This window comes from Bos javanicus, chromosome 9 (genome assembly GCF_032452875.1).
Source record: "Bos javanicus breed banteng chromosome 9, ARS-OSU_banteng_1.0, whole genome shotgun sequence".
Classification (NCBI taxonomy): domain Eukaryota; kingdom Metazoa; phylum Chordata; class Mammalia; order Artiodactyla; family Bovidae; genus Bos; species Bos javanicus.
The window spans coordinates 25,684,024-25,756,112 of NC_083876.1; positions in this window are offsets into that span (position 1 = coordinate 25,684,024).

Genomic DNA, 72,089 nt, shown 5'->3' on the forward strand with positions numbered 1-72,089 from the left:
CTCAGTCAGAAAGAAGCCTTGACACTTTCATTTTGGGATCTTTTAAAATGATCTTATAACTCTAAGCATCTATGTAAAAGAACATCTCAAGACCATCATTCATAAAAAGTTCAAGCCACATGGAGAGACCCTGGTGACATCATATGGCAAGAGTCCAAGGAGCACGGAGTTACTAGATTCTAGAATGAAGAATCATTAAAGAAGAGGAGTCTTAACTCTCAGCTTCATACCCCACGAGGATGCCATCAGGATCAGAGAAGAGCCACACAGCCAAGCTTTCCCCACAAAACTATGAGCAAAACAAAACAACTATTTTAAGTCACTCAGTGGCCTTTGAAGGAAGGCTCTGTGCATGTTTATATGTGTGTATGCATGTTTCAGGTGTCCTAGAAAATAGTTTGAAAGCTATTTCTGTGAAATAAAACATTTTAAAAAGCTATTTCTGTGAAATAATGTAGAAAAGCTGCACGTGGGAGTGAGAGGATGGTTAAGTTGGGCACTAACAGGAAAGGACAAGCAGCCAGTATTTTAACCATGAGCTTCTGGCTATGCATAGTTTTCTCTAGGAAGAAATTTTCAATTAAGACATGAGGCAGGTGGTGTCTCGGGATGCTTGTGGATAAGCTTCCGTGGATTCCCTTAGTTCAAATCAAGAAAGCCTTGAGAGAACCGAACTCCTTCATGTCTAGAATGGGTCTTGCCATTCCGAGTTATATAGGAAGGGGATTATATTGATGTGGGTTGAGTATATGGATGCAAAGGGACTCTGGGGCAATAGGCAATCTCTTTATAAGCCTATGACTTACTTTGTATACTCATAATAAGAGCTCCTTTATGTAGGAGACCCAGCTGAATGGGAGGTCTACTTTATGAGGGACTTAAAATGAAAATAAAGACCATGTGATAATGATTGATTATAATGAAAGGCATCAGATCGTTTTGGCCAGGAGCTTGGTCCCTGTGTAAAAGACCCAGGATACAACTTCAGGCATTCCATGGCTGGTGTAGTAGATCTAGACATGCAGGGCCAGGATGTTGTGGGGTAGATTCATTGACCGACAGACGGCACACAGGCTGCTCTAGCCCTGCTATATCCCAGGAAGGATGTGATCCTGGAGTTCAGGAGAGGCACTCCTGGCAAAAGGCACTTCTGTTTAGGGACTGAAGGACTAACCAAGCGATAAGTCGACAATTCGGCCGCAATGTTGGAAGTGCTGTACAAGGGAGTCAGTGTGCCAAGTGTCTGCAGACAGAGTGATACATTTCTTCCTGGGGTCGTGGAGAGGTTATCACAGCTCGTCTATATTACAAAGTTTACATCAGGTCCTTTTTCAAGGAAACTTTCTCTTGCTAGCTGGGTAAGCTGTGGAGATACACAAGTCCTGAAGCAGGAGACTCTTGGGCAGTAATTGGATTCAAGGAGGTGATTATTCACTGGGGTGTATTTCTTGTACTTGATGATGCTTTACCCTTGGGTGTTGTATGTGTCAAATCACTTTCTTCTTATTTGCCATGCAAATAATCACTCTTCATTGGAGAGTCATTGTGTTCTACTTTTAGGTGATTTTAATGTTTTACAAATTGCTTTTCAGTAACTTAAAAACAGCGTGTTTGCAGGCTCCAGGTTGTCTGCCCACTTGTGAGTGGGGTCTTGGGTCGGGTCACTCAGATTCTCACAGGATTCATTACTTATCTACATTGTGGTCTGCAATGCACACCACACGCCATGGAGGTAACTATATAGCCGGCTTTTGTCCGCAATGAAGGGGCAGGAAATCAAAGGTAACAACTACTTCCTGACCAATTCAGCTCTCTGTCATGGAGTAGATGTTCGTTTGATTATTTAAACACAGAGAGGGAAAACAAGTTCCAACCTCCAAAGGCAAGCAGCGGCCAGGACGCCTTCTGAATCCTTTGGGGGCCACATGTCAAGCCTTGTTTTCACCCAAGTCCATTGAGGTGTAAGAGAAACTTTCTATAGGAAGTAAGTAACTGGATATGTTCATTGTCAGAACATGCAGGGAATTTTGTTAACAATCACTGCACAAAGTGGGGGGCAGTCAAAGGAGCCTTTCTCTTTACGCCTCGTATCCCTTAATTCAGTACTAGGACCCGGGTAAGGCTCTGTCCCACCTGCTGCACTGATGGCACCCCACTCCAGTACTCTTGCCTGGAAAATCCCGTGGATGGAGGAGCCTGGAAGGCTGAAGTCCATGGGGTTGCTGAGGGTCAGACACGACTGAGCGACTTCACTTTCACTTTTTACTTTTATGCACTGGAGAAGGAAATGGCAACCCACTCCAGTGTTCTTGCCTGGAGAATCCCAGGGACAGGGGAGCCTGGTGGGCTGCCGTCTATGGGGTTGCACAGAGTCGGACACAACTGAAGTGACTTAGCAGCAGCAAAGTTTCACCTCTCTGAGATTTGAATCCGCAGGGATGGGGGGCAAGGTTGGTCAGGTCTACTCAGTCCAACAGTGAACAAGCAGCATTCATCCTGCTCACACATCTTCTAGAAAAGCAGATAAAATGGGACATAGAGAGCAAGGCTTTCTATGAGAGGAAGATGGGTAACGATGTGGACATACCAGGGATGTCTTGCTTGAGCAGAAGAGAGAGATAGAAAGCTAAACCCTCACATTTACACAGAAGAGAAGATCTGTTTGTAGAGAAGATCAAAGACCTGGGTCTCAGATGAATGTTCCTGTTTGGTTTTCGTGCAGAACCTGCCCAACACTTTCAGGTTACTTCTGCCAAAATTCAAGTAAAGAAAACAGAAAACCAGCAACTCGGGAGAAATGCATGAGAGACACAAGAGATCTGAATTAACTGGCACAGTGTCTGGTGGGTAACTCCAAATTCCTGTGACTGAGATCCAGCCCCCGCCTCCCCACTGCAATCCGTCACGTTCCAAACAAATTTAAGGAAGGACAAAAAGTATTCTTTGGAAGGAGAGGTGTGGAAGGAAATGGAAGATAAAGAAGAATGGAAAGGGAGCAGGAAGCTTCTCTGAAAGCTCCTGTTCAAGACAGAAGCAGAGGGTAGGGAGGAACGACACCCCGATCCATTTATTAATACTCATCCATTCCTTACATCTGTCCATGTAGGAAAAGAGAATAACAGAGACCAAGACTTGCTGCCACACACCAGCCTTTGAAAGCAGTTTGCTTATGTTAATACTTCCCAGATGGATGCTTTAAAAGCTTCTCTGTGGTCCCTTCAAAACATAGCACTGCAATTGTTGGGGTGGGGTGGGCTGCGGTGTGCAGGGGAGGGAGCGTAAGGGCCAGCGTTTAAAACTGACAGCCCTTTTGTTGTTGGAAAGCAATGAGGAGAAGCTGGGAGTCAAGGGGCAAAAGGACACAGCTTTCCTTCTCCTTTAACGCCAGGACTGGGGACACATTTGGTGAAGCCCAGTGGGGAGACGTATCTCTTGTCAATGTTGTGTGGATCAACAGGGAGCTTTTGTCTCTTAGGATGTCGGTCCAGCACCTTCCATCAGAATTCAGTTCACTAAAACATTTAAAACACTCCACCCCTACTGCCTCTCCTACATCCCTGAAGGGTTATATTACTGCAATCAAAGTAACTCCAGATAGAAAAGACCTTGCAGGTTCTCCAGCGGATCCTCTGTTAGTGCAGAGTTTCTGCCTTCAGCCAGGCCCTCATTGGCGTGCTCTGTCTGGTTCCTAGTGTCCTGCGGGAAGGAGTTCCTCGCCCTTCCCTGGGGAGGCTATTCTCTAATCCAGCAGTTCTCACCACCAGGACGTCTTCACTGACACCCATCTCAAGTTCTCCCTTCTCAGCTGGGTCCCATGACCTGCCAGCACTGCCCTTGTACCAAGTCTCCCCCTCGGTGGCTGCATGCTGGTTCCCACCTTCCAGCCCCCATGGATTAAAACCCCGTTTGTGTCATTCAGTCACCTTTACACATCCTGTCCCCCATTCTGGAGAAAGCCAGGTCGCTTTTGGGGATTCCTTCTACCACATTTTGGTTGTATCTTCCTTCATATGTGAGCAAGGAGTAGAAGTCTAATTTTCATAATATAGTGGGGGTGCTATTAAAAACTTGTTTTTGTAACACCAGTGATTCTAATATTTTCCCGAATACTGTTAATGATTCTGATTAAAGCTCTTGTGTTTCCTCTCAATAGGCTTAATCTTCACAGATGAGCTTTGTTATACACTTGATGATGACAAATTATTTTTGTAGAAATGAGAATATAAGTTTCGAAAAGAAAGGTACATGTCCTTAAGCAACAAGATGAAAAGTCAGCTTTGGGGGAAGAGCCTGTAGAAACATCTGCAGTGTGGCTTTGTTAGATTGTGCTGTCAGGATTCTTGAAGTAAATGTCTTTATTTTTTAACTTTTTCTTTTTTATGGGGTATGTGCTGTGTGCTTAGTCACTCAGTCATTTCCAACTCTTTGTGACCCCATGGACTGTAGCCCGCCAGGCTCTTCTGTCCTTGGGGATTCTCCGGGCAAGAATACTGGAGTAGGTTGCCATACTCTCCTCCAGGGGATCTTCCCAACTCAGGGATGGAACCCAAGTCTCCTGCACTGCAGGCAGATTCTTTACCATCTGAGCCACCAGGGAAGCCTTTTATGGGGTATAGCTGATAATAATGTTGTGATAGTTACAGGCGGACAGCAAAGCGACTCCGCCATACATATACACGTATGCATTCTCCCCCAAGCCCCCGCCGCCTATCTAGGCATCCACGTAACACTGAGCAGAGTTCCATGTGGGAACCAGTAGGACCTTGCTGGTTATCTGTTTTAAACATAGCAGTGTGTGAAGTAAATGTCCTTTATGCCAGTGTGGTCTCAGGGGCTGTTTGGCGCTACCACCTCATAGAATATGTGGTTACATGTGAATGACACCCTGAGCCCAGAAGACCAAAGATTCAGATTCCTGAGTCTTTTCAGGCTGTCCAGGGTGGACTGTCTAATCAGAGAGGTTTTGTACATGTATCTGATGTGGCGGGAAATCCCGTTTTAAGCAGGGAGAATGTTAGAACGCATGGCATCATTCTAATGAAAAGTCTAGGCTCTGGAGGCAGACTGGATATATTTAATCTTGGCTCTGGTCATTTTTTTTTTAATGTGGGCGAGATACTTACTCAGTTTTCTTATCTGTAAAAGGAAATATTAATCACAGATTATCTCATAAGATTTTGGCAGGGTCTGAGGTAATGCTCGCAAACCAAAGCACAATGTTTGGCACACAGTAAACACTCCTAACGTGCTCTAAGCTTCCCTAGAATATCTTTCTGAAAGGCTTTGCCAAATTATGTACCAGGATGCTCTTGTAGTATTGTTTATGATGGTTAAAAAAATTGGACACAGCCAACATACCCAACAATGGAGGACTGAAGTCTGGAAAATTTCATTAACAATTTAAGTTAATTTAGAAGAGCAGAATACAAAGATGTATAAACAGTATGATCCCAGTTTCACATTTTCATATATATATATGCTGCTGCTGCTGCTAAGTCGCTTCAGTCTTGTCCGACTCTGTGCGACCCCGTAAACGGCAGCCCACCAGGCTCCTCTGTCCCCGGGATTCTCCAAGCAAGAACACTGGAGTGGGTTGCCATTTCCTTCTCCAATGCATGAAAGGAAAAAGTGAAAGTAAAGTCGCTCAGTCGTGCCCAACTCTTAGCGACCCCATGGACTGCAGCCCACCAGGCTCCTCCGTCCATGGGATTTTCTAGGCAAGAGTACTGGAGTGGGGTGCCATTGCCTTTTCTGATATATATATATATATATACACACACATACATATACATATACATATACATATGCTCTATCTAAATTTACAATATCTATGCATCAAAGAATATTGTATGTAAATGCACCATATTGTTACAGTGGCTTGTTAAGGATAGTATAAAGGTGGCGCAAGTGGTAAAAGAATCAGCCTGCCAGTTTTTTTATATAACTGATTTGTCTCTTCTTGATGGCTTTCTAAAAGTTCAGCCTCCACTTCCTGGGCTTTATCGATGGTCTCCTTTATGGTCATTTCCAGTTCCTGTTCCTTTTGTGCCATCTGTGTATGAAACTCTCTCATCAGCTGTTTTAATGTGGAATTTTAAATTTTAAAAAAAATTGCAGAGAAAGAAGATGATCTAAAGAGAACGGCGAAAAGATATGAAGAAATCCTTGATGCTCGTGAAGAAGAAATGACTGCAAAAGTAATGGACTTGCAGACTCAATTTGAGGACCTGCAGAAGAAATACCAGCAAAGGCTAGAGCAGGAGGAGACTCCCGGCAGCGATAAAGTAACAATTATGGAGTTACAGACACAACTAGCACAGAAGACTACTCTAATCAGTGACTCAAAGTTGAAAGAGCCGGAGTTCAGAGAACAGATTCACAATTTAGAAGATCGTTTGAAGAAATATGAGAAGAATGTATACGCAACAACTGTAGGGATACCTTACAAAGGTGGCAATTTGTACCATACTGATGTCTCACTCTTTGGAGAACCTACGGAGTTTGAGTATTTGCGCAAAGTGCTTTTTGAGTATAAGATGGGTCGTGAGACTAAGACCATGGCAAAGGTTATAACCACTGTACTGAAGTTCCCTGATGATCAGACCCAGAAAATTTTGGAACGAGAAGATGCTCGACTCATGTCATGGCTGCGGCCTTCATCTTAAAGAAGTTGGGACAGTGATGCTGGACAGACCTGGAAAACTGTGCGCATTTGCTGTTGGTAGTACGAAGCTGTATTCAGGGCCCCTCATGTAGCCCGAAGACCAAGAAAAATCTGACATTGGCCCTCGGAAAGATTGCAGACTGCCTTTAAAATAGATTATTATATCAGTGGAGAAACAATAATAGTTTTGGGGGTTATCAATTTTTTGTTGTTGTTGTTGGGAAGAGTTTTGTGTTGTTTAAAAGATATTTTGAATAACTTAGCCTGATTTATGGGCTCACTTCATGTTCCTTTCTTCCATTCTTTTTGTCCCTCTTTTTAAAGAACTGCTTGACTTTCCTATTTATTTCTAGGGTGATTTTTTTTTTAAGACTTGTGCAATACATTTTGAGGTGAAATTTAGTGGATTTTTTTCTGATAAATTAGAGCATTTAATTGACTATTTTATCCAGATTGATTTGTTGAATATTTGCTGAAGACTAGTTCTTTAAGCTCTGACATATGATAAATCCAAATGGCAGTACCTCATTGTTTACTTAGCTTTTGTACTTATATTTTTCAGAGGAAAAAATACTACTGTAAATTGTAAATAGCCAATACATAACTGTATCGTATGCAAATCTGTGACTGTTGGCAATATCATCTCAGAACAGAAAAATAAAGTTTATTTACTGTAAAAAAAAAAAAAAAGAATCAGCCTGCCAATGCAGGAGATGCAAGAGATGCAGGTTCTATCCCTGAGTTGGGAAGACCCCCTGGAGAAAGAAATGGCAACCCACTCCCATATTCTTGCCTGGGAAAATTCCACAAACAGAGGAACCTGGCGGGCTACAGTCCAGGGGGTCGCAGAGGGTCAGGAATAACTGAGCGCAGTCACACAGTTAACTATAGCTGATATTTTTTCCCTGTTACTAGCAGACATTACTTTTATTCTGCTATTTCCAGAGATGGAATGTTTCATTATTTGGGGAGATATGATCTCTGTGAAATAACCTATATAATTTATGTTTTTAATATTTTAGAGTAAGAAATATCTTTAACCTAAGCCTCTACAAAACCCTGCTTTATACTCAGCATGGGTACATACTTTTTTATAATCAGCAGAAAGGAGATATGGAAAGTGATGTTCTTTATCAGTCGGTCTTGCAGCCTGTTACTCTGTGATTCATCGAAAGTGAGCCCTGGGGAGAACTTGGTCTTGCTGGTTCCCCGCCTCTGAGCTGTCTCTTTTTTGGCATGTTCTGAGTCATCTTCTGCCCAGGGAAGTCCTGCTCACATCCTCTGCAGAAATAAAGATTATTCATTGACTTTTAAGTCAACAGGTCTGAATTTGAATTCTAGCCTTGGCACTGGAGAGTCGCACATACAGGGAGAGAAAGAAGCAGAGTCCGTATTTATGGCATGTGCCAGGATGCACTTTACATAAAAGTAAGACCAGGGAACAAAAAGCTGTATAGGGGTGAGGCTGTCTTCTCACCCCACATCCTATGCTCTTATCTCCATCTAGCAGCTGGCTTCTTATGAATCCTTTATTTTTTCATCTTGGTTCAGTTCAGTTCAGTTGCTCAGTCGTGTCTGACTTTTTGCAACCCCATGGACTACAGCACTCCAGGCTTCCCTGTCCATCACCAGTTCCCAGAGCTTGCTCAAACTCATGTCCTTCAAGTCAGTGATGCCATCTAACCATCTCATCCTCTGTCATCCCCTTCTCCTGCCCTCAGTTTTTCCCAGCATCAGGGTCTTTTTCAATGAGTCAGATCTTCGCATCAGATGGCTAAGATATTAGAGCTTCAGTTTCAGCATCAGTCCTTCTATTGAATATTCAGGACTGATTTCCTTTAGGATGGACTGGATGGATCTCCTTGCAGTCCAAGGGACTCTCAAGAGTCTTCCCCAACACCACAGTTCAAAGGCATCAATTCTTTGGTGTTCAGCCTTCTTTATGGTCCAACTCTCACATACATGACTATTGGGAAAACCATAGCTTTGACTAGACGGAACTTTGTTGGCAAAGTAATGTTTCTGCTTTTTAATATGCTGTCTAGGTTGGTCATAACTTTTCTTCCAAGGAGCAAGCATCTTTTAATTTCATGGCTGCAGTCACCATCTGCAGTGATTTTGGAGTCCAAGAAAATTGTTTCCCTATCTATTAGCAAAGAAGTGATGGGACTGGATGCCATGATCTTCGTTTTTTGAATGTTGAGTTTTAAGCCAGTTTTTTCACTCTCCTCTTTCACTTTTAAGAGGCTCTTTAGTTCTTTTTCGCTTTCTGCCATAAGGGTGGTGTCATCTGCATATCTGAGGTTATTGATATTTCTTGCGGCAATCTTGATCCCAGCTTGTGCTTCATCCAGCCCGGCGTTTTGCATGATGTACTCAGTATATAAGTTAAACAAGCATGGTGACAATATACAGCCTTGACGTACTCCTTTCCCAATATGGAACCAGTCTGTTGTTCCATGTCCGGTTTTAACTGTTGATTCTTGACTTGCATACAGATTTCTCAGGAGGCAGGTAAGGTGGTCTGGTATTCCTATCTCTTTCAGAATTTTCCACAGTTTGTTGTGATCCACACAGTCAAAGGAATATGGGAATAATAATGAAGGGGTTAAATGAAGTAACCTGTTAACCTGTTAGGGAGTCCATGGAACATGATATATGCCCAATTCACAATGGTGTGAGGGAGATCTTGGATGAAGAAACTGAAAGAGACTGCGTCAGAGCCGTAACAGAAATTCAGTGACCCAGTTCCTAGGCAGGTACTCTCGTTACTGATTCCCAGGTAGCTCCAGTTGTAAAGAACACACCTGCCAGTGCTGGAGACGTAAGAGACCTGGGTTCCATCCCTGGGTTGGGAAGATCCTCTGGAGGAGGGCACAGCAACACACTCCAGTATTCTTGCCTGGAGAATCCCATGGACAGAGGAGCCTGGTGGGCTACGGTCCATAGGGTTGCACAGAGTCAGATATGACTGAGGTGACTTATCACGCACGTAGTCTCTTTACCACCACAGGCACACACACTCTCTGACACAGAATGTAATTATTTCCATGAAAGAAAGAATTTAGAAGTAAATGCAGTGTCCTCTTTTTATTTTCTTAAGTAATATTTCAAGTTTGAATCAAAAGATATTTTTGATCCAGATAAAGCTTTTTGTCCCTACTTGGTCTACCCTATTTTGTGTTCAGAGTTCTATCATAATGATATTTTTAAGTAAAAGAATTGACTGATACTGACGGATTTACAAGTGAAACCGTATGTCAGATCACATCTTATGAGCTAAGATTTGAACTCCTTGTGATGTTTTTGCAGCCTTCATCTTGTTTGGCATATTTATTCACATAGGAAGAGTGATCGGGGCTGGGTCTTTTCTAGAACTCACTAAGCCTTCAGACCATCTGTGGTGTGCTCCAAGAGGCTAAAGCCCAGGGATGTACTTACTGCAGCATCAAGGTAGGTAACCTGTATTTTTTCTGGACCCTGTTCCAGGCTACCATTAGCCACAGTTTCATTTTCTCATCTCAGAATTGGAAACATTTGACAAATTATGTTTTGCCCATGGTTATTTTGAGTAGCTGAGGTGCCATATCTGATATGGCTCATTATCGCAATATTTATATTATGACCAATATCACATTCCCTTTTCTGTTTTTTAAATTACAATCCTTTTTTTTCCTGCTAAATTCAAGATGGCTAAAGGAGCGCCTCTGGCTCCCACAGCGGCTCAGTGCTGCAGTCTGCCGTGTGCCTGCTCCCCTGACCCTGGGAACGCAAAGTAGGCTTCTAAAGATTCCACTGTTTGCTTTGAGCCTCACGCTGGGCCCCTGCTGTTGACCACATTTTGAATGTTTTTCTAATGATTTTTCAACTACTTCCTTGAAAAAAAGGTTCATTTCTGGAATCATCTGTTGGTAATCAGGGTGACCAGCTACTCATCTTCTATTATAAGGCCTAGATCATGATTTCATGGACAGTGGTGATCAAAGTCACCTTTGTATTGTGGCAGAGTGTTGGTTCATTGAGAGAGTTTGGGAATCACTTAGAGTCTAGAAGCTGGATGCTCTTGGTCAATCTATGGTTGTGTTGTTGACAATGAGGATTACTGGAATTTGCAGTGTTTTATAGTTACAAAGCAAATCGTGAATATTAATTTATCCAACAGAATTCTGGTTATACAGCAGAATTTCCTACTAAATTCCTCAAATTCTGTTTATCTAACAAGTACAGTAGAGTTTTTCAAAGGTCTGGGTACCTTGGACTTAAATATTAGTAGAACATGATCCCACTTTCACAGTGTTCATAGGAAAGTAAACTACAGTCATTTACTCGGTACTCACAATAACCCTGTGATGTGGGATTTAATTTTCTGATTATTTAGGCTGCGAGAAGTTTTTGATATATTCACATTCAAAGGGGGCCATACAGATCCTCAAATACAGGCTTCTTTGCTCCAAACACTTGCTCTTTCCCATGAGCCTGGGCTCTGGACTCTGATGTCTGCATTCTTATCCTGAGCTCCACCACTAACTAGCTGCGAGCTTTCTCAAAAGTTACTTAGCTTCTTTTAGCTTTGGTCTCCCCAGCTATAAAATGGGGGCAATAATCTTCTTGCCTCCAGTGCTATTGTGAAGATCATAAGAGATAAGCATGTGAAACATTTAGTGCAGTGCCTGGTACTTAGTAAACCTCAACAAATGCTGCTGTGATGGGGATAACGAGAATCATCATGACTACAACCACAGTAGGAAGTTTGCCTGTTAGACATTCTTAAAAGTTCCCAGATAAAAATGTCATGTTTGCAGAAGGGAAATGGGACCAAGGAGGTTATGTCAGTTTCCATTCTTTTTTGCTAGTGATTATGGATATATATATATATATATATATACACTAATTTATCATTTATTCAATAATGAATAGTTATTAAACATATATGCCAGGCATAAGTCTAGGTGCTGGAAGCTTACATTCCAGGAACTATTTAACCTTCAGAATAATTGCTTGACTGATTATTTTCAATATCTGCATTTTACGTGTGAAGGAAATGAGACTTAGAGAGTTATATAATTATATATAGCTTCTCCTTCTCTCTCTCTATCTACACACACACACACACACAATCTGCCTGCAGTTACCTGGCTAGTAAGTGGCAGAGCTTGAATGCTAATTCAGGCCTTCTGCCACCAAGTCCAGTGCTGCTTCTCTTACTATCTGGAGCAAGACAGCTTTTTCATCCTAGAATCTGCTTTACTTTCTTAGATGAAGGGATGGAAGTGACCACAGACCACCATACATATTATGCAAATCTAAAGTTTTAGATTGTTATAATTTAATTTATTCAGAGAGGTCCAAACAATTTTTTTTTTATTTAAAAAGACAATATATTAGATGAGAGGTGATATGATAGATTCCCCTCTTTCCAAATAGATTCATTCTATGCTGCTGCTGCTGCTAAGTCATTTCAGTCGTGTCCGACTCTATGCAACCCCATAGACGGCAGCCCATCAGGCTCCGCCGTCCCTGGGATTCTCCAGGCAAGAACACTGGAGTGGGTTGCCATTTCCTCCTCCAATGCCTGAAAGTGAAAAGTGAAAGTGAAGTCGCTCAGTCGTGTCCGACTCTCAGCCACCCCATGGACCTCAGCCTACCAGGCTCCTCCATCCATGGGATATTCCAGGCAAGAGTACTGGAGTGGGGTGCCATTGCCTTCTCCGAGATTCATTCTATAGACAGGTAGATATTTATCCTTAAAGTCACCAAAGATACTCCATAATAATTTTTTCCCTCACAACAAATTTCACTGTCGAATAACAGACATCCTTTCTTTTTGTATTTTACAACGTAAATATCTAACATAAACTTGAGCAGTCACAGGCTAACATGAAGCTTTTACATGGCGCTCAGCATGTTTAAGCTGAATTAAATTCTTTCTCATTCTAAAAGCAGTAGAATGAAATACCAGCTGATTACCCTCTTCTCTATATAATACCTGAAGAGGGCTATTTAATCCAGATTAGTTCCTCTTTCTTTTCATAAATAAACTCTAAATCCCATGCTTTTCCTTTTGGAAATTATGATTATTATTTTACCATTTTAAAGTTATTTAGCATGACAGTCACAAACCTAAGGTGCTTAATTTCAGCCCAGGGATTTTGGATAGACTTGCTCACTGTTTGCACCTGTATTTCCTCCTTCAGCTTGAGCCAGCAGGGTCTTGGAAGCCCCTCCTGAAAGTGTAGTCTTATCCAATACATTTGAACGTGGGAGCTTGAGAACCAATAAATAAAATTGCAGGGTGAACCTTATACACCCCTGAGAAACAGAAACTTTCCCAAGATCCCCTGTAGCACAGACCTGCTTCAGAACTTATTCATTTTTATTTATACTCCTCTACTTGGCCTTTTCTACAGAGCACTCTTAAAAATATGCAGCCGATCTATCCACTCACCGTATAGCGGCACTGCACATGTGCGTGTGTGTGTGTGTGTTAGTGGCTCAGTCGTGTTCGACTCTTTGCGACCCCACAGACTATAGCCCACCAGGCTCCTCTGTCCGTGGAATTCTCCAGGCAAGAATACTGGAGTGGGTTGCCATTCCCCTCTCCAGAGATTGAACCTGCATCTCCTGTGTCTCCTGCATTGCAGGCGGATTCTTTACCATCTGAGCCACTGGGGAAGCCCATAGCAGCACCGACTTCCAGATAAATGTAGTGGGATCATCACTAAGCTCTTATGGTTTTGAATCTTAATCCTGAATTCTAACTTTCAAAATCAGAAAGATTTAAGTAGCATATTTTTTCTTACTACCTATTTCACTGATCAGCATCTCAAAACCACTTAACTGTATATCAGTGATCTAAAAACATTCACATGTGAATGAAATGATACCCCTTTGGGAGCAGAAAAACGAAAGAAATGAAACCATTTCTGAATTTCAAGATGATGAAATAATAATTGTATATAATGGACAATTCTGCATTACTTATAAATGAAACTTCTACTTTATGAAAACCTCAATGAAATGCTACATATAGTTACAGTAGATGAACATTTATGTAGGAGATAGAGAAGTCTAACCCCTGGAGTGGCAAATGGCAACCCACTCTAGTATTCTTGTCTGGGAAATCCCAAGGACAGAGGAGCCTGGTGGGCTACAGTCTATGGGGTCACAAAGAGTTGGACACAACTTAGTGACTAAACAGCAAAACAGCAACAGAGAAATCTAAACCTTATGCTCTGATATCTATTCTACATCAAATCTGTACATTTTAAAGGGGAATTTTAAAATTAATAATGGTGTAAAGTGGTGGAGAATGTTTCTCACAAGCATCGTCTCTGCCTCCCATGACATCGCATTTGGGGAGATGATAATGAACAAGCATAGATCTGATAGCATTATCCATCTGGGCTGAGCAGACTGCAATGGGTGTCGGGTTGTTCCAGGAGTGAGTGGATAGAAGGGCCAGCTGCCCTTGATGAGCAGAACTGAAATCATCACTCAGGCAGTCACCAGTGGAAGCCTTGGGTGTACGCTCCTAAAACCCAAGTGCCCGTTTAAAAGTTAATTGCATTTGACATTGGAAACGCACATCACGGATCTCATGTGGATGACTTTCCTTTGAGGTCTTCAGTGCTCACTGCTGCGCTGCAGATGTGCTCAGCCCCTTGTAACTACAAAATGCAACTGCGATGATCCAGGTCTTTATAGTTGGATGATGAGGACCAATCATCAGAAATCAGGAAATGGGATGAATCTGAGAGTTTTCCATGGTGTGGGGAGGCTTAATCCCCCAAAGTATATAATAACACCCAATCAGTCTCAAACACATTCTCGCTTTGATGGTAGCCACCACAATCCTCTGTAGTAATAATGAAGAATTATTCTGGGTTAAAGCGTTGATTTTCCTCGAGAGCCTTCTTTTGGTCATTCTATGTTCATGTATGCCTTGCTCTGTTTCTTTACTTTTTCATCTTACTTACAGGTTTATAGATTCAGGGCTTAAAAACTGCAACTTCAACCTGCAACAGGAGATTGAAATTCTGTGCTCAAATGTTTTTCTTAATTAAAAATTTGTGTTTGTGTCTGTTAGTATTTCTTTAAAATGAAAGAGAATTGTTTCCAGCTTTATTGAGATACCACTGAAATTCTGTTTTTTACCATTTTTGTCAAAGCTGCCGCTTTTCCCTGTGTTGACCCTGTGGTACCGTATCACAGAAAGACATAGGAGCCTCTTCACTCTCCACGTGCGTACCAGTTATCCTTTCAGAGATTCTGTGCAATTATTCCAAAGCAGCCCGGCTTCGCTTGACTACCACACTGGGCTCCTGACCACTTTTCTGTTGTGTGTTGTGACATTATTGAACTCTGTGTGTGTCTGTTCTGGGTGTGGCTTGCTGAGCCTCTGAGCAGGTTGCTTTTGGATAGTCTTGAGAATTTGACAGACGCTTCTGCCAAAACATCTTTATGTTTTTGAACCGGGTAAGAAATGAAACTGTAAAGTTTGACTTAGTGATGATCCTACGCTTCAGTGAGTTTACAAAGTGAGTCTGCAAACTCAGTGTTCAGTGTTTCCCCTTCCTTTCCATTAGAATGATAACACCATTCCTCTCAAGGACAATCATTGGAGCAATCAGTGATTTAGTTATTTGGGCAAAGTAAAATTTCTCATCTTTGCCTAAATTCTAACTTTTTCTTTGTTCTTGGCACACTTGAGGCTTTTACACTGACTTAGTTACATAACCCAATCAATCATCTAGTAGTAAAGTTTTTGCAAAATTATAGAAAGAAATAAGAAGAGAAAAAAAGAAAGGGAGATAGAAAGGAAGGAAACCCCTTCTCCCTGCCAGCCTCCCAATCCCCAATCCCACCAAAAGCTTCCAAAGTCTTAAATTTGCTTTCCATTAAGACAGTGGTTAGACAGCAGCTGTTCAGCTTCTTAAGAGAATACACGATATGGTAATAAACATCATTTCAGAAATATGCTTTTTGTCCACTTTACTAGGAAGCACAATAATGAGCTCGGCATGTTCACTACACTTTTTACTCCAGGCCCTGATTTTAACAAGGGGGGCTCACTGCAACTGGTTCACTCCCTACCTAGCAAATGGAAATGTTTGTTTTGTCTTTCAGTTCCAGCCACCCCTGACTTGAATTCTTTTATGCTGTGCATTGTAAAATGCTCTTTGAAGTTCATGTGTCATCCATTTAGAGTGAACACCACAGGTTGGCATGCACAGCTCCTGCCTCCAATTGTGCTGGGTGTCCCAGTTTCTCTGGGGAAGGTTCAAATCTGACAATAGCCTTCACTTAGGGTAGAGAAATCCATGCATAATGCTGGGCTTGCCAGATGGGGTCTAAAATTTTATGGCAGCTTGCTTGCAGTTTGTGTAGGAAATTCAGTTTATAGGGAAATAGAAGGGTGATGATTTTAATGCAGTCAGATGTCTTGAAAAGTACTTCTTGGATGTCTCCTGCTATACACTCAGCTATAACAGTAGACGTATAGCAATCCATGTGGCTCCTCTTTCTCTATAGCCCTGGGGCAGTCCTGGGGAAGATAGAGACAAGACAGGTTTGGTTTAGGACAGTTGTTTGTGGGTGGAGATGTATGTAGAAGGGAGAAGGAATTGGAATTGAAAGATGGCCCCAGTGTGTTTTTTCAGAACTCTATTTGGGAGCCCACAGAAGGAACTAGATATCTTCAATATGATAATCTTGAGTCTGGACATATTAAAAGTTACAAGTAAAATGTTCTTTAGGAGACCATGCATGTTTCTCTATGTGGCCATAGTACTTTATGGTTTACAAAGCTCTTTTTCAAAGACATTTCTTTTATTCCCATTTAATCCTCACAACTTTATTCTGAAGTTAAGACTAATATTTCTGTTTTCTAAACAAGAACAGAGTTGTTGAGTGGCTAAGTCATGTCCTACTATTTGTGACCCCATGGACTCCAGCACACCAGGCTTCCCTGTCCTTCATTATCTCCTGGAGTTTGTTCAAATTCATGTCCATTGAGTCGGTGATGCCATCCAACCGTCTCATCCTCTGTCACCACCTTTTCCTCCTGCCCTCAATCTTTCTCAGCAACAGGGTCTTTTCCAGTGAGTCAGCTCTTTGCATCAGATGGCCAAAGTATTGAAGTTTCAGCTTCAGCATCAGTCCTTCCAATGAATATTTGGGGTTGGTTTCCTTTAGGATTGACTGGTTTGATCTCCTTGCTGTCCAAGAGATTCTCAAGAGTCTTCTCCAGCACCACAATTTGAAAGTTTCAATTCTTTGGGACACAGCCTTCTTTATGGTCCAATATTGAGTTGATAGTCCTGTTCTGCTGTCTTATCTAACCTTCCTGGGCATTAAACAGGCATTCACAAAGTGCCTGGCACAAAATACGGGTTCAATAAATATTTTTTCTTACCTTTTTTTCACCTTCCCATCCTTACCAGATAAATAGGTTAACTACACCTTAACTGATTGTAAGGCTGGAACTGGGCTTTCCTGTTAGCTCAGTCCGTAAAGAAACTGCCTGCAGTGCAGGAGACCAGGGATTGATCCCTGGGTTGGGAAGATCCCCTGCAGAAGGAAGTGGCAACCCACTCCAGTGTTCTTGCCTGGAGAATTCCATGGACAGAGGAGCCTGGCGGGCTACAGTCCATGGGGTCACAAGAGTCAGACACGACTTAGTGACTGAACCACCAAGGCTGAAGCTAAACACTATTTGTATACTGAATAATCAAAGTTCAGTGCAGTTCAGTTCTTTAAATTTGACTCTGATCATAATCAGGGTAGTTCATAATAGGCTTTCACTTACGGGTGAATGTAGTCATTAAAAAGAAGCACAACTGACGAGTTCCAAGTAACTTGAGGGATGTTACTCGAAGACTTTGGAGATATCATCTATGAATGAGTTAATTAATTTTATCATATAATTAATTTTCCTATTGTAAATGTAAGTCTGTAATCCCCTTAACTCTCTGATCTTGAGGTCCTTGTTTGTAACTGGAGTTAATGAATGCTGAAATTTGAGAAAGAGAATTGCTAGTTTCTAAATTTAAATTTCTCTATTAGTTGGTACTCAGCTCTCCCTAACATAAATCACTCTTTTCATGTCTTCTACACTTCTTACATAATGTTGATCTTTATTTAATGTTGCCAACTTTCAAAAATGTGAGCAGGGAAGTCAAGTGTGTCATGATAGCAACAGATCTCTAGATAGCTAACAATATATGACCCACATATTATTGTACAACTCTTGCCATTAGTATGAGGTCTACACCATAGAGCAGATATTAGCTGTAGGGTACATACACCCCAATGTTCATAGCAGCATTATTTATAATACAATAGCCAAGATATGGATGCAGCCTAAGTGTCCATCAACAGAGGAATGGATAAAGAACGTGTAGTATATACATGTGTGCGTGTCTGTGTGTACACACAATGCACTACTACTCAGTCATAAAAATGAAAGAAATTTTGCCATTTGCAACAACACAGACGGGTTTGGAAGGTGTTATGCTAAGTGAAACAAGTCAGGCAGAGAAAGAGAAATACTGTAAGATATCACTTATATGTGGATTAAAAAATAAACTAGTGAATACAACAAAAAAGAAACAAATTCAAGAGAGCACAAAGAGAACAAACTAGTGATCACCAGTGTGGAGAGGGAAGAGGGAAGGACAAGATGAGGGTAGAGGATTAAGATATATAAACTATTAGGAATAGAGTAAGCTACAGGGATATAGTGTACAACGTGAGGAATATAGCCAATATTTTATAATAACTTCAAATAGAGTATAACTTCTAAAAATTGTGAATTACTGTATTGAACATCTATAGCTTATATAATCAGAGAAGGCAATGGCACCCCACTCCAGTACTCTTGCCTGGAAAACCCCATGGACGGAGGAGCCTGGTGGGCTGCAGCCCATGGGGTTGCGAAGAGTCGGACTCAACTGAGCGACTTCACTTTCACTTTTCACTTTCATGCATTGGAGAAGGAAATGGCAACCCACTCCAGTATTCTTGCCTGGAGAATCCCAGGGACGGCGGAGCCTGGTGGGCTGCCGTCTATGGGGTCGCACAGAGTCGGACACGACTGAAGTGACTTAGCAGCAGCAGCAGCAGCAGCTTATATAATGTTCTACGTCAACTAACTTCAAGTTAAAAGAAGAAAAAAACATTAATAATTGCAATTAGTACATGTTACCAATGCTAAATTTCCTGATTTTGATAAGTGATAATCATGTAGGTGCTGTTAAGAAATGCACACTGAAGAGTTTAGGGGTAAAAGGACATGATTCCAGTTTCCTCTCAAATGGTCAAGAGAGAGAGACAAAGAATGGGAAAAATATATAAACAATTCATATAATCTGAGTAAAGGGTATACGAAGATTCCTTGTCCTACTCATTCTTACAGCTTTTCTGTATATTTAAAATTAGATCAAAATAAAAAGTTCTAAAAAGTAAATCCACCTGCCTATGAAGGAAACACAGGAGACACGGGTTGGATCCCTGGGTTGGGAAGATCCTCTGGAGAAGGAAATGGCAACTCACTCCAGTATTCTTGCCTGGAGAATTTCATGGACAGAGGAGCCTGGCAGGCTACAGTCTGTAGAATCGAAAAGAGTCAGACATGACTTAGTGACTAAAACAACAAAAACAATAAAAAAGTAACAATAGAATTTTTTATTTAAAATGTGAGATATTTTTAGCAGTGATGTTTCAATCCAGAAAGTATTCTCTCCCCACCTTCACCCCCACACACAGCCACTTAAAGATTTGCCCTTCTGTCCATAGGCAAAGGAAAATGCCTATGAACATAGTACACTCCTGTGTTCAATAGTAATCTTAAATTGGGAATGGAACATGGAAAAAGGATGCAGGATATGTCAGATTTCTGGTGTTTCAAGGCCCAGTGAGATCTTAACGGTAACCTCATAATCATTTAAACCAGTTACAAGGATTGTCCTCATTTTACAGATCATAGAGTTAAAAAGTTTAAATGAATCATTTAGTGCCCCCTCTCCCATGGAACACACTGTCATGGTAACAACTCTAGAAACAACAAGCCATATCCTCACCTAAGTTCATTGTAATGTTTGTGCCAGGCAGAGGCAAAGGGTTTCTTTTACCCTCCACCTACTTTTTCCAACTGCAAAGCTTCTCATGTAAATATCAACCCACATCTGATGCTTTAGATCAAGAAGGTGTCCCAGAATGGTCTAACTACCTGATCGTCTCATCTTTGGGAAGATATATCGTGAGAGTAAAACAATTTTCACTTGACATAAGCATTGTGACTTGTTGCTGTGCATTGGGCTCTTACTTTAATATAATTGTGCATAAGGACTTGCAGCTAGGAATTCTTTGAAAATACATGCAAATGGCTGGAAAAATTAGAGCAGAGTCTTGGATGCTGTTAAGTTAAAATCACAGTGAAAGACAAATGAGTGGCAATTTCAAGCACTTATGAGATTAATGATAGCTCCACATGTATGAAATAAAAATCTATTGTATAAAGGAAAATGAAAGGGGAGAATGATGCCTGATTCCTCTGGTCAGGTTGCTTGTAGTTCTAATGGGGGTATGAGATAAACAGACCAAGGCAACAGCAACCAAATTGGTGGGATGAAGAGCACTAGTCCTAGAGATCTCAGCTTGAGTCCTGATGAGTGCGTGCGTGCTAAGTCACTTCTGTCATGTCTGACCCTTTGTGACCCCATGAACTGTAGCCTGCCAGGTTCCTCTGTCCATGGGGTTCTCCAGGCAAGAATACTGGAGTGGGTTGCCATGATCTTCTCCAGGGGACCTTTCCAACCCAGGGATTGAACCTGTGTCTCCTGTGACTCCTGCATTGCAGGCAATAGCCTTTACTAATCTCAGTTCTCTTATTTGTGCAATGAGGGGTTGATCAAATTCCCTTCTAACTCAAAATTGTTCTTTCAGTAGTGACATTATCAAATTCAATCTCTCAAGCAATGAAGACTTTGTTAGAAATTTGTTATATAGTGGAATAATTTTTTAAAATTACTAGTTTTATACAATATAAGGAATTATGTCTGAGATTTTTAAAGTTAAAGGTCAGGATCCTAAAGTTTTTAGTAATTTTTACTCTAAAAGACGAGAAACTCTTTGGATTCATATTTTTAGCTCATGCTGGCATTGGAGTCCTGAGTCATTCTATTTGAAAACAACATTGCTTTTTAAATGCCAGAGTATGAAATATTTATAAGGCATAGCTACAATGATTGAATAAGCTATTAATATAATGCTAAACAAATAAAACAAGGTGCATGTTATCACAACCCTGGAGAAAGGAAGGGAATTTAAAAATGCAAATAAGCCAGAGGAGTCAGAAGCTCCCATGAGAGGTAGCAGAACAATAATTACAGTAGTGACGTTTTGAGAACTTGAGATTGGAGTGTGTGTGTGTGTGTGTGTGTGTGTGTGTGTGTGTGTGACTGCTCCTCCCCACAAACCAAAGAGAGAGTTGATAATTATGCCTGTAACTTCATAGTTTCATAGTTATGTCTTTGTATTACAGATTAAAAACTTTGATTTGCCTTTTGCTGATTTTTATGATACTGCTACTGCTTCTGCTAAGTCACTTCAGTCGTGTCCGACTCTGTGCAACCCCATAGACGGCAGCCCACCAGGCTCCCCCATCCCTGGGATTCTCCAGGCAAGAACATTGGAGTGGGTTGCCATTTCCTTCTCCAATGCATGAAAGTGAAAAATGAAAGTGAAGTCGCTCAGTTGTGTCCGACCCTCAGCGACCGGCTATTTTAACAAATTCTGATCTATAAAAATCCCTACTTACAAAACACATCACTTCTGGAATGATCATTTCTTTGCAATGTTACTTTAAATAAACATCTAGCTTGGCACATAGTATGATTTGATCGTCAAGCACATTTACTGTTTAAAGTGAAGTGCAATCTTTTCTTGAAGAACCCCCAGATTGAACAAACAAACAAAACTCCCAGGCATCAAAAAAAGAACACCTTCAAAACTCAGAAATGCTAAAATACAGAATTGCTTAGTAAATTAATTATATAGAGATTTTCAAGACAAATTATTTTAAAATAGCAATATATTAGGTCCATAAGGGCTTCGCCCATAGCTCAGCTGGTAAAGAATCTGCCTGCCAGTGCAGAAGATGTAAGAAATGTGTGTTCGATCCCTGGGTGGGAAGATCCCCTGGAGAAGGCAATGGCAACCTGCTCCAGTATTCTTGCCTGGAGAATTCCATGGACAAAGGAGCCTGGCAGGCTACAGTCCATGGGTTGCAAAGAGTCAGATGCAACTGAGCACGTGTGCACACACACAGACCTATAATCTCTTAGACACAACTCTGAAATGCAAAAGGCTAGGAAAACTAGGTTCCTTTACTTTATATGATGGCAAAACTTAAGGTGACCTGAACAAATTTGGAAGAAAACCTGACTTGAACTTATGTGAGTCTATTTATAGTCTTATTTACTTCAGTTAGTATGAATTTTTATGCTTTTTTCTGCAGAAATATTAGTGGGTTTGATTACAGGGAATGGCGCCAGCCTTCGCTGACTTGATATGCAACAAGCAGTAGACATGCTGTGTTACCTTTGTAAAATCCCCAAATCCTGAAGTTTGAAATCCACATGGCTACATGGATTTCAGCTGAGGGATTATAAATATAGTATTATGTAACATAATATAATAATATATTATAATATAGCTCTTTGAACTTCCATTGAATCCTTTATATAGATTTGTACAAAATTTAAATAGACTTTTAAAAAAATCAATAGTTCACAGTAACACTGTAGATTTGTTTTATTTACAGATATTTCTCCCTTATGTCTTTCATCTCCTGAACAGTTGACTACAAAATGAATTTTTCAATATAAATCATATTTTCCTATGGGTTACTTCAGTTCCCCAAAATAACAGAAACCCATGATACTACCATTATATGATATATATGACTATATAACCAACTTTGGTCTCATTTTACAATAAAAATAACTTTAAATAGCTTAACATATGTATAAGATCATCTAATTAAAGGAGGAAGTTAATATCATGATATTAATGAAAACAAACTATAAAATCAAAAATATCTTATTTCTTAGAATCCAAAAGTTGTTCTTTGAGATTCAGCTGATATGGGAAAGAGATTTGCTCTCACCTTGTGAGGTCTTGCTTGCTGTTTCTATTATGATTCCAAAATGATTATTGTCACTATATAACCGGAGACTATTTTCATCATCCAAAAAAGAAACCCTCTACGCATTGGCAGTCATGCCTCATCCCCACTCCCTCTGGCCCCTTACAACCTCTGATCTACCTTCTGTCTCTATACATTTGCCTATTCTGCACAGTTCTTATAAATAGAATCATGTAACATGTGTGTGGCCTCTGTGTCTCTGTGGCCTCTGTGTCTGGTTCCTTTCACTTAGCATATGGTTCCTAAGGTTTATCCACGGTGTAGCATGTATGGGTACTTCATGACTTTTTATGATTGACTAATACTCCATTGTTTGGCTATACCACATTTTGTTTATACATTCACCAGTTGAAGGACACTGGGATTATATCCATCTTTTGCCTATTATGAATAACACTACAATGAATATTCACGTACATGAATGTTTTTGTATGAACATATATTTTTAATTCTCTTGGATGTATCCCTAGGAGTAGAATTGCTGAGTCATGTGGTATCTATGTTTAAGTTTTTGAGGAAATAACAAACTGTTTCCCAAAACAGCCACCCCTCCTTTCTGTTTCATAAAATATTTTTGGTATGTTTTCTTCTTGGACTTTCATTGCTTCTTTAAAAATACATTTAAATCTTATCTTTATCCTGAACTTTGTTTTGAAATCAGAGGTGAAGTAAGACAACAAAGAATTTTTTCCCCCAAGTGGCTACCTATTCATCTGAGCATTGTCTTTTCATCATTGGTTAAAAATGTCATATATACTAATTTCTTATAGTAATTAATATCTAGTTTTTGACATTATACATTTTCTTTCATTATTGTCTATTTAGAAACCCAAACCATGTTGTTTTAATTATTTTAGCTTCCCATGTATTATAATTTTAGAAAAAGTTTTCAACTCATTACTTTATCCATTCTTCTTGATTTGATGAGTTCATTTGATACTAGGAGTTCTTGGGAGGGTGAAAAAAATCAAGTGAGTAAAAGTTTCCAGGGTGAAAGGAAGATGGTGTCACCTGCTTTGCTGGAGAAATTATGGAATATAATATTAATTTAAACATTAGCCCTTTTCAACCTTAGATCTTTCCTTCTTGTTGCCTCATCAGTTTGCCATCTAGGTGGTGAGTATCTTGGAAAAGGATGGTCCATCTAGATTTCAATAGTATATCTTTCTTTCTTTCCACACTTTGCATATTAGGCAAATTACCCTAAATTTTTGCTTATGACTACATGATTTAGGTTTATGGCTTTGAATAGGTTCTTTTATTTTAGGACTCAATTCTCTGTGAATGATGAAACCAACAGTATGGAAAGGAATACATACAGTTTACTAAGCATTTACCTAAATATGAATAAGAATAATTTAATAATCTAGTGCACATGGTTTAGCTATTACATGCTGATTTATATGTGGATTATACCCAGATTATACCCAGAGGGACCCACAGTCCCTCTCCTCTTTCCTGAGAAGCAATATGGGGCCATTATTCATTTTTGAGCGGGCCAATTATTTAATGAAAATCATTGTATTTTACAAAGAAAACCTGATACTTGCACATGAAAGAGATGAAACGGAGAGAGGCTGGACACAGGAAGGCCAGTTAAAATGTTGTTGGAACAAAGTGCTTTATGGCCTGGTGGTGGTAGGACGAAAAAGCCAGGGTTGAAAGAAAGACGGAAGGAAACTTGAAGGTAGATTCAAAGAAACTTGATGATTTGAGTTATTTGCAACTTGGAATATAGTACGTGGTGGTGTTACCAGTGCTTTTTTTCAGAACTTGCCTCTTCTAGGAGGGCTGTTTACAAGTCACTTCAGCCTTTTTCCCTTGTGCCGCGTCGCTTTCTAGTTTATAATGAATGTTACACTCTGCAACGCTGTTGCTTTCACAAAATGCCCTGTTGTTCGTGCTCGTGTGTGGCTGTTCCTACCATAGTCTATATGCTCCTCCAAGGCAGGGATTATTTTGCTTATTTCTTTGTATTTCATGGAATCTACTGCTGCTGTTCGGCCTACAACAGAGTTTTCATAAATATTGCTGACTGATAGGGTGACCTAGCGGGGAAAGAGAGTGTAAAATGAAGGGAACTGGTATAGCGCAGGAAGATTCAGGAAAATAGACTTGATTCCCATGTTTTTTTCTCATGATAAAAGTAGAAACAATCAAAGGAGACCCCCCTGTGTGAAGTGGATTCTTCTAGAGCAGACCACCCTGTCATTTCATCAAGTCTGGTCAGTGTCCCAGGGAGCCTTTTCTGCAGGCTACAACCTGGTACACAGCTCAGCACTGGGCCAAGGGCCTCCCACAGTCTTCATTAACACATGGGCAACACACACACACACACACACACACACACACACACAACTGGTTAAAAAAAAATGACCAAATTAAAAAAAAAAAACAAAAACTATGGCAAAGAAAGGAGCCTGTTTCTACATCTCAGTTTCTCAGCATCTGCGGCTGTCATCTGTTTTCGGTTTGGTGACTTCTATTAAGGCAAAGTGGCACATGCTGTCACAGGAATGGCTCCAGCTCACGCTCCCCAGCAGGTTACCGGGTACCCCCTGGTGTGCTGAGACATGATATGCTTTCTGCCAGTGGATGAGGTGCAGGGAAATCTCTGCTCAGCATTAATTTCTGGTTCCATACGGAAACAGACAAGCCATGGGCAGACATGTGAAATGCAGACAACAATGACTCCCTTAAAGAAGTTTGCCATTGATTTTATAAATAGCTATTCAGCACTCATAGATCCCTCACAGTGATTTTATTTCCCCGCGGAGGTTAAGATTGTTGGCCTGCTATCAAGAGGATGACCTCTGGGCTGTGATCTTTCCTTGTGGTCTATTCGCATGCCCAGGCTGTTTCTCCAGAAGCCTGTCTGCAGCTGGGATCAAGCTGCCTGTGTTTGGAAGTGTGGCCCGTGGTCAGAGAACAAGATTGACTTTGCAACAAAATCAGTGGTTCTCAGGTGTGTTAGTACCAACTATGTGAAGTAACTACAATGATTTGTAAGTGGACCCTGGCCACTGAACTTGATCTCTGGCAAACTTTGGGACAAATTCACATTTTTCTGCACTTTGAAGGAGTGTCTGGTAGAAGTTGTGGCAATGCATGTGAATCTTCTCCTGAATGCGTCTCACTAGACAATTGCAAAGTAATCTTGCAACACATTTTCCTAGACTCAGAACCGTGGCTTTATGTCACTGACTTTGAGGGTGACCATGATTCTGCCCAATGCTGAAAAAATGAGGAGAAAACAAGGTGGACTCTGAGACTAGAGACTGCTAGATACATGGCACTCTCTTGGTGCCCTAAAGGCCACAAGGCAACATTAGGCTGTCAGAAGATAGGCAGTGGAGAGATATAGACAGGGCTCAGTCAGGCCCCTCTAATGATGTAAATCTGCTCTAGAAGGGTTGGTTGGGTAGCTTGGCCTTAGCTGTTTCTTAAAAGCAAGCAGAAACATTTTTGCCAAAATCGGAGAAAATGGGCTAAGCAGTCAATCTTAAAGAAAATCACCCTGAATACTCATTGGAAGGACTGATGCTGAAGCTCAAGCTCCAGTACTTTGACTACCTGATGTGAAGAGCTGACTCAATGAAAAAGCCCCTGCTGCCAGGAAAATTGAAGGCAAAAGGAAAAGGAAGTTGTAGAGGATGACATGGTTGGATGGCGTCATCCACTCAATGGACATGAGTTTGAGCAAACTCTGGGAGATGATGAGGGATTGGGAGGCCTGGCATGCTGCAGTCCATGAGGTCAAGAAGAGTTGGACACGGCTTGGTGACTGAACAACAACAATGAGAAACTGGGCTAAAGCCTGTCTACTGATGTTATGACAATGAACTTCATAAGATTTTTGGACTCCAAATGCTGAAGCTCTTCTAGGGACTTCCTGTACGCAGCTCAGATCCTTCAAATGAAGACTGCGATCCCACCACTTGCTTGATACTCATAGTGACTTGTCCAGCTTGCCTGATTGATCCCACTGTAGAGTCATTCACACCATTTTGACCACATGCAGTGAATTAAATTCTGTTTAAGTCCTTCTCTGTAAATCATGGAAAAAAAGACTGCTGTGGAGGCAGGGAGAACAAAGAAGGCTGCACTCGCAGTTGTACACAGCGGTAGTGCAGATAAAATATGTATAGTGGACTGATGCTGAAGCTGAAGCTCCAGTACTTTGGCCACCTGATGCGAAGAGCTGACTCATTGGAAAAGACCCTGATGCTGGGAAAGATTGAGGGCAGGAGGATAAGGGGACAACAGAGGATGAGATGGTTGGATGGCATCACCGACTCAGTGGACACGGGTTTGAGCAAACTCTGGGAGATGGTGAAGGACAGGAAAGCCTGGCATGCTGCAGTCCATGGAATTGCAAAGAGTTGGACATGACTTAGCGACTGAATAACAAAACTATTATTCTTGACATCCTGGAGTGTCAAGTCAAGTGGGCCTTAGGAATCATCACTATGAAGAAAGGTAGTGGAGTCGATGGAATTCCAGCTGAGCTATTTCAAATCCTAGAAGATGATGCTGTTCAAGTGCTGCACACAACATGCTAACAAATCTGGAAAACTCATCTGTGGCCACAGGACTGGAAAAGGTCACTTTTCATTCCAATTGCAAAGAAAGACAATGCCAAAGAATGTTCAAACTACTGCAAAATTGCACTCATTTCACATGCAAGCAAAGTAATGCTAAAAATTCTCCAAGCTAGGCTTCAATAGCACGTGAACCAAGAACTTCCAGATGTTCAAATTGGATTTAGAAAAGGCAGAGGGACCAGAGATCAAATTGCCAACATCTGTTGGATCATTGAAAAAATCAAGAGAATTCCAGAAGAACATCTACTTCTTCATTGACTATGCCAAAGCCTTTGACTGTGTGGATCACAACAAGCTGTGGAAAATTCTTCAAGAGATGGGAATGTAGACCACCTTACCTGCCTCCTGTGAAACCTGTATACAGATCAAGAAGCAATAGTTAGAACTGGATATGAAACAACTGACTGGTTCCAAATCAAGAAAGGAGTATGTCAAGGCTGTGTATTGTCACCCTGCTTATTTAACTTATATGCAGAGTACATCATGTGAAATGCTGGACTGGATGAAGCACAAGCTGGAATCAAGGTTGCCGGGAGAAATATCAATAACCTCAGATATGCAGATGAGACCACCCTTATAGCAGAAAGTGAAGAATTAAAGAGCTTCTTGATGAAAGTGAAAGAGGAGAGTGAAAAATCTGGCTTAAAACTCAACATTCAAAAAATGAAGATCATGGCATCTGGTCCCATCACTTCATGGCAAATATATGGGGAAACAATGGAAACAGTAACAGACTTTATTTTCGTGGACTCCAAAATCACTGCAGATGGTGATTATAGCCATGAAATTAAAAGACTCTTGCTCTTTGGAAGAAAAGTTATGACAAATCTAGACAGCATATTAAAAACAGAGACATTCCTTTGACGACAAAGGTCCATCTAGTCAAAGCTATGGTTTTTCCATGATGTGAGAATTGGACCATAAAGAAGGCTGAATGCCGAAGAATTAATACTTTTGAACTGTGGTGTTGGAGAGGACTCTTGAGTCCCTTGGACTGCAAGGAGATCAAACCAGTCAATTCTAAAGGAAATCAATCCTGAATTTTCATTGGAAGGACTGATGCTGAAGCTGAAGCTCCAATACGTTGGTCACTTGATGCAAAGTGTCAATTCATTAGAAAAGATTCTGATATTAGGAAAGATTGAAGGCAGGAGAAGAAGGGTATGACAGAGGACAAGATGGTTGGATGGCATCACCGATTCAATGGATGTGAGTTTGAGCAAGCTCCTGGAGGTGGTGAAGGACAGGGAAGCCTGATGTGCTTGCAGTCTATGGGGTCACAAAGAGTTGGACAGGACTGAGCAACTGAACAACAACAACCATCAAAACTGTAAAGCTCTTCCGAGGTCATGTTCTCAAGGCTGATGTACCCCGCCCTCACTCCTGGGGATAACAGCCAGGCTCAAAGCTGCTGTCCTCTCTGAGAACTGCTCTCCATACTAGAGAATTGTCCCACCCAGGGTTTCATCTCCTCCCAAAGGATGAATTAAAACCAATGCTTGCCTTCTGTAGGGATTCATAGGCCTGTCCCCTTTGCTTCATTTTGGAATTACTCCGAAGGGCCATGAAGCTCTAAAGCTCACCATGAAATCTGAGAACTTTACTTGTCACTTCACATAGATCACCATCTCCCTGTGACTGATCCTACCTTATTTTTTTTTTTTTAACTTCCTGATAGGTGTCTCTTCTGAGAACATTCTGCATGCAACATTCCATTTTTAGACATCTTTTAGATTTTCAGTGAACTCAGTTGAAGATGATTGTACCAAGAATGGTTATAGGAAATAGACTCTAAGAGAAAAATTATTTGCTGGCTCATTAGCAGTGAGGACCCCATTACTACATACAGGTAGAATATATACAGTCCCTGCCATGTTGTCCTGGCGTAACTATTAAAACTTTCTCTGGTGTAAACTGGATCAGGATATTAGTGGAAGAAGATATACTGGCTGGTTCCACATATTGACTGGTATTGAGAAGTATGACAGAAATTGTAACTATAAGGACTTTGGAATTGGATGACTATTGCTTGGCACCATCGATTCATTGAAGAGGGATAATGACAACCTGTCTGCCTGCAATGCAGGAGACCTGGGTTCGATCCCTGGGTTGGGAAGATCCCCTAGTGAAGGAAATGGCACCCCACTCCAATACTCTTGCCAGGAAAATCCCATGGATGGAGGAGCCTGGTAGGCTACAGTCCGTGGGGTCGCCAAGAGTTGGACATGACTGAGCGACTTCACTTCACTTTAATGACAACCTTAGGATGATTAATTACCAATTCAAGGCAGAACATAAAAATTAGAGGCACTGTTTGGCAGCCTTCAGGGAAATCCTAATCTCTTACAGGTGGAGGGTAAACAAGAGGAGAACCAAGTTCAGGAATTAATCAGAAGAGTACTGGAGCTTCAGAGAAGGTTGAACTCCCATCCTGGTGATTCTCTGGAGCCAGTGTTGGGGCCAAACTGGGAGAGGAGTGGAATCCTGAAACTTGGGCTGAGGATACCTGGGTAAATGCAGTTGTGAACTTTGAAATCTCTAATTCCCTGAAATTTGCTGGGTTTACTGAAATGATGCATCTTCCTTTATTAGAAGATGGTGCCTCTGCTTTGCTTGAGGATCTTGCAGAAGACTCAACAATGAGGAAAGTGCTTGCCTCTTCCCCAGTATCCACCCTCCCTTTCCTTTCTGGTGATCAAACAAATGTCTGGTAAGACAACATCTCTTACCACACATTCCAGCAACCACGTTCCTTGGTATTTACCAAAAGAAGTTGAAAACTTATGCCCACACAAAAATTTGTATCAGATGTATGTAGAAACTTTGTTCACAATTGCCAAACTTGGAAGAAACCAAGATATCCTGCAGTAGTTAAGTGGCTAAATAAATAATGATACATCCAGTCAATGGAAAGTTATTCAGCACTAAAAAGAAATGTACATGGAATTCTCCAGGCCAGAATACTGGAGTGGGTAGCCTAGCTATCAAGTTATGAAAAGACATGGAGGAATCTTAAATGGCTATGACTGAGTGAAAGAAACCAGTCTGAAAACCAGAATATCCTATATGATCCCAACTATATGACATTCTGGAAAAAAACAAAACTATGGTGACAATAAAAAGATCATTGTTTTCCTGGTACCAGGGGTTGGTGAGCAGGGGTAGTTAGAATGGATAGCCAGAGAACAGAGGATTTTTAGAGCAGAAAAATATTTTGCACAAAACCATAGAATTTACAATACCAAGAGTAAAACCTAAGCCAAACTATGGACTTTTGTTATTAAGATGTGCCAATATAGGTTCAATAATAGTAGCAAGTTGATTACTCTGGATCTCTTTCACTCTGGAAAATGCAGCAAGTCTTCTTTACTGGAATCTTCATGTATTCTGAGGTACAAGTTTGCCTTTCCTGCCAACAGAAACTCTGCCAGCACCACTATCAGAGTACTTACAGAGCATTTGATTTAACATTGTCTTGCACCAATGGCCCTAATTTACAGCAAAGGATATGCACCTTTGAGTTCATGATTATGGATCCACTGGTCCCATCATACATGGAGGTTGCTGACCTGAGAGTGATGTCCTGGCCTTTTAAATACACAATGAGATGCCAGCTGGGAGATAATATCATCTGAGGATGGGGTATCATCCTCCAAAATGAATCATGGAATCTCAGCTTAGGCTCTGTGGGTGGAGATGTCTTAGTCCTCAGAGGGACAATGTCTATAGCGGGAACAGTAGGAGCACAGCAAACTTGAAATTATGGTTGACATCTGGTCTCGCCAGGTTTATTTTGCCAAGAGACCAACAAAAGAGAGGGAGGGGAGAGAAAGAGAGAACTGGTGGAGGGAAAAGAAAAAGTCCTTGCCAGTACTTTCCTCAGTGGTCCAGTCATTGAGACTTTGCCTTCCAATGTGGGGACACAGGTTCGATCCCTGGTCAGAGAATGAAGATTCAGCAGGCCATGGGGGTGCAGTCCTAAATTTAAAAAAAAAAAGCAAAAATCCTTGCCTCTCCTCTCCCTGCCCAATGGGTCTGTGCTGCTGCTAGGAGCATCTGGCAGACCTGCAATGTCAGCAACAGCAGTGGGGGAGCCGTGGCTCGGGGCCAGCGGGAGGCCGGCCGCATGGGTGAGGGCCTGGCAGAAGCCGGAAGGACTGGAAGCAAATTGTTGCATCTTGCACAGAGATTTGGTAACTAAAGTTTAGGACCTGTGTGGCAAGGAATGAGTAGCTAAAAATCCTCTCGAAACTGCTGTTGGATTCTGAAATGAATGTGTTTCTGGAACATTGGCTGAAGTGAAAAAGAGTTAAGATTGTTACAGGGCTGTTTATTTGTGGCCCATGTGTCTGCTGCATGGACGGACCCTTTTATAGTGAAGCAGAAGAATCTGGACTCTGCGTGCCCCTGCCAGGCCACCTGCCCCCAGTACATTTGGATTAAAGTTTGGGCCCTTCTGCTTGGAGTCAGGCCAGGCACCAGCCTGCTCCTCTGCCGTTGCCTCCATGTCCCCACGTAAGCCCAGTCTCTGCTGTCCTTGACACTCTTGAACTTGGGACAGTCTTTCTCTTTCTTTGTCTTTCTCTTGGGACAGTCTTTCTCTTTCTACCATGCTTTTGTGTGTAGCGGCTTTTGTTGAAGGTCTGGGGATGAAGGAGAATGACAGCAGAATAGCTGATGACTTGAAGCCCCTCAGAGATTATCCTTGCCTGTGGTCTTTGCCAGTGGCCGTACAGCTGGGCCTCTTCTGCTTTGAGTTCTTGTCATGTTCTCTTCTGTCTCCTGTTCCCACTCTGAACTGTAGTCCATCCTCACACCATCCTCGGGGGCTACTGTCAAGCAGTTGGCCAAAACTCCCAGCTTCCAGCATGGCTGGTCCTTCGTGGGATTAGGAGACTCTAATTAGTTCCTTCACTCCGTTCAAAGCCCCTTGTGTAGTGGGACTCTGAAAGCAACATGTCACTCCAAGCAGGTTCCTAACTCTCAGAGTGCAACAGGAGTCCTTGATATCTGGCTCTTCCTTTGATGTTTTCTCTGATCAGTTTTCTTTCTCCATTTCTGGGAGATGGAGGTGTTGAACCCTCCAGTTTATACAAGCTAACTTCCATGGACCTGTGTGGGACAAAACGGGAGATCTTTGATCTAGCATCTCCCTTTCAACATCTCATTCAGAGCCTAGAACAACTATCTATCTATCTATCTATCTATCTATATGTATATGGGCTTCCCGGGTAGTGCTAGTGGTAAAGAACCCACCTGTCAATGCAGGAGATACCAGTTCGATACCTGGGTTGGGAAGATCCCCTGGAGAAGGGTATGCAACCCCGCTCCAGTATTCTTCCCTGGAGAATTCCGTGGACAGAGGAGCCTGGTGGGTTACAGTCTATTGGGGTTGCAAAGAGCTGGACACAACTGAAGAGACTTAGCATGTACACAGGTACAGATACAGATATAAGTATAGGTATAAATATAGGTATAGATGGATATATGCAAGATTCTTCATTTTAGTTCAGGTTGTAGTAAAAAAAATGAAAAGTATTTAATTGTCCATCAATACAGGAAGAATGGATTAGATTACAGTGCATAAAGTAATAAAGTACCATGCAACCTCTAAAAACAATGATGAGTCTCTATGTTTGCTTATCCTGAATAATGTCAATGATTTGCTATAAATTGAAAATACATTTTCTAAATCAAAAGGTAGAACAGGATTTTTTTTTTTTTAAAGGTGTCTCTTCTCTCTCTTTCAATGTAGCAATAGCTAGATAAATATAGGAAAAAGAAAGAAAAGGCCCCAAGCTGCTTCTGGGTGGTGAAATGTGTCTTTTTTTGTTTTTCATATTTTTGAGTAAAAACATTTACAAATATATAGTATAATATGAAGCCAACTGGTAAAAACAAAGGGATCAAGTTAAATATTCTCTCAGTTCAGTTCAGTTCAGTCGCTCAGTCGTGTCTGACTCTTTGCGACCCCATGAATCGCAGCATGCCAGGCCTCCCTGTCCATCACCAACTCCCAGAGTTCACTCAGACTCAACGTCCATTGAGTCAGTAATGCCATCCAGCCATCTCATCCTCTGTCGTCCCCTTCTCCTCCTGCCCTCAATCCCCCCCAGCATCAGAGTCTTTTCCAATGAGTCAACTCTTCCCATGAGGTGGCCAAAGTACTGGAGTTCCAGCTTTAGTATCATTCCTTCCAAAGAGATCCCAGGACTGATCCCCTTCAGAATGGACTGGTTGGATCTCCTTGCAGTCCAAGGGACTCTCAAGAGTCTTCTCCAACACCACAGTTCAAAAGCATCAATTCTTCGGGGCTCAGCTTTCTTCACAGTCCAAATCTCACATCCATACATGACCACTGGAAAAACCATAGCCTTGACTAGATGGACCTTTGTTAGCAAAGTAATATCTCTGCTTTTCAATATGCTATCTAGGTTGGTCATAACTTTCCTTCCAAGGAGTAAGCATCTTTTAATTTCATGGCTGCAATCACCATCTGCAGTGATTTTGGAGCCCAAAAAATAAAGTCTGACACTGTTTCCACTGTTTCCCCATCTATTTCCCATGAAGTGATGGGACCAGATGCCATGATCTGGCATATTCTCCAGATACTTTCAAATTTTCTTATTCTGAGAATGGGTATTTCCATATGAGGAACAAGTACAATTTTTAAAATCTGCAGTGATTAAAATAATTCCTGGAGTACTTTAAGCACTTGCAATGTGTAAATCTTATCCAAAAATTTAATTGTACCATTTAGTGCATTCTATTGCTTCTTATATTCTTTTTTATTATGATGATGTTTGAAGATGTTCCTTAATTTGAAAGTATTAGTGAAATTAAAAATTTTCTCTAAAAACTTTAATGATTAACTGTATACTTACATGACTCATTCTTTCTTGATTTGTTTAATATCTAGCTGAGCACATATAGGGTATTTAACAATCTTCATTCAACCAGCAAATTCACACAGCATTTCTGTGATCCAGGTGGGGCTCAGGTAGGAAGAGGCTGCCCCCAGCACTGCGCCCATGGATCAGCAGTCTCCTCCTGCTGCTTTTACCACGGGTAGTAGCCTTGCTGCATGATGGCTGGAGGTCTGGGGCCACTATGGCTTGCTTGTCTAACCTCTTCGTGTCCAATCTAGGATCACCATGTTTAACAGATAAGCAGGGGGCATGAGGAGATAGACAGGACTAGTCTTTCAGGAGTATATCCATCAATGACATCATTCACTCTCTACTACAGGTTTTTGTCACTTTCTCTGACCACCGGACTATCCGGCTTTGATCCATCGTAAACCTGTGGAATCCAACATCTAGCCCTCTGACCCATGCTGTTCAACCCACAGTCTTCCAAAAATACTGTTTTGGCCCTTTAAGAAACTGAATTAGCTCTTTCAGATCAAGACAAGAGTCCACTTATTTCACAGAAGCAGTAATTCAGTTATACTTGTCCTGGTGGCCTAAAAAAGTCATCGCTGCTTCCAGAGGTGCCTGATTTACTCCTTGGATGTAATTTATGTACTGGGAAAATCTGATTTGCTGAGTCTTTGTTCTGTGAGGCTCAGAAGCAGGTCAACATTGAGAATTCACGGCATGACCTTGGAATTTGTGGCAAGGGCACAGCACCACTCGAAATAGAAATAATAAAGCCTCCACATTCTGGAAAGGATCTTGGGATGCATTTTTCTTGTTCAATTTTGCAACTCTTGATCCAAAGAAGAGTTTCTCCAACATGAGGCCACTGCCAGCTTAGCAATTCATTCCCACAGTATCTAATGTAACTTAATCGCCATGTGACAGTTGCTAAAGAAAAAACTGATAGTAACGACCCACACCAGAACCCGCTCTTATTTCTACTGCACGGTCCCTTTCCTTTCATTCATCCTCTTGTGCTTGTTTTCAACCTGTCCAGGGGATGTTAAAGATGGGCAGTTAAATGTGTATCATTTCTTAGGTGAGGAATGTTCTCATTTCTTACTTTGCCAAAAGTGACTGACAAAGTACAAAACAGGAGGAGATGAAAAGATTGTAGTTTGTCACCAGAGAGTCATTTCTCAGGGACCCTTTTTCCCTCAATCTCCTCCTCGACTCTGTCCTTCCCTCATTTAGCCTTGATTTTAGTGTTGGGTTTTTTTTGTTGTTGTTGTTGTTAGTTAATGGATGGTGTTTTTTGAATTAGGCATTATAAGGAAGCATGAAAAAAAAAATAATGTGAAGTCCCTACTCTTAGAATGCCTGTAATCAAAGAGGTCTGTACCCTGTAATATTTTCCCTTTCTCTTTTGAACATTTTATGAATAGTCACTCAACTATCCTCCTCTCTTTTGTGGGTCTACTGGGGGACAGTAAGATGATCACATCTTATTTCTCATCAAGAGAAAGTGAAATAATTGTGAAATTTTAAAAAATGTTACTTACCAGCAGCTACATTTGAATCAGGCAGACTCTCAAAACTTTGGGACTGAAAACTTAGATGACAGGGAATTTTGAGCAGCATGGTCAACACTGGGGAGCTGGTAACATTTTTTAAGCCAGAAAACTCCTAATTAGGCATTCTGTGGTTTTGTCACCAGACTGTATGCTGACAAAATGGATTTCTGAGTTAGGTGGTTCTCCATTTGGGGCAATCAAGAATGTTTAGCAATCTGGACTTTCCAGAACTCCAGTGACAAGCTGACTACTCCAGGCAGGAGGCTGGAATACTAAGATCCAAGGTATGTAGGACCTGCTGGTGCTGAGCAGGGCACAAGGTTCAGGATGTGGTTCCCAGCCTTTCAACTATCTCAGGAAAACAGAAACCACAGTGTGCCCTTTTCTGGCCCTGTAGGCTGGAAAATGGGCTTCCCTGGTAGCTCAGATGGTAAAGAATCTGCCTGTAAAGAAGGAGACCTGAGTTTGATCCCTGAGTCGGGAAGATCCCCCAGAGAAGGGAATGGCAACCCACTCCAGTATTCTTGCCTGGAGAATTCTATGGACACACCATGGGGCTGCAAAGATTTGGACACAACTGAGTGACTAACACTTTCACTTTCAGGTTGGAGAATGTATGTATGGGAACATTTTCTACACCTTCTACTTCATTTTTCCCATGGCTTATGTGCATTTGGACACTGTCCTTTGGGTTAACAGATAAAATCCTTTTTCTATCTCCAGGAAACTCAAGGGCAATCCATATAACTCTTTGATTTCTTTATGGTGCTTCACATGTAGTAAATGCTCAAAAATAGGCTTGTTGATTAAAGCAGTAATTGGACAAATAAAATCTGGAGAAAGAAAATAACCTTCTTTTACCTTTTCCAATTTAATGTTTATTTTACACTGGGGTGTAGTTGGTTTTCAACGTTGTGTTAGTTTCAAGTGTGCAGCAAAATGATGCAGTTATACGTATACACTTGTTCTTTCTTTTTCAGTTTCTTTTCCCATATAAGTCATTATAGAATATTGAGTAGTGTTTCCTATGTTATACAGTAGGTCCTTGTTGATTATCTATTTTATATGTAGTAGTGTTTGTATGTTAATCCCAGACTCTTAATTTATCCCTTCCCCATTTAGCTTTCCTCTTTGGTAACCATAAAGTTGTTTTGAAGTCTGTGAGTCTGTTTCTGTTCCGTAAATAAGTTGATTTGTCCCATCTTTTTAGATTCCACATATAAGTGATAGTATGTGATATCTGCCTTTCTGTGTCTGACTTAGTATTTCACTTCGTATGATAACCTCTAGATCCATCCATGTTGCTCTTTCATAGCTTGAAGATATCATCATCCTCTCCATTGTTGTTGTCAGTCACTCAGTCGTGTCTGACTCTTTGCGACCCATGAACTGCAGGACAGCAGGCCTCCCTGTCCTTCACTGTCTCCCGGAGTTTGCTCAGTCTAATGTCCACTGAGTCAGTGATGACATCCAACCAGCTCATCCTGTTCCCCCTTCTCCTCCTGCCCTCAACGTTTCCCAGCATCAGGGTCTTTTCTAATGAGTTGGCTCTTCACATCAGGTGGCCAGAATATTGGAGCTTCAGCTTCAGCATTAGTCCTTCCAATGAATATTCAGGGTTGATTTCCTTTAGGATTTAGTTTCCATTTAGTTCAATCCTCTGTGTACATTTTCCTTTCTTATTGACACTTACAAGTTAGTGACTATGCTTTGAAGTAGTAAGGAGACTAATGAAGAGATGGGTGACCCCTGCCACATTTAGGTTTGTTGAACATTGCAAACTGCTTTGAGTTCAGAATGACCCAGAGCGTGTTTGGCAAAGCACTTTTCCTCAATGTTTTAAGAGCATGTGCCTTAGATGGAAATTTAATCTGCATGTTCATTTACATGTAACTCATCAAAATATTTTAAACAGTGCTTTGAAGTCTGCAGAGCCTTTTCAATCCATCTTATGGAAACTTTTCAAGGTTTTCTCGGGAAACTGTGTTTGGCTAAGATCAGGCATACTGGATACCAAAAGCTGCTTACACTCCAAATATGTCATGTTGATTTAAATCCCATACCTTATACTCATAGGTGCTCCATTACTGTACCAACCCATTTCTTCATTTCTAAATTTATGTCATTCATTAAACTCTACAGAGAGAGGGACAATAATTGAAACTTGGTGGACCAAAGCTTAACATAATCAGTTTTTGATGGCATTGTAATGAGGAATAAAAGTGCCATGGACAATTCAAACTGGCCAAAAAGAGAAAAAAATTCATTTGGTTTGAGAATGACTAGTGTCTCTACTAAATGATGAAAGTCAATATTCCTAGAAACATTTGTTTAGTTTGTTAGATCTGTAAAATATTGACAATTTTTTGGTAGATGGTGGCATGATCATGTTTGCGTTTTGGACAGGAATTTGTCGCAGTAGTGGAGAATGGATTCGTGGATCGGTTTTGTTTTGTTTAAGTTAATTTTTGTTGAAGTATAGGTGGTTTACAATACTATGTTAGTTTCTGCTGTACAGAAAAGTACATGTATGCTATATGTATCCATATATCCCCTCTCTTTTGGATTTCCTTCCCATTGAAGTCACCACAGAGCATTGAGTCGAGTTCCTTGTGCTATACAGCAGATTCTTATCAGCTATCTCTTTTATACATGGTAGTGTATATATGTCGATCCCAGTCTCCCAGTTCATCCCACCTCCCCACTTCTCCTCTTGGTAACCTTATGTTGACCTCTACGTCTGTGCCTATTTCTGCTTTGTAAATAAGTTCATAGGTATCATTCTTCTAGATTTCACATATCAGTGATATTATGAGATGTTTTTCTCTTTCTGACCTACTTCACTGTATGAGAGTCTCTGGGTCCACGTGGATGCCTCATTTAAATGCAGTAGTCTAGATGGTGAGGTGGAAATGCAGACAGAAATTCAAGGAACATTTAGAAAGTCAATTACCAGGACTGGAGAATGATTGGCTAGGTTGAGTGAGCAGGTGCATGGCAGTGATAATAGGAAGAAGAGGAGGTTTAGGATGGCAGAGAGATACTGAACTCAATTTCAGACATATCAATTGAAACATTGAAAAGTAAGGAGGTATTGAACTTAGGATTCTGAAGCTATGGGGGCAGATTTGGGCTGAATAAAAATTTGTCAGATACCAACTCATAGCTGGGTAGCCACAAGTGAGAAGAGAGTGCACTTACCTGGGAAGGTTAGCAGACCAAGTTTGTAATCGTGGAGACAGAAAGAGATGGAGGAGGACGTGGCCCAGGAAAGAGAGCACATTTTAAGCTGAGGAAAAGGAGCTTGCTTTGAGAAAGGAGGAAGTGAAGAGGGTTGAGATGGGATTTTTCAGGGGAAAAGGTTAGGGACAGGGTTGAGAACTGGGTCCAGACTAGGTGGAGTTCTGGCATGTGGGAGAGAGAGCACATTCTCTGAGACCAGAGAGAAGATGGGAGAAAGGAAGGAAGAATAATTTTAAAATGTATGCATATGTATGTACAAGCGTGTTCACCTTAATTTTCTCAAGTGGTAGATGATGTGGTTGGTCAACACCTATAAATATGAGCATGCTTGAAAGGTGAGAAAGCTTGAGGAGAATAATGAGTAGTAAATACATATCAATATGTAATAAAACATATATGTGATATTTGCTCAGGGAAATAATAGGCAACTGGCCCAGCACAGGCAAAAGACCTTGAACTAGTCACTAGCGGTGACTCTTTCTATTACAAGTGACAACAAGTTTACCAAGTCTTAAGAAAAAACACAGAAAATGATTAGATGGGAAACAGTGTCCTTAGTAATCTTCAGTCTCTGCTCCTGTCTGAGTTGTTCTAATTCTAAAGCAGGTGGTCCTCTGTTTCAGATTTTCATTCTGTTTGGAAGGATGTGGATTGATTTTGAGATGATGGAGTGTATTTAAGATTTTTACATGGAACACTTCTCATGAGTAGCATATTTCAGAGTTTGACCATGCAGATAAGTAAATTAAAGTACAGATGGAAGTAGAGCGAACTGAGGAAGCCAAGGAAGTGTGAGTCTGGGGTCAGGAATCCTTACAAGGACACATTCAGGATGATGCTGGAATACTCTGAAATACTTGAATGAAAAGGAGTGACTGGGAAATTGCTGGATGACAGGAACAAGAAGAGATGGTACATGCCATAAACCGATGGCATAAGAAAGTGTCAGTTGCTCAGTCATGTTCGACTCTTTGCTATCCCGTGGTCTGTCCATGAAATTCTCCAGGCAAGGATACTGGAGTGAGTAGCCATTCCCTTCTCCAGGGGATCTTCCCAACGCTGGGATCTAACCCAGGTCTCCTGCATTGCAGGCAGATTTTTTACTGTCTGAGCTAGCAGGGAAGTATAAGCAGATGGCTATTTTTTCCCCAATGAGGAAAAGGATTAAGTTTGAAGGAGTGCTAGGAGTTAGGAGGATGATAACTTTCAAGTGATAGAAATCCAAGTCCAATTAGTTCAGGTTAAGAAGAACTTATTACATGTGGCCAAACTGAGGGTGTGAATAGATGGAGTTGCTCCTGGGTGATCAGAATCAAGGATGTCCTCGCCAATGGTACTGTCTTTCTCTACCACTCATTTTGCATCTCTTCACCTTTGGCTTCTAGTCTCATATTTTTCAGCTTTGCTATGGAAGAAGAACTCTCTCTCTTCTCTTAGCTCTAATGTGAAGATTTGGGGGAGAGAACTCAGGCATAGCCCAGTTGGGTGCCCACTGTTATGTCTAATACTGTGGCCAGTAATGTGGGAGAGGCTATGATTGGTCCACTTAGAATCACGAGTCCAACCATGGACCAATCACTGTGCCTAGGGAGGTGGGACCTGTAAGACTGCTTTCATAATAAATGCCCAACCTCTTACCTTGGCCTGTAGATGGTAGTACCAGCAGATTTCTTGCCAGCTCTTCAGCTATGTCTCCATTCCTGCCACACAGGTCTCCCTGCCTTTCCTTAAATGCATCAAATGTGCTTCTGGATCAGGATCTCTGCCTCTGCTGTCCCACAGAAATACTTTCTTTCCAGATACCAGTATATTCAGTTCCTCACTTCATTCAGGTCTCTACTCATGTATTATTTCCCAGAGAGGTCTTCCTTGACCACTCCATCCAAAACAGAACTCCTAAACCATCTCATATCTAGCTTCGCCTGCCTGTTTGTAACAATGGCTACCTCCGGACACATTATATATTTATCTTGCCTCCCCCAAGAGAATGGCAGTCCCATGGAAGAAGGGATTTTGTCTCTTCAATTTAGTTCTGTATTTTTAGGACCTTGAATGCGCCTGGCCCCCTCTGCCTCAGGATGGGAGAAATCTGCCAGGAAGTTTCAACTGTAGAGTTTGTCTGGCTGCAATCAGTCAAGGATCTTGTTCACCCTCTTCCCTACTTCACTCCCTCCCTTTCCAGAGTTTCCCGAGACCATCTTCACAATAAATCACATATAACTGAGTCCCTCTTTAGGATCTGCTTCCGAAATCCTGACTTTAATACATTTATATTAAAGTTACCTGGCTTGCATGTTGTGTCTGACTCTGTGTGACCCCATGGACTGTGGCCCACCAGGCTCCTATTTTACATATTAGTGATTGAAATAAAGTCTTCTTGATAAGTTGGTGAAAGAAAGTGGAAGTGTTAGTCACTCAGTTGTGTCTGACTCTTTGCTACCCCGTGGACTGTGGTCCGCCAGGCTCTTCTGTCCATGGAATTCTCTGGCCAAGAATACTGGAGTGGGTTGCCATTCCCTTCTCCAGTGGATCTTCCTAACCCAAGGGTTGAACTGAGGTCTCCTACATTGCAGGCTGATTCTTTACCATCTGAGCCACCAAGGAAGCCCCTGATAAGCTGGTACATAATGAAATTTCCCAAAATAAACAAGGAAAATGCAGCCTACTTTTGAGCAGTACAGTTAGGGATCTGTTAGGAGGAGAAATATACGAGCAGATGAGAGTGGCACTGCTCCAGGCAAACAAAATATTTCAGTTCTCTTACTGATCATTTTTCCTGGTCTATGGAGCATGGCAAACTGAATAGAAGCATCTGCTCCAGCTGCATCTGGAGGAAAAGCCCAACTTTTTTTGTTGTTTTGTTTTTGTTTTTTCTATTTTTAAAAATTTATTTTTTATTTGAAGGATAATTGCTTTATAGAATTTTGTTGTTTTCTGTCAAACCTCAACATGAATCAGCCATAGGTATACATATATCCCCTCCCTCTTGAACCTCCCTCGCATCTCCCTCCCCATCCCACCCCTCTTGGTTGATCCAGAGCCCCTGTTTGTGTTCCCTGAGACATATAGCAAATTCCCATCGGCTATCTACTTTACATATGGCAATGTAAGTTTCCATGTTACTCTCTCCATACATTTCACCTTCTCCTACCCTCTCCCCACATCCATAAGTCTGTTCTCTCTGTCTGTTTCTTCATTCAGTTCAGTTAAATCGCTCAGTCATGTCCGACTCTTTGCAACCCCATGAATTGTAGCACGCCAGGCCTCTCTGTCCATCACCAACTCCTGGAGATCACACAAACTCATGTCCATAGAGTCGGTGATGCCATCCAGCCATCTCATCCTCTGTTGTCCCCTTCTCCTCCTGCCCCCAATCCCTCCTAGCATCAGAGTCTTTTCCAATGAGTCAACTCTTTGCATGAGGTGGCCAAAGTATTGGAGTTTCAGCCTCAGCATCAGCCCTTCCAATGAACACCCAGGACTGATTTCCTTTAGAATGGACCGGTTGGCTCTCCTTGCAGTCCAAGGGACTCTCAAGAGTCTTCTCCAACACCACACTTCAAAAGCATCAATTCTTCAGCACTCAGCTTTCTTCACAGTCCAACTCTCACATCCATACATGACCACTGGAAAAACCATAGCCTTGCCTAGACAGACCTTTGTTGGCAAAGTAATGTCTCTGCTTTTGAATATGCTGTCTAGATTGGTCATAACTTTCCTTCCAAGGACTAAGCATCTTTTAATTTCATGGCTGCAATCACCATCTGCAGTGATTTTGGAGCCCCAAAAAATAAAGTCTGATACTGTTTCCACTGTTTCCCCATCTATTTCCCATGAAGTGATGGGACCAGATGCCATGATCTTAGTTTTCTGAATGTTGAGCATTAAGCCAACTTTTTCACTCTCCTCTTTCACTTTCATCAAGAGGCTTTTGAGTTCCTCTTCACTTTCTGCCATAAGGGTGGTATCATTTGCATCTGTATCTGAGGTTATTGATATTTCTCCTGGCAATCTTGATTCCAGCTTATGCTTCTTCCAGCCCAGTGTATCTCATGATGTATTGCTGCCCTGCAAATAAATTTCTTGGTACCATCTTTCTAGATCCCATATGTATGTGTTAGTATATGATATTTATCTTTCTCTTTCTGACTTACTTCACTCTGTATAATAGGCTCTAGGTTCATCCACCTCATTAGAACTGACTCAAATGTGTTCCTTTTTATGGCTGAGTAATATTCCATTGGGTTCATGTACCACAACTTCTTTATCCACTCATCTATTGATGGACATCTAGGTTGCTTCCATGTTCTAGCTATTGTAAACAGTGCTGCAATGAACATTGGGGTACATGTATCTTTTTCAATTTTGGTTTCCTCAGGGTAAATGCCTAGGAATGGGACTGAGAGGTGGTTTTATTCCTAGTTTTTTAAGAAATCTCCATACCGTCTTCCATAGTGGAAAAGCCCAGTTTTAATTAAGGCAAAGAAATGAAGGAAATGAACATTCAATAAAGAGGTGGCGGGTATATAGAGTTTTGTTTATCTTTGCATGGAGGATCCAGAGGGAAGAGTGAAAGATCTGGAAGATCAGAGAGAAGATAGAGGAGAGGAGAGGAAGTGGAAAACAGTATGGAGATGAGAGTTGAAAGAGAAGAGAGTTCTGGAAGGTGTTATGTTTGGAGTGATAATGAGGCATGATGGGGGTAGGCAGAGGGAAAGGATGGTACTAATTCCAAATGGTGTTAAATCTGGGCCTTGTCGCTTCTGAATCAGCCTCGTTTGGGGCTGGGGTGGGCTGACATGGCTGTGAACCAGAGGTCTGGGCCTCCTGGTGTCAAGCTGGCAGCTTCAGGACAGCCTGCAGGCAGCTTCTCAGGAAAGGTGGGCCCACAGTTCCTGTGAGAAGGGACTGAGAGTCTCCATTTGGGTAGAGTGTTAGTAGATTTTTCCCCATATGCTAAATATGGAAGATGAAATAGGAATTAAACTTATTATTAGCACTAACTTAGCAGTACTAAATATAAGCAATTTTTAATCCTTCAGATGATGGGGTCATATTGCTATAGCCCCACATTCTTTACTTGGGATCTAGAATTTACTTCAGAAGCTAACAACATTTCTGAAATGAATTTCTGAAAATTCATCCAAAATATTATATATCTGTGGTTTGTGCCTATTGAGGGGAGAGGATCCCTAACTTCCATCAAATTTTTAGGTTCCCTAACTTTCATCAAACTTCTAGGAATAGCCATTGTTCTAAGCTCAGGAGATGATTGTAACTCTCTTCTGCATCTTTGGGAGATCTAATGTTAGCTTCCTCTCTCTGGCTACTTAGATGACATTGACATGGGAATGCTGAATATGTACGGATTCACCTTGTTATATGTGTGTTGTTTGGGATATTACTAAATTATTTTACATTCTTTTCTAATCAGTGCTAGATGACAGGGAGAAGTGTTCCACAAATGGTTGAATAATGAGGCTAAGGTTCCATTCTAAAATATTCAGTAGATAAAACATAAAGCAGGTAACTTTAATATAATTGTCTTAGTGAGGTTGCCTAAAGACAGGTCCTCAGACAAGGATTCAGTTGGTCATGTACACAAGGTGTACATGACATGCTGATCAATAAATCACACACAACAAGGTATGTGATTTATTGATCAGCATTTCTCAGGAAACCCTTGTAAGGGAGGGAGGGAAGCAAGATAAGGAAGGGGAAGGAGCCAAGCAAGGGTGTGATCCTTGATCTGATTGTGGAAAGTTTAAATCTCACTGCAGAGTTGCCCTACTTGAGGCCTAGGAGCCAGGCTTTGTATCTCCCCATCAGTCACTGGCCACCTGCTGGAGGTGGGGGTAAGGTACAGGTGTGATGGTGGTGATGGTGGTGATCCTTGTGATAGAGCCGCCCTGTCATCAAGGACATGATGCTTCCCAATAATTGCCAATGTTCAATCAATCCAGTGTACCAAGTGGAAGATAAGATCACCTACACTTCCTTTTAGCCATTCCACTGGCCTGGGGGCCCAGGAGGCAAGGCTGAGGCCTCCACAGCACATGGAAGCAGGCGAACGGGAAGCTGTCAAGTGTTGGTTCCAATTAGTCTGAGGTTGGCCTCATTCCTGCCTAGAGGCAGGGTGCTAAAATTCATGTAATGCAAATGAAACAAGTAATCAAAACAGTTTATATACAGGGCTTCCATATAAAATGCTTTCATATGTTCTATCTCCTCTTTGACTTGGTATCCAGAGGTAGTATCTCTCCTCTATTCTACAGGTCATGATCATCAGTGACCTGGTCACAGAGTTTCTAGGGAGTGAGCCTGGATTTGATTCAGTTTTCTGATTGTCGTCTAATCAGCTTGCATCAGACATTGCCTGTGAGTACATGCAACATGGGTGCTTGGGGTGCAAGAGATGGAGAAAGCAAGGCCTCAGATCATTCTACAATGAATGACATCAGCTATCTCCTGATGTATATTTTTCTTCCTTTCCTGATAAACTGTAAGTGAAAGGACCTTTCAGTCCTTTGACATTTGTCTCTGAAAACTTGAAAAATTATACATATTATGTTGATGTAGATATTTACATATGTGTGTTTCTGTACCGAAGTTTTACAAAGGACGCTGGTATAAAAACCAAACAGCAGAGAGGTTGCCACTTGGCCTGCTCTTGGCAGAGCCTACCCTGTCTCACTATATCCTGGGGCCCCTTTGATCTGTACCCAAGACAGGGAACTTGAACTGGGATCCAAGGCCTCTTCTGATCTTTGAGTAGGCTGTTTGCAAGAACTGGAGATGTTTGCTTCCTCTTGAATGAGACAAGGAGGCACAGAATATGATGCAGTTCCAGTTTCCATAGATGAGGCCACCGCATAGCTTTTAATGTCACGTGACGTGTGGGCTACTAGTTAAATGAATTAGCTATGATGCAGAAGTTTCCAAACTCTGTGCTCAAACTTTATGTTAGAAATACCTGATGGAATTGCTGGTTAAAGACTATGGTGAGGGTTTCCCTGATAGCTCAGAGGTAAAGAATCCGCCTGCCAGTGCAGAAGACACAGGTTCAAACCCTGACCTGGGAAGATCCCACATGCCGTGGAGAAACTAAGCCTGTGTGCCACAACTATTGAGCCTGCTCTCTAGAGCCTGGAAACAGCAGCTACTGAGCCCAGATGCTGCTACTATTGAAGCCCCGGTGCCGGAGAACCCATGCGCTGCGAAAAGAGGAACCGCCTCAAGGAGAAGCCCGAGCTCCTCAGCTAGAGAGTAGCCCCTCCTTGCCGCAACTAGAGAAAAGCCGGCGCAGCAACAAAGACCCAGAAAAGCCAACAATAAGTAAATAAATAAAATTATATATATTAATATATATATAAAAGTCTATGGTGATGCCCAGGCCTACCCCACAGAGACTGAGTTCACATGTGAGGTGAGGCCCTGGTATCTCAGATGATTCTAACAGGAGACCTGTGCCAAGAAGCATTGGAAAGTAAACGTTTTTTTTGCGGTGGGGAGCAACTTAAAAATTTATATTTGTCCTTCTATCTCATCTGGGCAAAATTTCCAGGATTTCTAGGAAAATCAAACTTCATTTTAGAAGTGTAATTTGTTTAGAAAGAAAACAAACTGCTTTCATATTTCACAGGTCCTTTTGGAGGGCAGAAAAAAAATGGGTGATGATTACCCTGCTGTCTTAGAATGATCCTGGAGAACTTCAAGGTAGGACAAGCGTCATGAAGTGGTGACTGTTAACAAGATGTTCTTCGCTTTTTACTCTTCTCTGCCTCTCATACACTCTTGGTCTCTCTGTTCATTAGTGACAATAATTACTAAGTAGAAGTTTCTGTAATTATATTATTTACTATTTTTTAGAATAGAATTTTATATTCTTGGTCTAACTCTTGGATAAATGAAAGATTAAGTAACACCCAAGTTGAAGTTCTAACTTTTCCTCTTCCTTGTTGTGTGGCCAATGGGCAATTTCCCTAAGTCTCTAGTCTTTGATATTCTTGCCTACAAAATGGAAACAATAATAATTACCTCATTTAGTTGTTGTGAAGATTAAACTGGATTATGTATAAAGATTTTTGAACAAGTTGGAGCTTGGATTTAATAAAGTCTCAATAAGTAGCAGCTATTATAACTTTCTTATTAGTTCTTAGCTTTCCCATTACAATAAATCAACATACAGCAGACAGATGCCCAACAATCTTAGTTTTGCCTAGCCCTACTCCACAACTGAGTTCTCCTTAAGAAATTAGAAACAATATCTCTCTCCACGTGCACCAATCCTTTCCCCTACCCTACTAAATTTTTGCTATTTTCTTACGGCTCTCAGTTTTTTCTGAAAGTCAATATTTCTTAGTGGAAAACTGTCCATAATAGCAATTTCATTTAATTAACCTCATTTTCCTCTATTGAAAACCCAATATTGGTTTGTATTGAATGATTTTTTTCCATTCCTTATCACCAGCTTTGGGGACACACACCGCTGGGACCTGCCTACTGAATCACACATGCCTTCCATGGCAACCCACTCCAGTATTCTTGCCTGAAGAATCCCATGGACAGAGAAGCCTGGCAAGCTATAGGCCAGGGGTTGCAAAGAGTCAGACACGACTGAGCAACTAACATCCACTCACACACACAGTGGTCAGAAGACAAAACTGATCTCTTACCCCTCAAGAATGACCCTCCTTTCCTGCTTTCAGCCTGCCCCTAACCCCGCTCCCAGCCACATCCTATTCCTCACCTCAAAACAACTTCCTTAGTAAGATTTGCCACATAAGGCCACCCAGATTACGCTTTTTACATATCCAAAGATGAACCATGTACATAGACTAGGAGGTGAATAGTGATCCCTAGAAATCTGTCCGTACTACTGTGTAACTGTATCTTTTAACATGCCTCTCAAGCTCCTTCTTATAGATTTATCAAGATGGCTAGCATATTGACAGCTGCACATTTGGCATGCTTTGCTTTTTGGTTCTTGGGTTTATAAAAAATTTTATTTTCACTGCATATTTATTTGGCAATGTACAACAAATGTTGTAAACTTGCATCAAATTTATGAATAAAGAACCATTTTAAAAAAGAAAGAGATATTGTTCCGAAGTGGTGGTATCATTTTACATTCTCACCAGCATACATGCATTAGAGTTTCAGTTCTTCCACATTCACACCCATCCTGGCTAGTTTTCCTAATTTTAGCCCTTCTAATGGGTGTGTAGTGGTATCTTATTATGGTTTTCAGTTGCATTTCCCTGATGACCAATAATGGTTAGCATCATTTCATGTGTTTATTTTCCATTTATGATTTTTTGGTGAAGTATCTGTTCCAATCTCTTTCCCATTCTTTAAATTGGGCTGTTTGGTTTCTTAGCATTGAGTTTTGAGACACACACACACACACACTCTATATATACATATACCTTATTTGAATTTTGATATCTTCTTGCCAATTTGTAAATCCTCTGTACAAGGGGGTTCCTTAGGAACAAAAGACACACTATAACTGTAAATCCTAGGCATTCAGTTGAGATTCAAGTGCTTGATGTCTTCTTGCTAAGTATTTCATGGTGGGGAGGACCGGTTCACGTGGCGCTCTCACACATTTGGAGACCATGCTACACAGAGTCAAACACTTTTTAAGGTTAAGACTGTGGATTAACCTAATCCTATTTAAAGAGCTCTGTATGCACAGCATATGTTATACAAATTGCAACAGAAGTACTTTTAAAGTTGTTTTTTGTTTTTTAGAGAATGGAAATTTGGTAGTTTCCCCTAAGTGGTTAAATCAGGAAGCATTTGCTTCCAAATTATTAGCAGTCTGCTTGGAGTCCCAGTGTAGTATTTCCAGTGGACTGTCTTTGTAGATAATTTTAAGTAATAAATACACAATTTTACAGGAACTAGTGTTTGTTTACCAAATGTAGAACGTATGAGTTGGTTGTATTGCCAAAGAATAGAATTATGGTTTCTGAAAATAGCTTTAAGAAGTTCAGACCAATTGGCAACCCAAGCTGAACTATCTTATGGAGCATGATGTCCTTTGGGATAAATACAATGTGAAAAATGAACAAGAATAATATATTAAACCGGTCATGGTAACTCTGCCCTCGTCTCTGGTTGACTCAATCATGTGCAAGTTGGTAAAAGCAATTCCTGTAAGTTGTGAGAAAAGATTATTCTATTGCATCAAATGATACCACATACAGCATTGCAGCATACAGACTACAGCACACTAGTCCTTTTAAGTTGGATTTCATTTTTAAATGTAATGGACAATTTCCAGTGGGTCATTGGCACCTTGATGGATTTCCCAACTCTTCTTCACTCTTCTGGTGGGCTGTCAGCTAACCAAACCCAGAACTTCCACTCACTAAACCACCCAAGTAGCTGCCAGTTTTGTTTTATCCTCTGACTCTGATGTCTCACAACCAGAGATCTTTCTGGTTGCAATTTTAGGTTAATTTTTTCCCCCTTTGGTCTCATTCTCAGAGCCCAGCTATTTCATTCTACCTAAACAGCATAGCTTCATGTAGGAACTTGTTAACTTTGCTAACTACATGATTGAATGCTCAATCCAGTTTATAAAAAGGAATTATTTTGTTGAAGATTTCTTATTTTCATAATATGATTTATATATGGGATTCTGTGTTTGTTTTCTGTTGTTTGGAGGATAAATTAAACCACCAGCATCTTACAATAATCATCACTGTCCCATGGCAATTCACGGAGTTTTTGTAAGTCCCAGACATTTTTCACATGTTATCTTTAATCTGACGGGTCTTAATTCACTCATTTTACAGATGAAGAAAATAATTTACTTGCCCCAGATTACACAGACAGCAAGTGGCAGAGTTTATTATTGTTATTACCAGTAGCAGCAGTGGGTTTATTTATTTCTTTCTTATTTTTTTTTTTTTTGAGCTGTTAAAGTTTTGAGCTAGAATTTGGAAAAAATAAATGGTGGAAGTGCTGCCATCATCAATACATTTTGAAAAAACTTTATGATACACTTGAGAAAATGGTATAACTGAAATCACTTACATGTTTTAAAGGCATGAAATGGAGATTAAGGGTTTTAAGATCACTGGAAGCTTCTACAAATCTCTTGAAGAATCAAGTATTTTGACATCTATTATTGCCAATTATTCCACTTGGTAAAGAGAGAAGAGGTTGTTTTACTAACATACATGGCATTGCAAAGCTTGTTACTTTGGACCTTTTATCTTTTGGATTGAATGAAATTTTTTTTTATTAAGTTTTTTTTTAATTGCAATTTTACAAATTTCATAAACATGTATTATTTTCTGTATAAGTCTTGGAAAACAACCACTGAGAACATTTGCAGTCATTCCATTCAGATATAGGACTTCCTTGGTGGCTCAGATGGTAAAGAATCTTCCTGTGACACAGGAGACCCAGGTTTGATTCCTGGGTTGGGAAGATCCCTTGGAGGAAGAAATAGCAGCCCACGCTGGTAGTCTTGCCTAGAGAATCCCATGGACAGAGGAGCCTGCTGGACTACAATACAGTCCCGGGATCCCAGAGAGTTGGACATGACTGATTGACTAATTACTAACACTTTCATCGAGATACAAAAAGAGGGCAAATTCTTAAAGCAGACGATAACCTTTTAGTGAAGTATATTTCAGAATCTGGGGAAAGACAAAGTTGTTATAATATGGATATGATCGTTTACAGGAGTTGGCAAGTTCAGACTCGTTAGAAATTGATACCATACAAAATCTGTCAATTCTGCTTGCATGTAGAAATGAAGGAAACTAACATTGTTACTGGATTGTAATAAAAGTTTATAAACAGTGAATATATAAGCTTTACCAAATTCAAGAAGGGCACAGCATTGGGGAAGCCTCTTTTGAACTAATTGATATGCACTAAGCATTCAAGTTATGCTCTCCATCCCTTCCCCCACCCCACCCCCCAAAAAACCAGTGTTTCGACACTGAATGAGGGCACTTGAGAGAAATTTATTGAGAAATCCTTATACCCTCATGATATTCTGCAATGTCTCTTCACTTAGTCATGTCTGACTCTTTGTGACCCCATGGACTGTAACCAGCCAGTCTCCTCTGTCCATGGGATTTTTCAGGCAAGAATACTGAAGTGAGTTGCCATTTCCTCCTCCAGGGAATCTTTCCCACTCAGGGATCGAACCCATGACTTCTGCCTCACTTGCATTGCCGGAGGATTCTTTACCTGCTGAGTCATCGGCGAGGCCCATACTTCACAACAGTTTTAAATTATTCATGCATGTTAGTGATCAGTCAACCAATGGTCATCTCTCTCACTGGACTTCTTGATGGCTGGAACCACATCTGTTTTGCTTTCCTTTGTATCTGCCTGGCACATAACATCTGCTCCCTAGTATACTGCTTGTTACATGATTGTCAAATGAGTGAACAAATTCTTGTTCTGGGACTATAGTTTGAGGAGGAAACAAGTTAGACATGACACCTACGTCTCACAGAGTGGGAAGAGGACAGTGCTGGTGGCTCGTGTGCCCCAAGGATCTCCAATTCTTGCCAGTGAATGGAAGAAGGAGGCTGGGGCAAAGCATCTAGAGTGTCCACATATGGACATAAGGAAAAGTGACTTACCGTCTTAGAGAAAACGGGACATTTTTCATCTGAATTGGGGTTAGTCTTCCAAGTCCAGGGTATTCAGTACCTAATTAGGAGAGGAGATGTGAGGCTCCTCTAACCAGCTAAGGAGGTGCTGGGCAAGCTGTTAGGGATTCCCTTTTGTTCCCTTTAAAAGAGAGGAAACCGAGTTCTAAGGTGAACACAGAAATGAGAAGGGAAATGGGTGCCACATATGAACTTTTTCTAGCCATCTTATGTGAAATATTGAGCACATTTTCTGTATACTGAGAGACGGTTGGTAACAGGAAGCCAACTTGAAAAATGTGGCCCAATTAAAGTAGGATGTATGAAAACTAGTACAGAAAACTTTGTATTGGAGAGAGAGACTGTTTACATACAACAATTTGTATCTATCTTTTGAAGGACATGATTAATTCTTAAAATAAAGAGAAAAATAATAAAACAAACATAAAATACACCATGTGAGCTATAGCAAAACCCTGTTTTGTTTTCTTTTCCCAGAATATATATTTAAGTAAAATACATAGGTAGGTAAAAAGCTTTAATCGCAATCAAGTACTGGCAGCAGCAAAGTCATACATGATAACTTGGTATGTGATTTCACTTTTAAATGATCTCCTTATTAAAAGCCCCTTGGAATGATATGTCAAGGAAAAGAAGAGATCTCTAAGAACAGAGAAAGCAATGAATTCCCTCTTTGGAGAATACTCTGCCTTGGATCACTGAAGTCTGTATCTGGGAAGAATGAGCAGGAACCTGGCTGATTTCACGTGCCAGGGAGCTGCAGAGAGAAGAAAACTGACCCCAGAGGCTTGAAGTTCTGAAGAAAGGACTTCTGGGCCCTAACAGTTCCCTTGTGAGACTTTTGTTGTGCAGTTTCTCTCTCTATCCCTTTATCCAGGTTGTCATTTTTACTCTCCCTCAACCCAATTGATGATTTCAATGACTTCTCCACAATAATCCTTGGGGCCTGGTTCTGATCAGCAAGCTAGATGCTTGTTTCATTTTTTAGATATTCCCTTGATTGGTTCCTGGTTCCCAGTCTCCATATTTTGCATTTTTTCCCCCCTAAAAGAACAGCATTTGCCATATGCCATATCAATCCTATAAGTGATCCAAGTCCTTTTCTATTTGATGATACTGCTGAAAGCAATGAGAGTGTCATTTGCTGTCTTTAAGAAATTATATGTTTTCCTTGGGTGTCTGTCTGTACTCCGGCACAGCTGGAATCCTTGAATTTGCGATACCCACAAATTGGCACACTATCTGAGTGAACAGATACTCATGTATATCCATGTGTTGTCCTTATTTGAAAATTCAGTGGCCAAGATGCAATATTCACAAATTCTAGTTTCCCAAAGGAGAGGACTTATAGACCTAATAGTTGACAATTTCACTCCTCTATACATACTTCTTCATAATTCTGCTTGGGCATAGGTTTCCCCCAAATAAGCCATGACCATAGAGAAAGTTGAATTAAGTGAAATTAACTGATGCAGTATTGCCTCTGGATACTTAGAGTGGAGAAAAGACCTGCTGGTGGAAATTGATGTAGTATCAGAAAGAGTTTTTGAACATCTGGTTTTACATTCTTTTTCAAAGACATTAAGTGTCTTGTTATTTCTCAGTCTTTTGACTAGCAATGAAGACTAGATTTGTCCAAATTATATAGTTATTAGCATCAGAACTGAAAGTAGACAGAATTCTCCAGAGTCAGTCATCATGCTACTTCACCAGCTAAACACGTGCATAGATTAATTAGGTAAACATGCTATCATTTTGTATAAGCATTGAGGTGGAGATGGGGATGAGTATAGATAGTATTTGAATAGTGGGATGAGGAGGTGAATATATCTATCCTCCATTTTTTTTTTTTTTCCAAAGTGAATTTTTTAATTCAGTTAAGGAGGTTTTCTTGACTACATTTAGAAAATTGTATGATTTAAGATCATGTAATATTATCTATCTAGCTTTGTGTAGAAACATCCAAGTTCAAGTCAATCTTTAAGCTGAAATCCTGTTAGCTTTCCTGAACAGTATACTGATGTTCAGGAAATTTTCTAATAATTCCTTTCCTAGTACCAGTGAAAGAGGAAGCATCAGGGAACTTACACTGAAATTTTGATTAATCATCACTTTTATGACAAAGTAATATTTTGCCTAATCAAAAAAATAGTATTGGTAGGGAGGAAAGCAGTAGTCCAAGGGAGACATGACTCTTCAGATGATACTCAACAATCTTCCAACTACGGGATTATATGCAGCCTTCACCACTTATTAAGCAGTGTCTGAATTTCATGCACACTGAGAGTTCAAAGATCGCTCAGAAATCTCCTTTAGTCTTAGTTTTTCTTTTAGCCCCTTCTTCAGTCCCCATGATTGGCAGCTGTGAGGAGCAAAAATACCAGGCCTTCAACTTTGTCCAAGTTCAAGTGAACCCAAGTTCACACGAACAAGAGTGTACATGAGAGATTTGCAGACACGACACCCAGAATCAAATCAGCTGAGCTTTCCAGATGGCTCCTTCATGTTGATTTTGTGTCTATAAGCACATTTATTTTAAGTAAACATAAAATAATAAAACCAGGTTTCAGGGCATTAAGTAGATATATTAGGGAAAATTTTTTAACCAAAAATAATTATGGTTCATTTAGATTGCATGAGCTATTGCTCTTTGACAAAGCAGCCGCAGTTTTAAGAATGGCCAAGTGGGAGCCATATGCACTTTCCATGGTAGGAGTTGATTATAAATATTGACCTATTGCTCGAGGCAACACATTAACCAGCCCTTTCTTTGATGGAAGAAAAATATATACATAGAATCCTTTTAAAATCCCTGTGGGATATTCATGTGGGGGGTCAGGTGTGTGTGTAGTTCTATATATGTGTGTTATGTTTAAGGGATGAGTTGACAGGGGTACAAAAGGGCCTTACTACAGATAGTCTGTGTTTCGGAAACAATATGTTGAATATTCCTATGTTCAAATTTGATGAATCGCAAATAAATTCATGTTATAAAAAGTCTTTACAAATGTTTTCACATAAATTTTTGCAAAAGATAAGTTGATTTAAAATCTATCCTAACTACTAGAGTGGCCAGACATATTATAGGGCATTTAGTTAAATTTGAATTTCAGATAAATAGCAAGTACATCTTTAGCATATGTTTATCCCAAATATTGCCTGGCACATACTTACACTGAAGATTTATCATTCTTTACCTGAAATTCAGGTTTAGCTGGGTGTCCTGAAGTTTTATTTGCTAAACCTGGTAGCCAAATATCTAAGCAAATGTATGGAAGTCATTCCTTCAGAATCACTTAGTACCTCGAAGCTTGGATGTGCTATTTCAAACTAAGTGAGCGGTGTCAAAAAAAGTTGAGAAAGTTGTGACCTGCTGCTGTGTCAATACCAAAGAGCGCATGTGGCTGATTTTTGCCTCTCTCTTGTTCTATTTTATTAAACACTTGCACTCCCAAGCCCTCCGAGTTATAGGCATTCACTTTGAGAGAGGATACCACATTTTAAGCTCTTTCTTATCCTTGGAGACAAAAGCTTTGAAAAATTAGGACCATGTTTGAACCTTAGATACATAAAGGATGCTCTCCAGCAAAAGGCGACGTATTGTTTCAAGCTGATTTTTCCCCCTTTTCCTTGGGAGAAAAATACAGCGTCTTAAACTAAAGCACACTTCAGCGGTCCCCCGGCTTGACTGGGGCCTGCAGCCACAACACAGGGCTTTCATCTCGGCTTCAAAGTGTGGTGGAGGGGCTTTGGGGGGAGGGGAGCGGGGAAGAAAAGGGAGGGCCGGTTGAATGCAAAGAGGGAAACAAACAAACAAAAAAGTAAAATGGGTAGGGTGGGCAGAAGGAGAAGTTCTCCTATCTTTCAAATAACACGTCCCCCGTGGCCTGGGCTGGGATTTGCAAAACCCTTACAGATTCCCCCCACCGCACCCCGCCCCGCCCCCCCGCGTTGTGTATTTTTTTGTTACCACCACTTCCCATGCTGGGAAGATTCTTGTCATCCCTCACATATTTTATCCACAGAAAAGGCTGCCCTGCCCTGGGCTTGGTGATTGAGGCTGCGCTCCTGGTGTGCCACTCTATCAGTGGTTCCCAAGGCTGTCTAGCCTGGGAAAAGCTGCATGGACGCGTTCCAAAATCAGCATCACATGCATCATTGTTCTTACTCTCCCTGATTAGAGTGCACACAATGAAAACAACAGCAACAGCCTCGTTTTCTAGTCCTCCTCCCAGCACAAGGCAGTCCTGTCTGTTTTTCTTTCTCTGGGTCTTCCTCCAAGTTAACCGCTTCAGTGCTGGGGGGAGTCTCAGACCTCACAGCAGCTGCCCCCGAGAGCTCCTCTGTGCTTCTGGGAGGTCATCCGCAGCTCTGGGGGCAGTGGGGGATTGGGCAGGCTTGTCCTTCTCCTGGAAATCTGGGCAGAGTAACTGACTAACGGGCGAAAAGTCAAAAGCTGTGTGTGGTGCCCTGAGTTGGCTGGGGGCTCCTATTCCAGGACGGCCCTTCACAGCCTTGGGGTTGGCTAAGCGCTCAGCAAATGTGGGGACAGATGTAAAGATGTGATTGGGGGTCCTGGTGTTTTAATTCTGAAAGCCACAAAAATCTGTCTGCGTTAAATCTGTTGACTTTAGCTGTTGAGTCTCAATTATCCAAATGAAACGCTCCTCAGCCTTCTTTGGAACTTCTGAATAAAATCTTTGTAAACATTTGCAAGTATGTGACGATACTGAACATTTGCAAGATTAAGCAATTTTTACTTTAAAAGCCACAGGGTAAATCCAAGTCCTTTTACCAAAAAAAAAAAAAAATTGGTCAGTAGTAAAGAACCTGCTTGACAATGCCCAAGACATAAGAGATGCAGGTTTAATACCTGGGTCGGGAAAATCCTTTGGAAAAGGGAATGGCTACCCACCCCAGAATTCTTGCCTGGAGAATCCCATGGACAGAGGAGCCTGGCAAGCTACAGCCCATAGGGTTGCAAAGAGTTGGACACCACTGAAGCGACTTTACACACACACAACACACACACCCTCAAAAAAAAAAAAAAAGAAAGGAAAAAGAAAACCTAACATGTAACTCGTGACTTCTTTATTTAAAATAATGGATGTTTTATGACATACCAGTCAAGAATTTGGATATCCTCTGGATTATATTATAATATATGACCTGAATTTTATTTAAGGGTACGAGTAGATGAGGAGCCTGGTGGGCTACAGTCCATAGGGTCACAATAAGCTGGACACGACTGAAGTGACTTAGCATGCATGCATGCATGGGTGGATGAAGGGTGGAAAAGGCTATGTGACCATGGGTCAGTACTTTAAAAGCAACAACTCAAACTCTTCATCACTGGGCAAACATCCTTAGTCTGGAGAACTCTTCCACACACTCAGAGTCATAGCTCTAATGGAGAAGGTCTTTAATGCAGATGGAGAGACAGACTTTATTTGCTCTGTTTCTGGTGTCTGTCTTGAGACCAAACATGACGTACATTTATGACCTAGGTGGAGGTTTGGTCATGAATTTGCCTTCAGCCCAGTCAGAAAGATGAAAGGCTGAGGGTCTCCTTTGAGCCACTATCCTTGACTTTTAAGTACTTAAAGGAGATAAAACAGATAGAGAATGACCCTAAGCTTTGTTAACTCTTAGAAATGTCATGCCTCACTGCTGCGGTGCCAAGGACTCCTCCTGATTGAGACTGGATGTTACTCTCTTGCTTCTTTAATAAAGTTCCATAAGATTGCTAGTAGAAACCACTGTCATTTATTGATCTCTACAAGGAACCACTGACATTTATTGATTGATCTGTGCAAATCGAGAGGCTTCCTTCCTCTTCCTCCTCTCCCCTCTCCTTCCTCCTTCCATGCATGGCACAGCTGTAACTAACATAATACCATTAGCCAATTTCTGATAAATGGCGTTTGGGGCCATACATCACACTATTTCAAGAAGCCAATTCCTCCTCCTCTGTTTAATTGTTAGTCAACTATTTGTCTCCCTGCAACTACCTACATGAGCTTTTTAGTGCCTAAAAAATAAAGTAAAAATAAAAACTCCAAATCAACAACAACAAAAACTGAATTGTGTCACTTTCCTAAGGCATGATTTTTCTTAGCAGCCATAAAAGTCCCACAGTAATAAGGGAGATAGTAAATTATAGGATGATGGGTGAAGCAAGAGAAGACCCCCGCTTGTCTAAGAGAAGCTGAGTTGGTTCTGGTTTCCAAGGCTATAAATATCCCTTTTTATATAAAGAAAGCTTATTTTTTCAGACTTGGGAGAGACAGCTAGGGAGGAGATGTAACAACATGTCATTTCACTTGCACTAGTACCTCAAGTTCACTCTTCTTGAATACATCCAATAAGCAATTGCAAGGCAGAGATCTTCCTTGTCTGTAACCTCAGTTTATCCTGAGTGATTCTCAGCAGACGTAAGCCGTTAGAGTCACCACTGGGGCAGAATGAAGGCAACAGCACGGCATTTGATTTTCATTCCATCACAGGGTAACTTTGGAACAATCAGTGGTTTTTCTCCATGATTACCACCTTCCAGAACTGGTATGAGGATTACATGAGATAATGGATGGAGATGCTTTATAAAGTATACCCAGCTTTTACTTTCTAAAATCTTTTCATTCTGTGAAAACTGTGATAATGAGATTTACTGTCAAACCAAATTGATTTACAATGTGTAAAATTTATAGTCAGCTTTTTTTTTTTAAGGTAGCTCTGCATTATGCATTATCTTTGAAGTTATTTAAGTTTACCCACACACACGAGCACAACATTCAAATGTTGGCAGTATCTGAATTAGTTTCATAGGGTTACCTAGTTTCCTAGGGCTGTTTTTAAAATTTTTTATTGTTATGTTAGTTTCAGGTGTATATATAGAAGTGATTCAGCTAAACATATATATATATATATATAAATATATGCAAATTTAAGATTCTTTTACACTATAGGTTGCTATAAGATATTAAGTGGAGTTCCCTCTGCTATACAGTAGGTCCTTGTTGGCTATCTATTTTATACACAGTAGTATGTACATGTTAAGCCCAAACTCCTAATTAATTCCACTCCCCTTTCCCTTTGGTACCTAGGGCTGTTTTAAGCTACTGTAATAGGTACATTAAAATAGCAGAAGTTTACTCTTAGTTGTTAAGCCCTAAAGTTTGAAATCAAGGTGTTGGCCGGGCCGTGCTCCCTCTGAGATTCTGGGTGGAGTCTTGTCTCTTTCTGACTTCTGGTAGTGGCCACAATCCTTGGCCTTCCTGGGCTTGCAGCTGAGTAGCTCCTGTCTCTGTTTCCATCTTCCCGTGACATTCTCCCATGTCTCATCTTCCCATGGCATTCTCCTTCTTAAAAGGCTACTGGTCCTATTGGATCAGGGCCCATTCTAGTGAGTTCCAGAGAAGGCAATGGCACCCCACTCCAGTACTCTTGCCTGGAAAATCCTATGGGCGGAGGAGCCTGGTAGGCTGCAGTCCATGGGGTCGCTAAGAGTTGAACACGACTGAGCGACTTCATTTTCACTTTTCACTTTCATGCATTGGAGAAGGAAATGGCAACCCACTCCAGTGTTCTTGCCCGGAGAATCCCGGGGACAGGGGAGCCTGATGGGCTGCCGTCTATGGAGTTGTACAGAGTTGGACATGACTGAAGCGACTTAGAAGCAGCAGGAGCTAGTGAGTTCACCTTGATTATACTGCAAAGATGCTATTTCTGAAAAAGGTCACATTCATAGTTACTGAGGGCTTCAGACTTCTTCAATATCTCTTGTTTGTGGTACATAATTCAACCCATAACAATACCCCACAAAACAACCAGCTTTTCACTGGCGAGGGACCTGGCTGCCAGGCTGGAATTCACGATTAATTAGCCAACTCACCTGTAGGTAAATGAGGGCGTTGGAATGGACCTCTTTGGATAGTTTTCAGTTTGAATGTTCTATAATTCTATCATTTTAGTATTCTTCCATTCTTTCTAACCATGACGGTTTCTTTTTTACACATCAACAAATCTGTGTACAACAAGCCCCAAAGTCCAGCTGCAGAAGGAAAGGGGAAATTTGCAGTCTCTTTGAGCCCATCCAGGAGAATTCTTGGTGGCTCAGATAGTAAAGAATTCACCTGCAATGCAGGAGACCTGGGTTTGATCCCCGGGTCAGAAAGATCCCCTGGAAAAGGGAATGGCTACCCACTCCAGTATTCTTGCCTGGAGAATCCCATGGACAGAGGAGCCTGGTGGGCTATAGTCCATGGGGTCGTTAAGAGTCAGACATGAATGAGCAACTAACACTTTCAGTATCATCATGGCAAAGAATGCCTGGACTGTTGTAGTAGCCTCTTAGCAGCCTTGAGTCTCCTTCTCTTATGGACCTCCAGCAGGGGCTGCCAGACTCATGTCATACCCTGGGAAACACCCTTTAAATCTCCCCATGGGCACTGTATGAGTTACAGTTCCAAGCATGACACCCCAGGCTTTATCAACATGACTTACTCACCCTGGCTCATTTGTTCAAGAGTTACCCTCCATAAATCTAATCTACTTATTTTTCTCCCACTGTATTTTTGCTTTTCATACTCTGGTTCATTATAGTCCCTCTGTTTGTTAGACCTTTTCCCTTTCTCATCTGCCTAGAGAATTTCCATTTATACTACAAATTTCAGTTCAAATAGCATCACCTTTGGGAAGCCATTTTTTACTATCTGGAGTGGTGTGAAGTAACCATTCTTTCTTCTGTTTCACCACTTAGTTCATGTTTATTTCTGTTTTTGCACATATCATTGAATTGTAATGTATGTGTGTTTATTACGACTAGATAGGATGTTGCTTACCAGTTGCGATGATGTTTTTGTCTTTGGATCAGGGCCTGTACCTTCTTTATTTTCAGGTATCAAACACATATTGTGTGTGTATGTGTGTGTGTGTGTAGTTAATTGCTCAGTCATGTCTGACTCTTTGTGACCCTGTGGACTGTAGCTTGCCAGGCTCCTCTGTCCGTGGAATACTCCAGGCAAGAATACTGGAGTGGGTTTTTCATTTCCTCCTCCAAGGGATCTTTCTAACCCAGGAATTGAACCTGGGTCTCCTGCATTGCAGTCAGATTCTTTACTATCTGAGCTACCAGGGAAGCCTGAAACACATTTTGGGTACACAGAAACATTTTATGAAATTGAATTAAATAACCAGTTCTTGACAAAGAACTGAAGCCAGCAGTCAGGGTCACACAGTTTTGTTTTGCTTTTTTTTAAATGTGAGTTGCTTTTGAATTAATGAAACAGTAAGACGTGCTTTGGCACAGCTGTCTGGCATACCTGGGTTAAGTTCTAGTGCAAACAGCTGCGTTGCTGTAACTTGCTGTAAAACACCCACTTCACACAGGGCCGTGTGCTGTGGGGCCTATGGAAGGGGGCCAGGCCCAGGGCTGGCAGTTACCTGAAAACACTTGGGTTAAGTTTCTATTGCCAGGCAGTTAGACAGCTTCTTATAATTATTCCCTTCAACTGGCAGGCTTGCCTCACAGGACATATTCTAATAGGGCTGGACTCCTGGACAGGCACCATCTGCTTGCCACCTTAAACGTTTCACTGCTGAGTACAGTCCCCAGGTTGCCTGGGAACTGCCTTGCAAATAATCTAAGCCCATGTCACAAGACCACAAGTTCTAAATTATCACGTATGTGGATAGACATGGTGACCAGTTAGAAAAAGAGAACCCCAAGTTGGGGTTATCACTACGGGTGTGCTCACTTCTCTCCTGTTAGATCGGCTTCTTTCTAATCCCACTGTGGAGCTCTGACAGTGATAGATCGAATTCCCATAAAGACTTAGGCTGAGTCAGGGTAGGACAAGAAAGGAGTAAAGCCTTGGACACTCCTGGGGATGATGGAGGAGAAAACACCCGTGGCTCTGGAAGAATGGCAGTCTTGATTTTTGGCTTTAAATCATGTGATGAATGAGATAGTTATTATTGTTTAGTTGCTAAGTCGTGCCTGACTCTTGCGACCCCATGAACCGTAGCTCACCAGGCTCCTCTGTCCATGGGATTTTCCACGCAAGAATACTGGAGTGGGTTACCATTTTCTTCTCCAGGAGATCTTCCCAACCCAGGGATCGAACCCAGGTCTCCTGCACTGCAGGTGGATTCTTCACCATCTGAGCCACCAGGGAAGCCTGATGAATGAGATAGTCTCATTTATATCCCCATTCCCTAAAGAATAGATGAACACATGCAATTGTCAACCTCTTTGTTGTCAAGATAAGTATCTGAATCCCTGCTTCTAGAGCAGCACCTTCAAATGTCACTGACAAGTGCTACTGCCTGTATTTGTGTTTTTCTTGATTCCACAATGAGACCGAACTCTCTGAGAGCAGGACTCACATCTCATACATTTCGTTTTTTCTAACAGTGTCTCCTACCTGGTCACACATGAAATCTATTGAGATTGGAGAACCTTGAGCATACATATTGCAAGTGTGGACCCTCGTCATCTAAGGGAAATGGACCTCTTAAAAGCAGCAAAGTAAAAACGATGATTATGGAGGAGAATCCTAATTTAGCAGGTAAGAGAGCACCTGTGGCTTTATTCTACTGCTGCTATTGGCAATGAAGGTACAATAATCATGCAATTCTTTAGAAGCATTATTAGGAATGACCATGGCTTCCCTGGTGGCTCAGGTGGTAAGGAATCTGCTTGCATTGCAGTGGATTGCGATTTAATCCCTGGGTTGGGGGGATTCCCTGGAGAAGGAAATGGCAACCCCCTCCAGTGTTCTTGCCTGGGAAATCCCATGGATAGAGGAACCTGGTAGGCTACAGTCCTTGGGGGTCACAGAGTCGGACACGACTGAGCAACTAACACTTTCACTTTTCAAAATGGAAAAGAAATAAATCACAGTGGATAAGTAGGTCCTTAGAGGTATATGTCATCAGAGAGTACAGGATTTATTTTATCTTACATGTTCCAACTTGGTAAATGCATGGATTTGTTGAAAACTCTTATTATTAAAGCCCTACTAAGTGTAAGTTGCTATGCTCAATCTTATTTGAAAGGGTTAAGAGGACTTCCCTGGTGGCCCAGTGGTTGAGATTCTAGGCTTCCACTGCAGGGGCGTGGGATTGATCCCTGGTTGGAAAATTCAGCATGCTGCGTGGTGTGGCCAAAAAGAAAAAAAAAATTTTTTTTTTCAAATTAAAATAAAGGAGTTAAGAGAATTAGCACACTAGAGGTCCTGTTTCTAAAAGTTTTCTATAATGCTACAGGAAAGAACATCAGCTAAACACAGGCCTCAAGTCACTTGGCAAGGAGTGCTTCTCAGGTGAGCAGCATGGCCCTCCCTATACTAATGGGTGCCCAGTGATGCTTCTCATCTAACAAAGCCGACAAGATACAACAAGCTGGTGGTACCTACAAATCATTTCCTTCCTGTTGCAAAATGCCAGTGCTGTCTGACCGCCTTTCACACACCACAAACCATTTCAGCACTCTGTCACAGTCGGAAGCCTGCCTGTCATAAAGGCCTATGGAGTCCATCCTATGAAATGTCAAAATATTGTAAATATTAGTGATGGGCCAACCTCAGAAGTGTTGGAGGTTTAGTCTGGGAAAAGGTCCAAGATTTTGTGTGCTTATAGAAACACTTTTGATCTTGAAAAATTGGTCTGCAAATCTTGCAAGAACAGGTTCGCTCCCAAGGCTTACAGTATTACCTTGGTTTGGTGTACCTTGAGTAATATTTTTTGGAGAAATTTTACTATTTATTCCTTTTCTATATTTTGCGGTCTGACCAAAGTCAAATGCACCAAGATACATGTATTTTATATGAAAAAACAAATGGGTCTTCACTTTGCATGACAGTAACTTTATCTCTAAACACTGGGCAACAAGTTATTCACCAATTCTTATCTTACTAAAATTAATTCAATATTTCTGGTGACTTAAAATGCATACATTAAACTTAGGAAGCAAATAGATAGCCTTGAACCTCTCATGGTAGATAGGAGCAGATATAAACTGATATTAAGGCTGAAACAATACATTGTTAGCATTTTGTATATTGCATTTGATTCACACTTATTTGGACATATGTATATAATATTTTCTGTGACATTCAAACACAATATGTATTTGTAAATAATCCATCTGGTCTAACACATCACTGAGAGTACATTGCTCAAGCCCTATTTATATATAAACCATGGAAATGTGGTTTTTTAAAAAAGGTCCTACTAGAGTTCAGTATCATATCTAGTAAAGTCTAGAGGAGAAGTTATAGTGCAGAATCTCTCAAGTGTGTTCTTTGGGACATAGATGTGTAAGGCATGAGTAGTATTCTAAGGCCTAAGTTTTGGAACCATAGCTAAGCACAGTTCTTTACTCTAGGACTTTTCAGAACTTTTAAAATGCGAATGTTCAGTTGGGTTTTTCAAGTGGAGGATTTTCCTGAGACACTCAGTGTTCATGAACCAAATTTGACAGCATGATGGTACAGTGGGAAGTGCATTGTAACGAAGATTTTAAAAGTAAGACTCATGTCCTGATTCTGCCATTTAATTGCAGTGTGGCTTTGAGCAAGCTTCTAACTCTAAAACAAAGACGTTAGATGGGATGATCTAACTTTAGGACAAGATGCTAAAGAATCTTGTACTAGGTTTCTATACTAGGGCTATATGCTATTTTCTTTATTCCTTGGAGGCCTAGCATAGTATCTTACACTTAGTAGGGCTTTGATAAATGTTGATTAAATTGAACATAGCCTTTTAAGTTTTTAAAATTTCTTTCAAATTGGAGATTAGTTGCTTTAGAATGTTATGTAGGTTTCTGCTGTACAACATGAATCAGCCATGAAAGTGAAAGTGAAAGTCAGTCGTGTCCAACTCTCTGCAACCTCGTGGACTGTAGCCTACCAGGCTCCACCGTCCATAGGATTCTCCAGGCAAGAATACTGGAGTGGGTTGCCATTTCCTTCTCCAGGGGATCTTCCTGACTCAGGGATCAAACCCAGGTCTCCTGCATTGCAGGCAGATGCTTTAACCTCTGAGCCACCAGGGAAGACCCTGTGTATCAGCCATAAGTGTACGTATATTACCCCCGTCTAGAACTTCCCTCCTGCCCCTCCCACCCCACCGCTCTAGGCTGTCAGGGAGCACCGGGCTGAGCTCCCTGTTATACAGTAACTTCCCACTGGCTGTCTATTTTACCTGTGGTAATGTTTACATGTTTCCATGCTACTCTCTCCATTTGTCCCACCCACTCCTTCTGCAAGTCTGTTCTCTACATCTGCGCCTTTTAATTTTTAAGAATCATTAATCCAGCTAACTTTTTACTAGCTGCATTGTTTTGAACAAATCATTTATTCTCTCCCAACTTCAGTTTCCTCACTTATAACATTTAGGCATTTGTCTATTGGATTTCAAGGCTTTCTTACTGTTAGTAATATTATTAATATTCCTGTAGCAGATGTAGCCTTTTCAAATGAAACCTCACACAGAAGTCCAGTGTGTAAATCAAATTAAAAGTGGAGCTGCCCTGGTTCAGTGTCTGGAGACTCCACTAGTTGTCTCCACCCAGCCCAACCTGAACTGATTTCTTTCCCCCTGCTCTTCAGGAGTGTCTGAGGAACCCCTAGAGCTCCTTTGAGCAATACTGATTTAATAATCCCTGAAGCTTCTCTTGGATCAAACATCTTATATCTTTTTCTGGGAAAATATACAATTCTTATTCCCAAGATTAATACGCTTTAGAGAACATCAAATGTAATCAAACCCTCTCCCTACTTGTAAAAACTTTGCCCTGTCATGAACCACAGTCTGAAAAAAATGCAACAAAAATCAAGCAAGTATAAAAACTAAAAATGATAAATCCCATCTTGGCTTAAATAATATTTTTGAAAAATCTAAAAGGATATTTTTATTTCATTATGTATAAATGATCAGAAATCCATAAGAACTCTATCCTTGGAATAATCTTTATGCCAAAATTGAAAAAATTGTTGTACTTTATCATGGTTTAGTAGTCCCTCATTATTATAATTCATATAACCAAGAGCAGAAATAGAGATTTATAAAACCAGAAGTGGAAGTCAGTTTTTTAATTATCAATGCATATCAGGATGGCTGAAAATTTAGCTCAGCATTTCCATTAATATCTGACGAAATGCTGGTGAAAATATCTATTTCAGGGGAAAATAGCTAGTGAGAAATCACTAGGAAATATCTCAGTGACATTTTTACAAGAGACCTTAGGGCCTTTTTGTGGATGCATATTTTAAAAAACGAAAAGATAAACAAGACTAGACTCTGTCTGAATCAGCCGCTTGGAAGAAGACAACTCTGTGGGATTCAGGGGTGATTGTCCCTGTCTGCAGTGGAGAGAAGCCCCGATTAAAACCAAGGACCCCAGGCTGTCTGACTCCACCCCCACCTCCCACCCGAGCGGTGGGAACCCTGTGTTGTTTATGTATCTCTGCTTTCCTCCCTCTAGATAAAGCAGAGTTGAGGCAGGGCTGGTTATGTCACTGAAGAAATCAACTTATCCAGCCCAGTTTTCCCACATGCAAATGACATATTTATGTTAGGAGCTTGTTGCTTTAGAAAACAACTGGCCCAGTGATTAGCAGATGATATTTTTATATGAAATTTTGCACCAGCTACACTTGTGGACTGAGCTACAACATACCCAGAGAGGGGCATTATTACCAAGTCACTGTGGTATCCTGGGGAGACAGCTTATTCTACAGGTTATGATCCTGGCGTTGTGTTTAAAATCTTAGACATAGGAAAAGAGTGAACACAAAGGATTCAGATGCCTCCAAAGTGAGGGACAGGCAAAAACCCAAGCCCACCTAGGTCTGAGATTAAGGGGAAAAGGCAAAGTGGTTAATTTAAGAAAACCAGACCATGCATTTGTCAATTTTAATCTGGTATGCAAAAAAAAAAAAAAGAGAGAGAGACATAAATAAAATCTGGAGATTATCTTTTGTGCTAAAGAGGCAATGTGTTAAAGTGCTTTTTGAGAATAATATGTGGAAATTAGAATAGAAGAAGGGAAGGTAGGAATCTTTATTAAATTGTCTCCATGTCTTACTCAGTTTTGGTAAGTGTCCATTTCTGGGCTTCGTAACTTGAGAGAAACAGAAGACGTGGAGGGTTTTCAAAAGTAATTAAAAGTGTGGAAAATTAACGTTTAAAAAAAAGGATTAAGGAAATGGGCATGAATTTAAAGGAAAGGAAAGGGACTTCCCTGGCAGTCCAGTGGTTAAGACTTCAGCTTTCAGTGCAGGGGGTGTGGGTTCGATCCCTGGTTGGGGGACTAAGATCCCATATGCCTTGGGGCATGGCCAAAGAAAAAACAAAATATTAAAATAAAGGAAAGGAAAAGCCCTTTGAACTTGAGCATATTTAAATAATTTTAATGACTTCATTTTGGCTTCTCTACAGATTATTTTATAGAGAATTTCTGTTCAATAGACGATCACTAATGTGTTACAATACTTTTACAACCAAAGTGTGAGTAACCAAACACAGCAAATGAATTAAAGTAAGTTCCAGATGTACCAACTATAGTTTGGCATTAATTATTTGTGTAGAACATGGAATTTGCAACCTGTAGTTGATGAGCATTAAAGTATGTTTATACCATGGTATCTGATAGTTGGATCTGCTCTTCTAGAGTTATATTGTGTTCAGATACTGTATCAGGTTAACTTCTCCATGTGTTAGTATCAATTGACAACAGACCAATAGAAAAATAATTCAGAAATTTACTTTAAAAAATCTGTATAACATGTTAGAAACAACCCAGCTCTAAGAATTAGTTAGATGAAGCAACATCCAACAGAACTAAAATTAGTTTTCTATGACTTATGCAATACAGCCAAGAAGGGTGGAAGATGCTCTACACAGATAAAGTTCTAGGTATGAATCTTGGTTCTTGATCCTTGGCCTTGAACAAGGTGCTCAAAATTCTCTGAACCCTAGAATTATCATCTATATAGTAAGAATCACAATGTAAATCCATGAAATTTTTCTTGGTAAATGAGATGAAACTTCTCATAGGATTGATGCAAGAATTAAATGAATTAATTCACAAAAAGTATTTCAACAGTGCCTGGCAGATAAATATTAGACAATAAATATAATAATAATAAATATCAGGCATTATTATTATCATCATTGGAGAAGGAAATGGCAACTCACTCCAGTACTCTTGCCTGGAGAATCCCATGGAGGGAGGAGCCTGGTAGGCTACAGTCCATGGGGTCGCAAAGAGTCGGACACAGCTGAGAGACTTCACTTTCACTTTATTATCATATGAGAAAGACTTTAACACAATGCCCAGCACATAGTAGAAACTCAGAAGTACTAGTTAAATCTAAATCTAATAGAATAGATGTTAAAAAGTAGAGGGATTCTTTAACCTAGAAATGTAAGTATTAAAGGGAATACATTAAAATGTATTCCATAGCATACCTTTGCCTGCTGGGACTGTTGTCATTGAGGATAATGTGCCAGTCCAGTCTGACTCTGGTACCCTGGGTGGAGGAACCTGACTCCATTTGATTTTACTCCCACAGGAAGGATGACCATTCTCAAGCATTGCTATGATAGATCACCTTAGGACATTGGTCTCTGAGGATGGCAGACTGAAACTTCCAGTGTGGGTTTTACAAGAACTCCTTGCAAGCTGACTTCAGTGGATACTTTTCAAGTACAGACAGGCAACTAACATTTGGGCAGCCTACCTCTCTGTCTAGCTAGATATAAGATGAGCTTTTGAATCTAAATATATTAAGAAGAAGGGAAAGGAACAATGGATATATAAAAAGCCTTCCTCTAAAAAAAAGAGGAATTTGAGGTTAAAGATACTGAAACATGGTAATCAGCAAACCTAAGAAATGACTCCAAAAAAATTTCCCTAGTCCTGATTCATAACTCAAGTGGTTATTTTAACCATGGATCTCCATTATATCAAATATTTATCTTATTTTGGAATAAAAGATTAAGATTGGTATTAAAAAGATAAAAAAAAGAAAGAATAGGACAGTGAATTCATGACCTTTCTGCAGAAATGCTAATCACTTTAATAACATTTGAGAAATAGCAAGCAGAGATCATCAGAACAATCAGTGAGGAAAATAAATCAACAAAGGAAGTTGCTCCTTTAACCCTGTACCCAGAATTGGACAAAAGTCACATTTAAGAATTGTTTCCAAAGTGCCATGGCCATCCTTGCAGAAAGCCAGGGGAAGGAAGGGGCAGCAAAAATTGTAGCTGGTGTCTGTGGGTTTCCAATCTGTAACACAGAGTTTCTTTTGCCACACCTTAGGATTAACCTTCACCAATGTGGAGAGTAATGCCTGTATGTATTTTTAAGCTTCCTACTCCCACAATCCTAATAAAAAGAACCACGCCAAAGAGTCAGAACAAACAGCAGATAACTGGAAGCACTCCCGTCAATCATTTGCATTCTGGTTGGCTTCCAGGTCTTGTCTAGGTCATATTATGACTCCTTTATTAGTGTTTTAGGTCACCAGGAGACAGGCAAGTGCATCCTATATCAGGAAGTGGAGTGAGCCCCGGGAGTGAGATATTTGGCTTTAGTAGGCATGGTGGCTGTGACTCGGAAATCCAGGGAAATGAGTTAAGCTCAGTCAGACTCCAGGCGCCGCGCTGCCTCCCAGCAGATAGAATGAAGTAGAATAATAGAAGCTTTCCTGCCATTCTCCACATTAGGCTGAATTCCGGTCAGCCCTTCCAGTTGAGTTTCTGGAGGCTGTTTTCTATTCAGCCCCCAGGCTGCAGGCTGTAATTCACAAGAAGGGGCTCCAGGGAAAGGCTGGCCCCAAGTTCAGGCGGGATGGTGCCAGGGGAGCCCTCCTGCAGGAAGACAGATTAAGGGGCAAGTGTGCCCATTTGGTGGGTGAGGGTGAAATTTAGTGCCTACTTTAGGCTCCAGAGAAACGACTGCCTGGCTGACTGAGACCTGGCAACACACACAAGCTTGAATACTTACATTTCCACCCTCTCCCTTACACAGTGACTAACCACATCTGCTTAACTCTAATGGAGAAGGAAAGAAAGGCAGCCGGGCCATCTCCTCCACCCACTGGGGACTCCATGTCCTGGTAAGATAAGCTCTTAGCTCGCCTGGTACAAGCCAGGCTCATTCTTTTCACAACACCATTCCTATTTAAGGTCCTAAAACTTCAGATGACCTCACTGCCACATGAATCAGTCGCCTGAAAACTTTTCCTTTATGGTATGATAGTAAAATGCAGTTGTCAAGGGAAATGGAAAAGCTAGCAAAAGTCAGTTCAAAAAGAAGCTTTCCATTTCTGTAAACTGATAAAAGTAAATATCACAAAGGCAAAGTTGCCTGGATTACTACCTTCTCACGTCTAAGAATTCCATATTCACCAGTAAAATATTCAACATGCAGAAGGTTGAGATGGGATGCTGCACTGTGATATTTTCAGTGCCAGACTTTATACAAATGTTCGTATGTTTGGTTTCGATGCTGCAAAAGATAAATGACTTTAAGCTAAGGAAACTGTTCAAGAGAAAGCAGGAAGGGCTTGTGACCAATGCTCACTTGGCCCTTTACCTCTTGTCTGCTTTGCCTGCGTGTGCATTTTTATTTTTATTTTTTTGTAAGTAAGCACTGACTATTTCTGTTCAGACTCTTTAGTTTTCAGAAGCTTAAATATAGTCCTTTTTAAAACAAAAAAGGAAGAAAAAAGAATTTTTTTTGTTGTTAGTCAGCCTTTTTTTAAGAGGTGTTTCATCAGCCTCCTCTCTCTCTCTGTGGTGTTTCTCTGCTGTTCTCAGTAGTATGAGGTTCTATGCTGGCTGGCAGGATGCTCACTTGTTAGCTGAATAGAGTTAATCCACAAACATTGATCAATATAGGTTTTATTTATTTCTTGGGAAATCCAAAATGCCATCCAGAGAGCCTTGGTCAGGTAGGAAAACTAATAGAGCTATATAGTTCACAAATCAAGACAAGAGGGCCATCACATCGGCAAGATTTATTGATAGGAGCCTTACAAATGAAAGCGAGTTCTCCAAAGTTATCTCAGACAAACTGGCAACCTCGGAAACCCTTTGCTTATTTTCAGTTGACATCACTAGTTGGCTTATAAGGACAGAGCAGTGATAGAGAAGGGAATGGATGCATACCTCTTGCAGGGATAAGCTTACTTGCCCTCTGAAAATCTCAGGGACTAGCAAGGTGACTGACATAAGGGAGGTGCTCAGCAAAGATCTATTGAATGCCTGCTGAATGGAGAAGCTGACTAAGGCCATGACCATACATCAATAATATTTAAAAGAAACAGCAAATGCTGAAATAAATGCACAGTTTACCTTTGCAGCTATGGGAGACGATCAAGACTACATGATCTTCAAGGCCACTTCTGGTGCTAAAATTCTGCATTGTTTTTTAGACACAGTAGACTGCATTTTCTCCCCACCATGAGAGAGAGCTGAGCATTTTGGGATCTTCTTTGGAGGACTTTGAGAGAGGCCAATCCTTGAGAAGATGGTATTAAGTTTCCTATTGGTAGGATTTGGAAGGGCATGAGCATGTTGTTTTCCTGATACAGCAGGGCTTACTGAGTCAAGAGCTTGTTGTGAAGTCATCCTAAAGAGACTGCACGCACGCATGATGAGAAACCTTGTCTGGGGGCCCGTTTATGTCTGCATGTGCTACGGGCGTGGGGGTGGCTGTGGCATCGTGTGCGAGTGCTGGATGAAAGAGGTTTCAGAACTCGCTCCCAGCGTCTAGAGACATCCATTGTGGACACAGATCTCAAGCCAGGGGACAGTGCAGAGTGTGTGGTCTGGCCTCCTGAGTGATCAGGCCCACAGTGCATGCACAGCCCCCAGCAACCTGCCAGCCCAGGGCTCTCACTTTGTCACACTCCAAAATTGTGACTATGGAGGGCTGAAAGCTCTGACATTTGGTCAAGTACTCATTTCTGCTCATTTAAAACTAAGTCAGGTAAATAAAATATAACTTCTTGAGTAGGGCCAGGGCTGTGGAGGGGCAGACAGGCAGGCAGGGGGGAATCTTTCTAATGACCTGAAAATCCACAAGGCATTCTGGACATCAAACATCAATTACAAAGTCCCACTTTGATGAGCTAAGAGTAAGCGAATCCGAACCAGATGGATTAAATTCCCCTTGAAATACACCCATGTTTAAAAATTAAGAGAAGTAGTGCTAGACACACTACACTGTTTCAAATGCTCTGGCGAGCATTCAGAATCACTAGAG